This window comes from Gekko japonicus, unplaced genomic scaffold (genome assembly GCF_001447785.1).
Source record: "Gekko japonicus isolate JY-2015 unplaced genomic scaffold, Gekko_japonicus_V1.1 scaffold2583, whole genome shotgun sequence".
Classification (NCBI taxonomy): domain Eukaryota; kingdom Metazoa; phylum Chordata; class Lepidosauria; order Squamata; family Gekkonidae; genus Gekko; species Gekko japonicus.
Genome location: NW_015170967.1, coordinates 122,079 through 183,952, shown reverse-complemented (window position 1 = coordinate 183,952; position 61,874 = coordinate 122,079). Strand labels below are relative to the sequence as shown.

Genomic DNA, 61,874 nt, shown 5'->3' with positions numbered 1-61,874 from the left:
AGTCCTTGAGGGTAAATTCAAAAAACTCCCCGAATTGAGAGGCTATGTTTGTGTGCGTCGGGGGAGATCGAATCCCAGGAACATGTGTTTCTGAGGTGCCCATTATTTGACGAGGCTCATATAAAACTTATTGATCCTTTTTTGGCTGGCACTTCAGATCAGGATAAGATAGAGAATTTGTTTTCTAACTTTGACCATACAGTGCTCCATCAGATTGCGAAATTTTGCTCCATGGTTGTAAAAGCTCATCAGTGTCCGGGTTGTCACTTGGGTTAGGACTGTTTGATTTTAACTTCTACTCCTACTTTTGAAACTTATATTTTATTCCTTTTTATTGTGTTTTATTGCAGCGTATTCTTAAGTCTGGTTTTAGTGAACAGAACGATTGGACAATGCTATCCCCTTTTAATCTTTGATATGCTCTGGAGGTTTTACCATTTTGCTATTGTAATTCACTTTTATGGTTTATATTGCTGGCTATGCGCTGTAACAATAAAATTCATCCATTCATTCATTCATAAAACCTTAAACTAAGGACCTTTTTCTTTTAAAAAAAACAAATGCCAGGGCGAAGCTTCGCCCAAGCGCATATCGCCGACCTAACAAAAAAAATGGTGGGCGAAAAGCGGAAGCCTCGGGCTTCCAAATGGAAGTGGCTCTACAACGGTGGAGAGTGATCAGACGGGGTGTAAAACGGTTACAACTGGTGCACTCAGGATACCACCACTTGGGGACCTAGTGGCAGAATACAACAGTTTAAAGCTCTTTGCAACGGTTTGGGACGGAAGGCAGATGTTCTACATGTGAACGCCGGTAAGTACACCGATTCCAACCGGCACCTATACCGTTGTAAATGCCCTGTCCGAATGCACCCTGTAAGTGGCAGTGGAACCAACCCAAGTCTGAAGTAGGGGGTCCAAACTGTACTCCAGAAAGGCCCAAACAATCCCAAGCACAGGCTGTTAATGGCCCAAAACTGGTGCCTGGTCAGCAGAATTCCCTCCGCAAGCCTGAAGTGTGTAAAGCACACTTAAAGTGCAACCAGTCCAGGTCACTGGTGACCCTTGTATCACTGCCGGGGAAGTGCTTGCCACGGTCCTCTGGAGCCCCCTTTACCAAGACATTCAAGGAATGCTTTAGAAATTCCACTTCATTTTCACAGCAAAGTTTGCGTCTGCACTATCATTATGATTTGCAGGGCACTGCACTGATCAAGTTAAGTAAATTACTGTTATTCCTGGACAGCGTTGCCAGCTATCTGGCGATGTTATTTATCTCCATGCCAAGAAAAACAAGAGCTGCTCATTTGCACACATTAAGTCCATATTAAACAGACAAGCCTTTTTCCTCTGGATCCTTCAGTAACTCTGCACTCTAAAAGATAGGAAATTGATGCCCAAATTGTGACTGACTAAAGTCTGTATCAGAAGAGAGTGTCTCTGATCCAGTTCCAGATCCACTGGATTGCCAACTGTGGAAACAATACCAATAGGAAAGGAGGGTCATTCTCTCATTGCCTTAGAGCTCCTTAGAGAACACTCCACCGTTTGCATGCAGACCTGAATGGGGAGGCATCCATTATTTTAAATCCAGTGATTGCTTCAATAAGGCACTTTCCAATAATAAATGTATTTAATTGTTACTAGTTCTTTAATAACTACAAAAACACATCCCAGCAAAATGGGGTTGTCTGGCTCTAAAGACATGACATTGCCAATCCACAATCCTCCGAAAGGACGGTCCCAAAATGGCCACCCAGGGCACCCACCTAAAATGGCTGCCGCTGCCTAAATTACTATGAGAAAATGGCTGCCAAAATGTAGTTACAAAATGGCAGCTTGTAACACAGCTCCTTAAATAGCTGCCCCACACAAGCACTACCCAAAAATTGGCCGCCTAGTTATGCAATGGCTTTCGAAACCACAGCCCCCAAAATGGCCACTCCAATTAATGCAGGCTTTAGAAGCCTGATAGCAAGGCTATGGAATGCAAAAGGAGACAGGGACACCACCAGAATGAGGCAGCCCTACTTTGCTGCACCCCACTGTCTACCTCCGGTCCCCAGGTCAAGCTCACCTGACCACACGGAGGGGGGGCAATATGTGGAAACAGGCAGACGTTGGAGAGGGAGCTTGGGCCCAGTGTCCCCCACTGTCATGCCTGCCCCTGCTGATGCCATGCCTGCCCTTGCTGATGCCCCTGAGGAGGCACCTGCCAGCCAGGAGCCTGTGGACTTACAGGCTCCTGAGGACAGTACTGCAGCAGAAAGGCAAAGACTGGATCCTGTAGCTGAAAGCTATCTAAGTGGTGAGGAGGATAGAGCCTCCCAGGGAACACCTGCAAGGGATCAGTCTTTGCTGCAGCCCAGTAATTCATCATCAGACTCGCCTCCACCTGTAACCAGGCTCCGGAATGTAAGGAGACAGCAGCTGAGAGAGCGAAGGCAGAATGCACGCATGCGTGCCAGAAGATCTCTTAGCCCTGAATATTGACAGGATCCTGACCTCGCTCCCGGCTAGCTAATGAGTTGATTAGCTAGCACTGTATATCTGCAAGTCTGTTGCCAGCAGTCATTTGTGCTGGCAAATGTTGTTTGTCAGGACCTGAATCCTTGCATCACTGCTCCAGACCTTGTGGAATTCTTATCGGCTTGATCCTTGGCTTTTGACCCTCGGCTTCGTTCATCTCTGACTCCTCTGGTATCATTGTGATTTATGGACTTGAAACCTTGGTATGTCTGACCCTGCTTTTGGACTGTGATTTAAACCTGTTTGAACCTTGCTACCTGATTTGCTCGGCTTGACCTCGGACTGTTTCTGGACTTTTGCTTGCTTGCGTCACGCCCCCTGGTCCTGCCGTGACACCCACAGATGATCCAACCCCCTGCAGGCCTCTGCACAGTGGTGCTAATCAGTGGGGTGAAGGAGGAAGCGGATGGGGGGGTGACTAGCAGCCTCACCCACTGCAGCCACCCACTGCTGGGGCCTAAGAGAAGTTACCCCCCACCACCACAAAAGAAGGGACAATTTGCTGTAAAACAGCCAGGAGTCGCAAGGATTCGACGCGGCCCTAAATTCAGCAGTGATGTGGCCCCAGGCCAAGGAGCAAGCCGCCATTGTGGGCAGGCCCCGGGTCAGCTACCAAGCCGCGACACGGCCCCTCGGATCGATCTGCCAGTGTGGCCCCAATGCTCCAGATGCGCCCTGCTGCTCCAGCCGCAACGTGGCCTGCCGCTCCAACCATGACGCGGCACACCGTTCCAGTCGTGACAATGTGGCTCCAACCTTCCAGCCAGCCTCCCCCCGGCCCCAAAGAGCCTGTGACTCTCTGGCCCATGACTCCTTCTTTCACAGGAGCTGCTGTTGCACTGCTGTGTGGCCGTGCGGTTTCTTTTTCTTTTTAATTGAAACTCGCAGCCTGTCCTTGGGTCACCGAACAACCAGACCCAACTTGCCACTGTTTACCTAAGGTTCGCCTATGCAAACCTCCAGATGTGCTCAGAGCTGTTACAGCAACTGAGCACGAGGCGCAGACTGCCTGAATGGGGCCGGGGCCAGCTGTTAAGATGGCGCTGGCCCCACCCACTAAAGGACCCGGCTGCAGCAGCTGAACTCCTCCCTCTTTTCATGGAGGCAAAGTTGGCTCCCAGCAGTATGCCTTCGACATCTGCTGGGGAACCAGAAATCCAAACAAATTATGAATCTTCTTGAATTATTTTTGAAGGTTCAAAAACTGCTGGGTAAAGACCAGATTCGACTTTTGTACTTGATCACAGTGGCCAGATTCAGATGCATCATGCATTTTTATTTTATTTTCTTAAAACATTTGTGCCCCACCTTTCCTAGGGGTTCAAAGTGGCTTGCAATCGTAAACCATGGTTTAGTTTAAAGATATTTGGCTTGCAAATGATAATCCAAATCCTAGGTTGCTCAACAAATGCTGCTTTTGTTGCTTTTGCTCTTTTCCTTGCAGAGTTTGGCTGGTGGTGCCTTGGCTTGAGTTACAGTTGAAGCAGCACTAGGAAGTAGGCCAGGTTTAAGCCAGTATTAGGGATGGGCACAAATTGCCTAATGAACCAAAGTTCATCATGAATTTTGCCCTCTTCAGGGTTTGCGAACCAGAGTGCAGAATAACGGAATAGGGACTTAAAAAAAAAAAGAACAAAGCACTGGATTGACTGGATTAAAGGAATAAGAAAGCACTGGATTGAAGTGGGGTTCGTGAACTGAAGGACCGTGATGAACTTCCACAATTTTTGGTGCAATTTGTGGTGGTTCATGGGAGTCCGTGAAGAGCAGAAAGCAGGGGTTTATCCCTGCTTTCTGCTTGTCACAAGAAACAGCTGAGCAGCTGGGAATTTCCCACCACTCAGCTGTTTGGTTTAAAAGGCTCAGAGCCATGGCCAACAGACAGGATGGAGTCAAGTGCCCTCTGGGGGACACTTCACTCGTTTCTTTTTGCTGGCCGGCGAAAGCCGTGGCCAGCAGAAAGGAGGGGTGAATGCCTTTTGGGAGGCCCTTCACCCCCATATTTAACTCTCTGGTTCCCCCCCACACACTTCAAAGAGGCAGGGAGCAAAACCAAAGAGTTAAATGCCTGGGAACCATTTAAACCCTCTCAATCTGCTCCCCACAGCTTCCAGGTGGGGGAGAACCAGTGGGTATAAATGGCCCAGAGCCATTTAAAGCCCAGCTTTCTGCTCCCCGCCACTTTCCCAGGGAACAGAAAGCAGAGGTTTAAACTTTAAATGGCTCATGAACCTATATGAACCGGTTGGAGAACTGGCATATCCATTTGTATAGGCTTGTGGTTTGGTTCTTGGGTGTTTATGTTTGTACACTATGCAAAGCAATGTCTTGGTTTGATGTCTCCTAGGTGTAGCTGGTGGTTTAGGGTTTGATAATCCTAAATGTAGTTAGTTTAATTAAACCATGGGTTTTTTTGTTAAGTCTGAACCTCTGGGGGGAAAAGAATCCTGGGACAGAACTCCCCCCCCCCTCAAAAAAAAAAAGGTCTTGGTTCATTTCAGAGTGTGGTGGCAAAAATAACACTTTCAGCTGTGGTGTCTAAGACAGGTGGTGTCTAAGAAATATAAGTCACAGAATATTCATATACCTGTGTTTGTAAACCATGAGTTCCAAAGTTTTCAACTAGTCTTCACACAACATTGGTTGGTAATTGCTGCCTGCTTGTTGGTGGTACATCATTTTGGTTCCTTGTAGCAGAAGCTGTCGGAAATGGGATAATAGGTCTGCTTAGAAAATATTTTAAAGCAGAAGGGGAATTGTAAATAATGTGAAGCAAGAAGTCGGAGACGTTCCCTGCTTTTGATGTCTGATGAGTCAACCGCCTGGAAACCTCCAAAAAGAGCATAACTGATGTATAAATATGTAGTCCCCTTGGTCCAAGGCTTCCAAGTTTAAATCAAATACAAGTGTACGTCAGCCAGATGTTATTCACATTACTGTATTCCAAGAGTTTGCTGGAAATGATCTCATCATACATGGTTAATGTAGGTGACCAACTGTGCATGTTATTCATATCATGATTTAGCTTTAAAATCTTGGCAACAAGCTATTGTTTAAAATGGATACCATTTTCACTTAGCCTGCCACAGGGATATGAGGTAGACCAACTTGGAAGTGACATGCCGACTCCTAATTCACGTTGAAAGTGAGGAAATGAAATCATATATTATAAGGCAATACTGAGGTGCTTTCTGGGAATGAAATTGAATTTGACTAATCTAACAAGTCCACAGAACTGCCATCCTGTTGCAGAACAGGGAGTTAATTAACTGCAGTCAGTCTGGTAAGCTTAGATGATGGTAAAAGAAAAGAAATACGGAATCCAGTCTTCCACATGTTTACTTTAAAGGAAAGGTCCCCTAAGTTCAGTTGGATTTACTTTCCATAAAAGTGGATAGGGTTGCAGCCACAGTGGTGGTGGTTTTCTTTTTAACGGAAGTCAAAATCAGTAACCTTTTAAAATAAGAGCTTCTCGATTAGTAAACCTTGCTATGTATTATTATATCATGTCGGAGACAGAAGGAAAAAAGTGAAAAAGAACAGGAAAGATTATAGCTGGGATCCACTGGAAATTTCCATGGATGAAAGGGACTTCTGTCTGTGGAACGCTACTTCCACACCTTTTCCTCCTGCTAGAGGCACACCATGTAAAGGGATCTGGAGACCTCCAGTGGGAGGGAACAATCAGCAAATATCACTAAATGTTCAGTTGTTGCCACCTAGTGGCCTAGTTTAGTCATTGTTGGGAAGCTCACTGGGCATGTCCAAATTGGAGGGGGGGGGAGTGCGGGAGCATGTGGGTGTTTCTGTTTCTGTTGTGTTCCAAGATGGAGACCTGGTTGAAGCTTTATGATGTACATTAGCAATAAACATAGTTAAACCTACTCTGCTTAGCTGGTTAGGACCTCTTACATTACAATCACCCCCCCCACACACACACACACAGTGGATCTATCCAACCTTTTAAATATACTGTCTGTTGAAGGAAGGGAAAGCACTTGGAGTAGGAGAATACATTTGTGTCAATGACACACTGCAGTGTATTCCCTATTAATGATGCATGAAGTTATATTAAAAGCCCTAAACAGACTGAGACCAGGGTACCTCAAAGCGTGCCTTCTACCATATGAACCTCCTCATCTAATGAAGATTCTGTAGAGATGCCATAGGAGATCAATCACTCCTTTGAGTGGGGCCTTTTTAGTTGCGCCACTGCAATTATGGCATGGTTTTTTTAAGGAGACCACCTTTCATGCACCCCAGTAAAAATGTTTTTATCTTGTTGGGCCTTTGAATGTTAGCACCCACTCAAACATCTTGCATGACTATCATTAATGGGTTTGAAGCTGAATTTTTATAATCTGAGTTTTGCCATTCCCCCCCCCCTCCAGATTGTTTGCCACTTGGAATGTACAGAAAAGTATTCTTATAAACAAATCAAAAGGTGTTTCTAGGAAAGCTAGAAGAGAGAATCTGTACAGCTCAGCAAGAATGATCCACAAATAGAAACCAGTTCTTGCACACAGATTGCTCTTTGGATTGGATCAAGCATGCATGGCTGGTGGCTGGGAGGTGGGCATGAATCACAGGAAGAAGCATTTACAGGGTTGCAGCTGAGTGACATGCTGCTCAGAATGCGAAACTGAGTGTCAAGTGAGGTGTGACTGATTAGTTGTCCCATGTGGCTGCTTTGAAGATCGGGGAAGTGATGCTTTTTCATAAAAGCTGGAGGTGGGCATCGCATGTTCATGTGGATATGGGGTTAAGTCATAGGCTTTGGTCCAGTTTGGTGTAGTGGTTAAGTGCAACGACTCTAATCTAGGAGAACCAGGTTTGATTCCCCTCTCCTCCACTTTCACCTGGCTGGATGACCTTGGGCAAGCGTTAGCTCTGATAAGAGCTGTTCTTGAAAAAGAGCAGTTTCTGTCAAGAGCTCTCTCAGCCCCGCCTACCTCACAGGGGGTCTGTTGTGGGGTGGGGAAAGGAAAGGAGCTTGTAAGCCACTCTGAGACTCCTTTGGGTAGTGAAGGGCGGGGTATAAATCCAATCTCTTCTTCTTCTTCTGTAGTTTTATACATATCAGCAGGCTTCACATAGACTAAGGGTGTTTTCTCCTTCCTTTTTCCTGGTCCAACAGCTGCTCTCCAGGCTGACAGTACTTGCACATCTATCTGGTTCCAACCAAGTCCAGGCGCTCTCTCCCCCACTACAGCACTCTTCAATGTGTAGGGTGTAGGGTTGCCAAGTACCTACCCACGAACCGGCGGGGGCACATGCTTCCCTGCAGGAAGATTCTTGCTTGTAACACAGGCGCTGCACTATTCCGTCGCCCAGACGTGACATAGGCATGTAGCTGGATGACACTCTGGTAATGGAGCTGGAAACTCGATGGTACCATCGAGTTTCCAGCCCCATTGCCAGAGTGTCGCCCAGCTACGTGCCTACGTCACGTCTGGGCGATGGAATAGTGCAGCGCCTGTGTTTTCCCTGCGGGAATGGTCCCACGAAGAACTACATATCCCCCGCTGAATCAAGGTAAGTTCTTGGGAGCCCTGGTAAGGGGCTGAAACAGGAGTGTGTATCTCAAACCAGATAACTCAGTTGCAAGACCAAGCCCCTCCCCAGGTTCCCTTGTGGCAGTTTACAAGCAAAAACAATTGCCACCCTGATCTTAGCCATGCTGTGGTGTCGCCTCTAGAGATAGCCAGAGGATATAACTAAAACCCCAGCCCAGAGGGGATCAGGGGATTCAAGGAACCAATAGGATCCCATTCCATCTGTTCTTATTTTTTTGGGTGGGTAGGGTCAACATAGATATGACAGGGAATATCTGTGATTAAAATGTCCTGCTTATTTACTTATTTAAATTAGCAACCCCATACCAGGAAACAAGATGTTAACCCTTTCCTCCCATGTTGTTTCTCTCAGCTAAATCTTCTCTCCTAATGCTGCTATTAGTTCTCTGGGGGCAGGCATAGGTGTCAGGGATATCTTGGGTGGCAATCATTTGATGATTTAGTTCTGGGAAATCACCTGGTTTGCAAGTGAGTATTCAATTACTTTTTATATTGAGAATGCCTTCTCCAACCTGCCTAAAGGTGGGAGAGAAGCTCCCTCTGGTGAGGTGCACAATCCTTGATAATTTAATCTCAGGTGGTTGCAAAACAAACAAAAAGTGACGAAGGGGAGGGATATTTCTCACTGAAACCAACAAATGTCACCTTAATACAATACCATGTGTCTGAACATCATTATTAATGAACAAAGTAAACAGAACACAAATGGAGCATCAGTACACATCCCTAGCCCCGGCCATTTTGGAGACGGGAGGACAAGGAGGGGTTCTTCTCTGGCTCACAACTCAAGCCTGAGAAGGACTCTCCCAGGGACATAATGGTCGCCTCAGATTGCAGGCAAGCAGCACACAACTGAGAGTTAATATCTTTGTATCTCAAGTGCTTCAGCCAAATACAGCAACAGTGGCAGTAACTGTAGCAGCTCTGATCCTGAAGTGCTAACATCATCACATTAGGGGATAAGAGGCATTTCATCTATGTCGCATGGCTGCATTGTCTTGTAAGAGGCTTTAATAAATAATGTATGCACTTGTTTGCCAACAGGGGAACAAAAAGATTGTACTGTAGCCCTTTATTGCCTGTTACAAACCACAACCCAGGGAACAAGACTTCTGTGTCCAGTGTGGCTTCAAACTTGTATGTTTTTAAAACAGTAGGCCCTGATGCCTTGCACCAAAGCCCTTTTGAAACTTAGAGGAGTTTGAAAATCAGTTTGGGGATGTATCTTTCAGATGTGCTGTATAAAAAATTAGAGGCTCATAAAGGGATTTAGAAGCTACGTAGGTACAAAGCAGCTGTTTGCACTTGGAAATTATAAAAGTTAGCTACAATCACAGAGTCTAGCCAATCACTTGAGAAAACTTCTTATAGCAACAGGTACATCATGTTTCTATCCGTGATCAGTCATCACTCATAGTTATTTCCCCAAGAGTAGCTGCATTCATCAGAAGATGAACACAGCATAAGAGAATGTGAAACAAAACCAAATTACTTTAAATAACAGTATCACATTTTTATTGCCTGCCTGTCATCAATGCACGCTAGTCTCCACTAGGTTTGGCAGGCAGAAGACCAAAATAAGAGGCACAATAGAGCTTGCCTGTCTGTCTCATCTGGGCCTCTATTTTTTGAAGTCAGGGATAGTACCAATGTTTCCAGAACTGTGCAAGATGCACCCTTTAGGAAAAAAAATAAGGACATCTGATGTCATAGCTTCTTTCAGCTGTGGGAAGCAACAATTCCTGTGTGACAATGTCTTGTAAACCGGCACCTCTGCAGCAGCCTATTGTGTTTAGTTTCAGGAGTTTGTCTGGAAACATATGTTAAAAAAGGAAAAGGTTCCCTTGCTCGAAAGCCAGTCGAATTCGACTCTAGGGTTGCGGTGCTCATCTCCGTTTCAAAGCCGAAGAGCCAGCGCTGTCCGAAGACGTTTCCGTGGTCATGTGGCTGGCATGACTGAACACCAAGGCGCACGGAACGCTGTTACCTTCCCACTGAAGTGGTCCCTATTTATCTACTTGCAATTTCTTGCTTTCGAACTGCTAGGTTGGCAGGAGCTGGAACTAGAGACGGGAGCTCACTCCATCATGCGGCACACTCAGGTCTCGAACTGCTGAACTACTGACCTTCCACAGCTACTAGTTAAAAGGGTAAGAGTGGCTTTGCCCATGGATGGAAGACCCTTCCCTTCAGCACTGGCTCTCATAGTGAAAAGCATCATGCATGCAATGCATTTTAACTGACCCTGGGAATGTATTCACACATGGAGGACACACTGTTATGTCCTGGGTCCTCCATATAGGGCTTCCCAGTCAGCATTCTGAAATCACAGCAGTATATCCCCCCCCCCTATAATCATAGGAATATTTACCAAATGGCTGCAGCTGTTTGTCCAGTCAGGATGTTGACCTTGTAACCCTGCCCTAAGTGTAAGACTTGTTGTCCGAATGTTAGACTTGTTAGCCTGTGTGCTGTTGAAGCTGTATTGGATTAAGACCTGTTAGCCTGTGTGCTGTTGAAGCTGTATTGGATAAGATTGATATCATTATTGAATATAATAAGACAACCAGAGATTCGAATTTTGGTTGATAAAGAGTTCCATCGAAACGAACAACCACTCAAGATGTTCGTACTTCTTGTTCTTGTTGATGTCATCTTCTGTGGGTGACGTCCTGTGTTTTGAAACAACAAAAAGAATTAAACATCACGAAGCATCACTGTTACCAAGTTTATTATTGTCTATTTACTGTAATTTGTGAACCTTGCAGCAATTTCTTATCTGTCCATCCTTCTAAGTGTATCACCAGTCTGGTGTGGTGGTTAAGAGTGGTGGACTCTAATCTGGAGAACTGTGTTTGATTCCCCGCTCCTCCACATGCAGCCAGCTGGGTGGCCTGTTCTCTCAAGAGCAGTTCTCTCAGAGCTCTCTCAGCCCCACCCACCTCACAGGGTGTCTGTTGTAGGGAGAGGAAGGGAAAGGAGATTGTAAGCTGCTCTGAGACTCCAAGTGAAGGGCGGGGTATCCAATCTCTTCTTCTTCTCAATTTTCCCAGCCAGAGTCTATGCATTTGACATTGCAGCCATGATTTCTAGAAAGGTTTGATTCCTACCTCTTCACAGTTTAGCAATAAAATACAGAGTCTGATCCAGAAGTGCCTTTGTGTACTTCCCTTCAACCCTGCCATTCACTAAAGGTCTCTTCAGTTAACAGAATCAAAGAGTCTGCAAAAGCAAATAGGCATCTGTGGATATAATCTACCATGGGGGGGGGGTATACTGGAAAACACCCTAAGCATTCTCAGCTTAGTAGTTAGCAAGAGTAAATCTTACCTGCCATCAGTGATTTAGCTATCTAAGCACATTCTACACAACTACAGCAAATTAAAATGGCAGCTTGAAATCATACTCCAGTCATTAACCTACACTAGGTCCCCTTGGGTGCATTCACACCTTCATGCTGAAATGCCCACTTTCCTTTTGCAACAAAGTTCACTTCTATACTGTCCCCACTGCCAACTTGTTAGGAGTCTCCACTGAGTTGGTAATACAGACACTAATGAAATCACCCTGCCAACAAAAGTCCGCATGGTCAAAGCAATGGTATTCCCAGTAGTCATGTATGGCTGCAAGAGTTGGACTATAAGGAAGGCCGAGCGCCGAAGAATAGATTCTTTTGAACTATGGTGCTGGAGAAGACTCTTGAGAGTCCCTTGGACTGCAAGAAGAACAAATCAGTCAATCGTAAAAGAAATCAACCCTGACTGTTCCCTGGAAGGCCAGATAATGAAACTGAAGCTCAAATACTTTGGCCACCAAATGAGAAGGGAGCACTCCCTGGAGAAGACCCTGATGCTGGGAAAGATTGAAGGTCAAAGAAGACAGGGACGGCAGAGGATGAGATGGTTAGACAGTGTCATCGATGCAATGAACATGAAATTGAGCAAACTTCAGAGGACGGCAGAAGACAGGAAGGCCTGGCGGGATCTGGTCCATGGGGTCGCAAAGAGTTGGACTCGACTGTGCGACTGAACAACAACAAATGAAAAGAAGTATTTTGCTGCCTGGACTAAATAATGCTGTTTGATAAGGTTGCTGTGAGCAGACCTTGGCCTAGTTCTCACAAATAGCAGATAAGGTGGTAGACAAGCATAGATTTTGAAACAGGAGTGGGGAAACTCAGAGTCCCGTGAAGCTGTAAAGCTCATTGGGTGACTTCTTGGGCCAGCCATTATGTCCACATACAGGAGAGTAGGGATATATGGATACTTAAAAATAAAAAAAAAACCCGCAGGATACACTGAGTGGCACCCAATTATGTAATGCCATGTGAACCTGAGAAAATAACCACCATCTACAGATGCTAACCTGAGCATCAAGATCAACATGTGCAGATGGCAAGTAGGTTTCAACTCACTGGCCCTGCCCTTGCCTATTCTCAAGGCACTCAATATGGCAAAAACAGAATACATGATGAGGGAAGGGAGCTGCAGGCTAAGACTGACATGGAACGATAAGGAGGCACTAGCGATGGTGGCAGGGGAAATAGTTTGAGAAATTTCCCTTCTGAACAAAACAAAATTTTATCCAAGTCTACGCATTTATCATGAAATCCAGGGAAATGCTGATTGCCATTTTGGGGTCAGGAAGCAATTTTTCTCCAGGTCGATTTGGCCAGGGATCCTGGAGGCTTTTTGTCATCTTATGGGTGTGGAACAGCAGTTACCATAGGTGTGAAGGAGGAGGTATGTGTGAATTTCCTGCATTGTGCAGGGGGTTGGACTAGATGACTCTGGAAATCCCTTCCAATTCTATGATTTGGTAAAGCACAGAGATTACACACATACAAAATGTACATGCTTAGACTCTGTCTGCATGGTTCAGAATGCTGTTTATTTAAAGTGTTGTCAGTCATGGAGAGGGAACCTATATATGTACTCTGTGCTCACAAAGTGGCAACCACACATGGCAGTGAAGAAGAGTTGGATTTATACCCTGCCCTTCCCTCGGAGTCTCAGAGCGGCTTACAATCTCCTTCCCTTCCTCTTCCCACAACAGACACCCTGTGAGGTAGGTGGGGCTGAGAGAGCTCTGAGAGAACAGTGACTGACCCAAGGTCACCCAGCTGACTGCATGTGGAGGGGGGAATCAAACCCGGTTCTCCAAATTAAAGTCCGCTTCCCTTAACCACTACACCAAACTGGGTCTCAGTGGGTGGAGTTTTGAGTGCTCATGCTTTTTCCTCCATCTATACACAATGACTTTAACATGCGTAATGTCAACCGTGGAAAGCTACTATGACAGGCTTATATCCTATTGATCAGAACTCAGCTAACTTACTACATACTGTGAACTCCTTGTGTTTGGGAACCACCACCACCCCCATTCCAGGAAGGCAGAAAAGTCAAGAAACTAATTTAATAGTATGTATTTGATCATTAGTATTAGAGTACTTTTGATAGCATTTAACTAGATTGTTGATGTCATACCTTTGTGATGTAAAAGTGTACCGATTATTTTAACTCTGATTCAGTTTTTTGTACTAGTCCTGAGACAGACTAACAAAATTACTATGTTATCAGCTTTTGTGAACCACTTTGTAATTGTTTTTGCACCTCTGAAATAAATGAGGAAAGTAAAGTCTCACAAAGTATTAGCACAATCATTTCAGAACAAAAGAGCTAAACTTTAAAAGGGAAACTTTAAAAAAGATCTATTGCTCCCTCTGCTGATCACTATTAAATATAGCAACAGTGTTTATTGGATAACAAAATTCAGATTATAGCAGAAGCAGTAAAAATTCTGAAAGACAAAAGTGAAGACAAACAAGTAAGATGCAAGCTGTCACTTATGTTTAACAATGTAGACAAGGAAAGCACTATAATCGTAAATGCTAATATTTACCTTTCCTTGGCATTTCTGAAGCACCAATAGATGCAAAGCCAAAAGAAGATCGAAGAGACCAGTTAAAGGCTTACCACAGTTTATTTCCAAATTCAGTTCAAGGTGCTTTGATGAAGCCTTGAGACCCATGAAAGGTTTTCTGGCCTGAGATCTTGTGTGCCAATTAAAATCCGTTCGCTCCCGCCTTCTGTCAATCTCCCATTTATGATTGTCCACTTGGCATCTACTAGAGCCCATTCATTCCCAATCATGGCTTGCACTTTCTAGAATGGGCTCCTTCAGTTAGCTGAAGGGGCTGCTGGCTTTACAGGTTTGTAGTATGCACTGCAAGGCCATGCTATTTGCTATGTCATCTAATGGGGTTTGAACCACAGGTACTTTGTGGGTTTAATTTCATAATATTAACTCTGCATTGTGACTAGTCTCAATATTTGATGAAACTTTTTAAACTTATAATATGAATACATTACCTCGGGTCAATGAAGCTAATAAATGAAATGGAAAAATGGAATACATTACCAGATGTATGACATCAGTAGTCTTACAACTTCTTGAAAATAGCTTCTTAATAATATATAATAATATATAATATTGTACTAACTGCCCAAGGTCTTGAAATGTGAAACTCAAATCTGTGAAACTCAAAATTGGTTTACTACTTAAGAATTTTAGCTAGTCCTTATATAATCTTTTCATTCTTTTTCAGTATACACCATAGATTGCAGTTAAATAGTGTTAGCTGTCTTGGTGGTGGCAGGACATGTCTCTGATCCATCAGCACTTTCTGTACTAGAACCACCAGCAGGCTAAATTCACAGCCAAGGGAATGTTGCACTTCCAGTTTAAAGTGTGAGGATGTTACTAGCTCTTCCCAATACACTAAGATACTTTATTTCAACCAAATATTTTAATTTTAAATGAGTAAAAAAAAAAGGCTGTTGCTTTGTAACTATGCCCTCTGAAGACAAAAGGGACTGTTCTATTGTATAGCCTTTGCAACACCATCTTTGTTACAGGCTGGTACTTGACCTTGAGCTGCCTTGGGTTTTGTAAGGGGATTGGCCATCAGGCCACTCCCAAGAGAATACTCTTCTTTCTCATGCTTGTTAGTAGCTCTTATTTTCCAAGGTGGCAGGTGCGAGATGGCCTGGCTCATCTTAGTGTTTGGGATAGCTTAATGATTTTTTTTATTGTAGCCAGTAATTAGGATATAAAATGTTTAGTTTTTTAGCTATGCATCTTGTCTCGAGGTCTGGCTAAGTTTCACAGTGTGTGTTTGAGGCCCAGCGGATGGGAGCTTAGCCTGCTATTTCCATAAGCTTTATCATTGCTTATTAAACTCTCGTAAGCAAACCTAGATCTTGCATATAATTCCCTTGGGATTTCTGCAAAGCTGGAGCGTCCAGCCAGAGCCCGAAACATCTATGAAAATCAAGGATATGCTTTCCTGTCCCACCTGTGCCTCCTATTGTGAAACTATGAACAAATATTCAAAATATTTTTTACAGCAGATACCCAGCTCACACTCTAGCTCTTTACCATGCACATTCTTTATACTAGACAATGGAAAAACAGATCTAGCTCAGGTTTTCAGCAGTGGCTAAATATTGGTGACTACCATCACTTTTGTTTTTCCTGCATTCAGCCAAGCATTGTTGAATTGTGCAATGGACAGAAGAACTCCAGTTCAATAATGTGATAATTCTGAGCATGTCTTCCGAAATACTTCAAAACATGCACAGAAGGGTGTGGGTTCTGTTTTTTGGACTGCTAGGCTTACGAGCTGAAAGGCATGGTTTCCAAGTTCTTTGTTTCTATACTATTCATCGGGGTCCCCAACCTTTTAAAGTCTTTGGGCACCTTCAGAATTCTGACACAGGGTGGTGGGTGCAACCACAAAATTGTTGCCACTGGAGGCAGAGACAGCCACAAGATGTAAGGGAGTGGGGTTACATACAACGGCAATATTATATCTTAAAACATTTGCTTGACAGGATGCCTTTTAAAATGAACATGTTTTCTCACATACACACAGCTGACCTTCCATCACACAATGAAGATTCTTATGCTGTGTTGGCAGCTCTTGCGAAAGCAATGTGGGGTTTTTTAAATTTGCCCAGCAACCAGAAGTCCTACTGAGCAAAAGACCCATCTGGTCCCACCTACTTTCTAAAAGCACCTGGCTGGCACCACAAAAGGGGCTGGTGGGCACCATGGTGCCTGCTAGGACTGCCAAGTGGGGGCGGGTAACCCCCCCTTTGGAGGCCCGATTTCCGCCGCTGCGGAATCGGGCCCCAGGGGGAACTCTGCCCCCCGAAGCGCAGCGTCACAGGAAGTGACGTGCATGTCGACCACGTTGGGGGCGTGGCCCGGATCGTCGGAGGGAAAACTCTATGGTTTTCCCTCCGACAATCGTAACCACGCCCTCAATGTGGTCGACGTTGCACGTCACTTTGTGCGACGTGCTGGCGGTGCGCGCGTGCGCATCCGGGGACAGCTCCCAGAGCAGACCAGGGCTCCCCCGCCGGTGAGTATTTTGGACTTGGGAACCCTAGTGCCTGCAGGCACCACACTGGGGACCCCCCCCCGTACATATTCACAACAATATTCAAGCCAGACAGAACTTTGTAACAGAGAAGTTATATTTCTTGCAGAAATGACTGCACTTGGGTTTTTTTTAAGTATTCTAAAACTTATGGCTCTACAATGTAATCTGCTATATACAAACGGCTTGAGTTGAAAACTTGGAGAACTGCTGAAGGAATGTGAAGTTTTCAGTTCTGTTTAAGTTCTGGGTTTTTTGTGGAGTTATCAGTTCTGTTTGCCTTCATCTCTGTGATACAGAGCAATACAGACAGTTGTTATTCTGTAATTAATAATTCTAATTCACCAGGATTTGGCTTTGGACAAGCAACAATGCCTCTTTATCTCAACGTACAGGTTCTCTGCACATCCGTAGCTGCTCTTCCAATCACCCATGAAGTCTATTTTTAAAAGTTTATAAGTATCTCAGTTTGTAGTATAAAATCAATTACCATAGTACCTTTCTACATGTTTGTTTGGTATGGATTTATTCTAAACAAATGAAATAGGTTCATCTCACTTTGTCATTTTTGTCTGTTTTTCAGATCGACGCTGATTCATACATAAATGGATACAAACAAAACCCTCAAGGAAAATGTGCACTCAGCTTCCCCTATTAAAGAAAATGGGATGTTGTCTCATCTTTTTAAATAAAGTGTTTACTAGGGCTTCATTTAATGCTTACCTTTAAGGTTTGCACATGTGCAGATGGAATAACACTTTGGTTCAAAAAAAATTTTGCATGTCATAAAAAGACTGGTTTGATGCCAAAGGCTCAGGTGAAAATTTTATGCTAAAGTAAGATGCTCAGCACTCCCCTTTTGTAGAAGAATACTATAATACAGGCTAGAATCACAGCCACCAATCTGGGCTGGCTACACACACTGTATTTTGTGTGTTCCAAGTAACTTCCATTAATTTCAATGGGGCTTACTACAAAATAACCATAGAATTCAAGCCTGTAGCTAGTCTAGAATCTGTTCCCACTATAATTAATAGGATTTGTGTGTACCAAATGAAGAACTGTGTTTTGATATGTAATTTAGGATTAGCGGGGGGTACTCTATACCTCTCCTCATATCTCTCCTTATATATAATTCTGTTTTGGTTGTGAACTCTCGACACGCTCCCGAATCAGTTCACTCCCTGATGTGTCACTCACCAGGGGGCTCTCTCGGGGCTCTCTCCTTTGCCTGCATGGCTGACGGCATTCCTGTGGTCCCACCCACAGAACCCGCGCCCAGCAGATCACCCTCATTGTGCCTCGCTCGCTGCCGCTCCAGCATCTTCTCTCCCTGCGGGCCCGAGAATGGATCATGGCAGTGCCACGGCTGCTTGCTTGCATCGCTGGCCCCTACAGGACTCCCTCACTCGCTGGTCTCCTTCACCGAGAGGTCAGGGGACGAGGAGGAGGCGGGGCGCCGGCATCCGTCTACAGCTCGTTGTGTTTCGTCCCACAATGGGATGCTTCCTGAACTCGTTGGGAGGCCTCTTGGAGGGCCAGGTGGCATTGGGCCTCTTCTTCAGCAGCGCGCTGCCCCTCACCCGCCAATCTATCTTCCCCCCCCCCCCCAAGCTGGCTTCTGGAGCCACAGAGAGGCCTCCGGGAGGGACGGCTGGCGTGGGCCCTCTCCTTCGGCGCCATGCCACCAGCCTGTCTCCCCCCGCCTTTCATATAACTATTTGCAGGGAGGCTGTGCACAGCGACTGCAGGCAAGGCGCTCTCCCAAACCCTCTGTCTAGAGGCCATTTCATTTCTTTCCGCAACAGGCCTTCTTGCTGGTTAGCACATACTGGCAAAAAAAAAAAAATGCATGGAGAACAGTAGCACTTCTGGCAACACTAACATCAGGTATCTCTGAATAACATCTTTGCCACATGCTTATTTCTTGGACAGTGACTGGTGAGAAGTCTGATACACTGCAACCTGGAGCTGTTTTTCTTTACTTTCCAGCTAACATCTCTAAACTAGTATATATACACTTAACAAAAGGGTAATTTTTTCATGGCATGTATAAATTTTTAATCTACTGGTGAACACATAAAGCTGCCTTACACTGAACCAGACCCTTGGTCCATCAAAGTCAGTATTGTCTACTCAGACTGGCAGTGGCTCCCCAGGGTCTTGGGGGAGGTCTTTCACATAATTTATGATTACATAATTTATGATCTGATCCTTCCTTGTGGTGAGAGGGATTGAACCTGGTACCTTCTACATGCATAGCAGATGCTCTGCTACTGAGCCACAGCTCCTCCCAGGATGATGACGTAAAGATTAAAGTAACTTTTAGCGATCCTGTACTTCACATCCTATATATATATAATATAAAAAAGGCAAGCCATGCTGGCGATGACTCACCTACTCTCCCATTGGCCACTGGGGAAGCTGCCTTTGTGTCCTATTGACCCATCCTGCTGGCTCCTCCATTTCTAGACACCCACTTTTGACATGCTGCACCTTGGGAGTTGTAGTTCTCAGCTGGCCTTACTGCAACCATAGTAAAGGGAATTAGAACTACAACTTCCAAATTGGGAGTCCCAAGAGACTGTGGGGCATTATTGGGGAGTCAGTTAAACTGTTAATCAGCTAAAGCATTCAACAGGAAGCAGCTTTGGAACTGAAAGGGGTTGGGGGAAAAGGGAAGGCCTAGACATCTCTCTGAATTACAATTGATCTCCAGCCTACAGAGATCAGTCCCCATGAAAAAAATGGCCACTTTGGAGGGTGAGCTCTATGGCATTATACCTCACTGAAGTCCTTCAACAAACCTGGACCTCCTCTTAGTATTGCCAACCTCCATGCGGCACCTGGGGATTTCCAAGCACTATACATCCAGGTGGCCTGGCAACTAGCAAAAGGCTGGGGGAGGAGACTGGCCAGCACCAGCTGAGGGAAATACAAGATCAGCTGTGTGCTGAGGGGGAGGAGGAGTTCGTTTTGAGTTCAGTGGCAGTTGCTATTTAGTAATGTGAAAATTCAGCTAAAGGAGTGGATATCTGAAGAGTCTAAAAAGTCTGTCAGACTGTTTCGCCTTTTGAATAAAGGAAGAGACTCCTGGTCTTAGCTGTGTTAAACATTACCTGAGAAAAAATTCCATCTAAGAATTCAGAGTCTAGTGTCAGCTAAAGCTGAAGTATGTTTTCACACAGACGCCAAGAACTGGGGCTTGAGAGTTTGGTAAAAAGTGACTGGGTAGCAAGCTGACCACAGGAGTGGAGAAGCAATACTGGGAAACAGAATGGGAAAATGGCAAACCTAGTATGGGGCTATAGTGACCCCAATACATGATAAAATTGTACTTATATGCCACTGCAGAATCGACAGAACATTGTCCCTAGAAGTGCAATGGGGTTCATTATACCACAGGCAGCAAGCTTCAGTTACCCAAGTTTGTCTTTATTGTTTTCACAACAGCAGTTAATTAACTCTTCCATACTGTAAAGGTTCAAAACTGGATTTGTTTTAACTTTGGGCCCACTCTCCGTTCCAGCAATGTAACTTACTGCCATACAAACTAAGATCTTTGCAGCTTACAATCAATTTTTATGTCACCTTGACATTTATCTGCTGTTAAGCCAAGGTTTGTTTTACAATCAAATCAGATAGTGTTTACAAATGCAAGAGAAGGAAAAAAAAAAACCCTAACTCTCAGTGGAAAGCTTATAACACAGTTTTGATATGCCATCAGCTATATTCCATATTCTGATCAAAGGTGTGGAGGGTGTCACTTTAACCTCAAAAGCACTGCTGTTTCAAATTTACTGTTCACGTGGTGGGATACTATTAACTGCAGGGTCTTTTGTGTTAGAACAGTGTTTCTTTTCAAACAATTCTTGATTTTTATGCTAAACTGCAATCACTTGCAGTACTGTTTCAACTGTGACTTATGAGAGGTATATTCTAACCGCTAGCTAATCAACCCAGCAGATTTTTAAGGCAGGTAATCAGGAGGGGCGTTTGCAGGTTTATATGCTTTCCCCATCCAAGCAAAGTTAATGTTTATAGAAAGACGACATCCCCATGAAGTCTAGACTGAATCCTCCCCATTTTTCTCATGCATGGCAGTTTTCAACATACAAGACTATTCAAACAAAACCTCACACCTGCAATTTTAAATGATACAATCCAAGACAAACTTTACCTCCTGATTCAGCTAGAATTGTAAACTGATCCTGACACATAACACATCTTGAGTAGGCTCTAGGACAGAACAGACTCTATTGCAATGTGGACAAACATGCCGAATCCTTCCTAGAGAGAGGATTTTGGGAAACAGGGATATTTGTTTCAGATTTCTACAAATTATTTGGAACAGTGAGAGTTAAGACTATACCCATACTAGCCCAAACTCTGCAGCACTGCTGAGATAACTACATGAACTGTACTAGAGCCAAGGTGAGGGGGGAACAGCTTTGTGGTCCTGTGTTACGGAGTTACAAATGTACGCTTCACTCCTAGGAAGAAGAAAAGAATGAATCAGCTCAGAAGCACTCATCCTTTATAGAGCAAAAAAACAAAGACTACAAACAAATCTGGCTCCCACATTTTTAAAGCTGGTTTCAATATCTGAATTGTAAAGCAAGACTATAGACATTATTCAAAAAGTGCCTGCAACAAGAATAAGTTACTTAACACTATCACAAATGTATTGGTGAAAAGAGAACCATTTTCACATTAATTATAGCTGTCTGAGTGCCAAGAAACCCAGCTTAAGGAAACAAGCATTGTATCCAGCCAAAATATTACAAAGATGAAATAGGGAGTCTCCTTATAAATTTACAAAATTAGTATCTTTTTGATTTAAAAAGTTAAGAGATGTTATACAGTAGAGGCATGATTTTTAGGGAACATTAACACTATACAATAAATGCCTTTACCTTCTCAATTCTACTTCCATCACAGGAATTGATAAGGATACTCTATTGAGGGTGGTTTGGCAGGGAAAATATCAACTAGTTAGAGATGCGGCATGTAGCCAAGTCAGGAAAAGTTTCTGGAGCAAGCAATCTTACTGCTCTCCCCAATGCAATCTGTCTATTTCACACTGGCTTATAGGCAGTGGCTGGTAAGGATAATGCATCCTCCAAGGCAGCTGGATATAAAATACTATGGCTGATATCTGCAGTACCTCTAGTCACTGACAGTAATTAGAATCACCATGAACTGTAGTGTATATATTGACCAGTTCTTTCTTACAGGTACCACAGTACAACTAAGAACAACTCTTCAACCTGTTAATGAAGAACAGTATTAGTGCATTTACATAGTTGTCCTATTGTAACATAAACGCGTTTCCCACAAAAGTAATACATTCAGGCTTCAAGTTTCATATCATAAGCTGTTGTTTACAAGACTGTAGATTAATTTTAAAACATGGTAAAGGAACAGGAGAAGCAGCACTTAACTGAACGTTTCAGACAACCATTAAGCAAAGATTACGAAGGCCAAACTGTTTAGCCACATCAGAAATACTAATACTGTAGTACTCTGTACTAAACCAAGTGCTTAACAATTAAACATGTATCATTTAAAAAAAAGTTCCTATTAACTGGAGGTTAAACTAGGCACGTATTACTTAATAAATATACTTCCAATTTGTAGATTAAGTACATTTTACTCCATTTTTAATGTGGCACACCGATGCCACTATGCAATTAATTGGGGAACATCATTCAGCATCATATTTACAATTCCTTGTTTGCATAGACAGCAATACCCATTACAGCCAGTTCTGGCCATTCTGGCCTTTTGTCCTATGAACTGTTACCACGTTGGCATCATATCAGGGAACCACATTCTTCCCAGGTGCTTGGAAACTTCAGAATGAATTTGATCCAGATTGTAATCACTGTCTGGAATAAGCACTTCCTCCATGACAGATAGCTGGGTGAGCCGGCCTCCACACATCTTTACAAATTCAATGAAGCCTCGACAGGTCACTTCACATTCACCAAGTCCCATGGCAGTTAGATTCTTACAGCGTTCAGCAATGCAAATTAATTCATCATCCAGAGGTTGAAGGCCATTAGCGCACACAACCAGTTCAATCAGCCTCGGGCAGTTCATTCCAATACGGCCAAGCATTGATTTGCTAACTGCACGACCAAAGTAAAGATGAGTTACAGGGGTTTCCTCCCTGAAAAATGGATCAAATTCTTCCTCATACAGAAAGAAATACATCACAATATTCACTTTGGGGGAGTGTTTGATAAGTGCATCCCAGCTTTGTTTTTTGATGGTGTGAAATTCAACCTGTCCAGGATTCTCACTCACAACATCTATACGAAGATGCTCAAGATTTACATGCTTCTCGCTGGAAAGAGCCAACAACAGTTCATCGCTTAGCAGGTAGTAGTTAAGAGCAAGTTCCCTAAGACCATGACACTGGTCTGCAACACACAGAATTCCTAGGAATGAGAAAACAAAGTCAGTAACATCAGTATAAAACCCCCATTTACATTAATCTCAGTATTTCCAACTGTGCAGGAGAATTCATGAGACATTTTAGCAAACAAATTCTATGCATCACACCGAAGGTTAAATTATATTATTTACTTTTTAACACATTTCTGTAGCCTTTCTATCCACATAGGTTCCCCCAAGGTGGCATGATCCAAAGAGAAACAAACCCAGAACTCCAATGAATTATCAAATACAATCTATACACTCATTTAGATACTATTGTCACTGCTTGTAAGTCTATTAGCATATTATTAGGAAAGAATTTATGCATTTTTTTGAATCCCAAAGCCCTACATGTCTATGAAAGGGAGGACCACTGCATCCTTAACTTGCTAGTACATCAAAAAGCAATTCAGTTTCAACTGCTTAAGTGTGCACATAGTCATAGTCCTGAATTAAATGAGGCCAATTAGGTTTTACATAAAAGATCCAGTTTTGTCATCCTCCCCCCCCCCCCCGCCCCCCCTCAATTCAAACTGCGTTATATAAATTCAGACCACTGGTTTATCAAGGTTAGTATTGCCTACTGCAACTGGTAGCAGCTCACTAGTATTTAAGACAGAGGTCTTTCACTTCACCTACCACTTGATCCTTTTAATAACCATAGATGCTGAGGACTGAACATGGAACCTTCTGCATTCAAAGCAGATGCTCTATCACTGAGTGACAGCAGAACCTTATCATTAACTCAGTCATTAACAGTGAACTTAGTCTGATCCTGCAAAGGTAAGTGAGTGGCACAGACCACCTTATGGGTAGAGTAGGGGTGTACAAGAAAAAAAATGCAGTATCATTTGGATTCGAGGTTAATGGAGCTGAATATATTCGGGATTCCCGAATATCCTTAAATACCATTATTGGTATGCCATGTTGATTTAGGAGATATTGGGCATTCCTTTTTATTCCTGAATATTCAGGTCTATTATACTGAGGGAGAGCAAGAAGGCATGTTTAAATGCCTTCCTTTCCCTCCAAAAGCCCCCCGAAACTTACACTGGTCAGTTTCATGGCAGGGCACCCAGGAAAACCAAGTGACAGAGGGGCTTTCCTGGATGCCCTGCCATCACAAGATGCCCAGGAAAGCCAAGAATCTTTAAATTCCCCCCTGGCTTCTCCACAGCTGTGGGGTGCCCAGGAAAGCCAAAGGAAAGGGAGTAGGCATCTTTAAATGCCCCCCCCCCCCGGCTTTCCAGGGCGCCCTGCCAGGGTGGAGAGACCAGGGAAGCCAGGGATGGGCATTAAAAGCACTGGGCCAGCTCCGCTGTTAGGCTAGATGCCTTTCCAGCCATAAAAATGGTGAATTTCTGTCCCCTCTGCTTCCAAGTGGAGGGGACTGAAACTCACTATTTCCATGGCTGAAAAGGCATCCAGCCTAACAGCAGGTGATTGGAGAAGGGAAACGAGAAAGGTATTTAAATGCCTCCCCCTCCCTCCCCCAGTCCTACTGCTGCTGTGGCGAGCTGGGGAAGTATGAACAGAAAAGGGAGGCATCTGAAAACACCTCCTCTTCACTTCCCCAGCCACTGGCTGGGAGGGGAAGGCACTTAAATCTAAGAGCTCACCAGCACAGAGGAATGAAGCTGACAACTTGTCAATTTCACTCCCCTCCACCAGTCAGCTGTTAGATTTAAATGCCTTCCCCTCCCAGCCAGCAGCTGGGGGAGGGAAGGGAAGTCGGCATTCAGCAGTACCCAAAAGCTAGGGGGGAAAGCCGAATAAAATCAGGGAACACTAGTCAGTAGCTGAAAAGTTTCCTAAATTTGCATTCGTTTTAGGAATACCGATTAAATACCAATAAGATATTTATTTGTTTTTATTTTTTTCAGCTCAGGGAAGCCAAGTGCACACCCCTAGTGGAGAGACTGCTTAAGTTGGTGGTGTACTAGAAAACTTGCTGCTTCATTGTGGCTCAAAACCAAAACAAAAATCCTTAGAATAAATGCTGGTGTCCCCACCTACTGACTTGCTACAAAAAAGGCAAGTTGGCTTAGATGTTGGGGGAAGGTTTGGATGTAGTATGGGAATGAACATGGAGACAGAACTACTAGAATGCTGCCCTTATAAGTATGTCTCATCTGTTCAGCAAGATAGGGCTGGCCTTGGTCAAGCAGAAAAATAAAGTCACATATGGTGGATGGGGCTGGCCATGATTGATGCATTTTGTAAACTTGGCCATGCAAGGGCACTACTTCTGACACTGAGTCTACACTTGCCATCACTACCCTATAATACTTATAGATGACCCTGCCAACTTCTGTGCCAATGAGATAGCTAATAACACAGCCATATATTCAACTTCTTTCTTTCAGCAAAATGAAATAAGCTTGACCCACAAACTTGACATCATAAAAAGCAAAGTAGATAAATACCATGAAAAATTCCATGTGGCATAATAATCCTAAAACCACTTTTAAATTAATAAAATGTTAGAAGAAACACTTCAACATCAACTGCTACTTAGATTTTATATTGTTGTTTTGCCAGAGTTATTACTTACCAGCTGGAGATACATGAGGACAGCTGCTCATTTTAAGCAACTTTAATGTATCACTATTGTTAGCAACAAGGACTTTCAAAGATGGATCATCTACTGGTGTGTCTTCAATTTTGATGGAGGATAATGACTTTGAATTGACAAATACTACTGTCAGTGCTGATACAAAGTGAGCCTATTCAAATAAACAAAATAGAAAATATTTGCCAAGCAGTTCTATGTCTTCTGCATGCTGAATGACAGTGTTAGTCTCAAGACAGAAAAAAATTGCATTTAAATCTTAAGACATTCTGCCGTAACACCAAGTCATGGTTTAGTGATCCATGAATGAGCCTTCACAGAGCCTTGGCTTCCTTCATGTTCTCCTCTGCCTCCTTCCTACCTTCAGCTCATACTATTCGAGGGGAGATGAAAGGACAGAAAGGAGCCCAAGAGTCCTCCCATGCAAGTTCAGGTAGTGCCAAATCATGATTTGAAGTTATTACTGAATATTTGAGGAGAATCTTCTGAAAATTTGCTTGACTAACAGAGAGTGAGCCTGGATTAATGACTGCATTAATAGTATTACTACTGAATGAAGTTTATGCCTAAGGCTGAATGAGGAAAGATACGTTATAAACAAATTTACACTTAGTAATAATTTAGTTATTTAGTTCATGGCTGCCTTCAGACAAACCAAGTTTCAGTGATGTTATGCTCCCCTTGTTCTTCCCCCCTAAACACAAAGAATAAACAAAGGCTTCTAAATTTGGAAAGCCTTGAATCCAGTGCCACTTCACTGTAACATCAAAACTAAGGCACGAGGGTTAATTTTGAACTGGAATTGAACCAATATTAAGAATCCTGGTGTGGCTGGGATGAAGGGAACAAACTGGTCGTATATGGATAATAAACTGAAGCATGATTCAAGGCTTCCCAAACCTGAAAAGCCTGCAACTGCACTCCTCATGAAATGAGGGATGAGAGAGGGAAGCAGATGAACATGGCAAAAACTGTTTCCACGTACATCACTGACAAACCTGTTTTCAACTTCTGAACACAGCTATATTACACAACACTCAGACAACCATGTCAGTGTGGCTGTGACAATGAACATTTAATTTTTTTCTGAAAAGGTAAGCTGAAGAGTCAAGGGCAGTGGTATAATTAATTCCCACATGATTCAGGCTAGCTATATAAAGCTTGTAAATGTTCCTGCATCAAATGGATTTAATTTTCTGCAGGATCCACACCAAAAAGAACATTTGAATTAGGTTTCATTCCCTCTCCATTTGTCATTTATCGGTCTGGTATGCAACAACCCTCCCCCCCATATAAAAGTTAACCCGGCAGGATCTATTTCAGTGAGTAAAACCTACTATCTTGAATACAGCAATTAAAAAAAATATATTCTCCTTCATGTTTACTCTTGTGGGTTACAAGCAGTCTTTCGAACATGGATTACGTGTTTCATTTGCACTCAAGATGTAATCAGGTCAACTTTTGTCAACATGTTTATTTCAGCATTTCAGATTCTCCCTGACATAACATCTACATGGATCTGTACTACCTTGTCTCCTAATTTATCATGTCATAGTATTTATTATAGCATGGCTATTAACTTCTTTGCTATTTTTTCTGGAAAGGGACCGCTAACGGGTCTGTGTTAGTACATTCTGATGAGTAGCTCATAAAATACCATCTGTACTACTATCATAAGAAAAGAGCTTTAAAACAAGTCATAATGCAAGTGCTTTTTCAAGGGAAAATATCTGAAAGTAAAAAACAGAAGACAGACAAGCCACTATGAAGTCTGTATGTTGCTGAGCTGAGTAGAATGCAGTATTGCCAATTACAAGATACAAAAGCAAGCCACAGATTATTCTCCTTTCGACCAAATGCTAGTTTTAACTAAAGACACACACTACCATTTTATTGACTTCATACGGCTCGGCGCCCTTCCAGCCTATGGCCCATCCCAAGGGTGGCTGGCAGTGGGGCAAAAATGGAGAACCCCCCTCTGTCATTGGTGCTGTGCAACGCCAGGTCCATTAACAACAAAGCCACAGTCCATTGGGATTTTATAATGGAACAATGGGCCGACCTGGTGTGCATGATTGAGACCTGGGTGAGGGAGGGTGGAGACGGTAGCTCTCACCCAGCTTGCCCCACCTGATTTCTCGGTCCTTCACCAATCTCGGACTAGGGGGTGGGGGGGAGGAGTGGCTATTTTCATTTGGGAGGTTTACTCCAGGGTGCTCCCGGCTGTAGAGATCGTGGGCGTTGAGTGTGTCGGCGTGATGCTGGAGGCTGAGGAGAGTTTGGCAATTTGGTTGGTGTACCGACCGCCCAACGCACCGGCCAATAGCCTGCCGCCCCTGCTGAAGCCGTATCAGGCTGGGCGCTGGAGCACCCTCGGCTGGAGCACCTGATTGTCTTGGGGGATTTCAACGTCCATGCCGAGGATGCGGCCTCCAGCCGGGCTACGGACCTAGTGTCGTCCATGGCGGCACTGGGACTCTCTCAACTTGTTACAGCCCCCACGCATCGAGCCGGTCACATGCTCGATCTGATCTTCGCGGCTGGGGTGATGGTGGACCGAATCACTGTGGAAGCAGTGCCATGGTTGGATCACCAGGCTCTGAAGGCCCGTCTGAATGTTCCACTCCGACCCTGTTTGGGCGGCGAGCGGATTTTTGCTCGCCTGCGCTGCCAGATGGACCCTACGCGGCTTCAGACAGCTATGCGGGATCCAAGGCCCCCTGGCGGTTCGTTGGATGAGCTGGTGAAGGACTGGCACGACCGGCTCTTCTCAGCCATCGACGAGATTGCTCCTAGGTATCCTCTCCGCACTCGTTCTAGGCGGGCGCCCTGGTACACTCAGGAGTTGCACCAGCTGAAGCGAGAACTGAGACGACTCGTGACGAGGCATCAAGAACATCCTATAGGACGCTTATGAGATCCTATGAGATAGCAGTCAAGGCCGCAAAGAGAGATTTCTATGCGACCATGATTGCATCTGCTAGCTCATGCCCGGCCCAATTATTTAGTACAATTCAGTCTTTGACAGCTCTGCCACAGGGCAGGCAAAATGTTAGGGAATTGGACATTGGCTGTGAGGCTTTTGCGAGGTATTTTGCAGAGAAAGTCTTGGCGCTCCACCGTGACCTCCCCACCACAATTGATACAGTGAGCAAACTTGAGGCCTCTTGCACGTCTTTGGTGTTGGGTTTAGTGAGTTTTGGCCCACTCAGCCTGGAGGAAGTTGACAGATTGCTCGTATCTGTACATCCAACCACATGCAACCTTGATCCGTGCCCCTCCTGGCTCATTAGGGTGGGTCGCGAGGGGTTTCAAGGTGCCCTGAGGGAGATTGTCAACAAGTCCCTCTTGGAGGGACGATTCCCTAGGGCACTCAAGGAAGCAATGGTCCACCCTCTCTTGAAAAAACCATCTTTGGACCCGGCCGAATTGACCAACTATTGGCCGGTGTCCAATTTGCCCTATTTGGGCAAACTTATTGAAAGGGTGGTGGCGATACAGTTACAGGGCTTTCTAGATGACGCTTCTGTCCTTGATCCCTTCCAGTCCGGCTTTCGCCCGGGTCATGGGACGGAGACGGCTCTGGTCGCTCTGATTGATGACCTCCGTAGGCATCTGGATCGAGGTGGTGTGGCAGCACTGGTGTTGTTAGATCTGTCGGCCGCATTTGACACGGTCGACCACCAGCTGCTACCTCACCGCCTCGCCGACGTGGGAATTCAGGGGCTCGCCCATCAATGGTTTGCCTCTTTTCTCCAAGGTCGGGGACAAAGGGTGGCGATAAGTAATCAGCGGTCCCAGAGGTGGCCTCTTGAATGTGGGGTGCCTCAGGGGGCGGTGCTGTCCCCGATGTTGTTTAATATGTATATGCACCCCCTTGCCCAGATTGCCCGGAGTTGTGGGCTTGGGTGTCATCAATATGCAGATGACACCCAGCTCTATCTGATGTTGGGCGGCTGGTCGGACACCACCCCAGATGACCTTCATCGGGCGTTACAGGCCGTGGCTGGTTGGCTCAGACTGAGTTGGCTGAAACTAAACCCGGCAAAGATGGAGATCCTGGGCCTGAGTCGGATCGGTTCGAGGCTCCCTCTCCCGACCTTCGACGGGGCGCCTTTGGTGCTAGCGTCGGAGGTTAGGAGTTTGGGTGTGCTCCTGGATTCTTCCTTAACAATGGAGCCACTGCCAAGTTGGCCTTTTATCACCTTCGGCTGGTGCGGCAGTTAGTTCCTTTCCTTGACCGAGATGACCTGGCTACAGTGATCCATGTGACGGTCACCTCGAGGCTAGACTACTGTAATGCTATCTACATGGGGCTGCCTTTGTCGCAAATTTGGAAGCTGCAGCTAGTGCAGAATGCTGCAGCCAGGCTGTTGATGGGTCTCACTAGACGAGATCACATCCGACCTGTGCTGAAAGCGCTGCACTGGCTGCCAATGGCGTACCGGATTCGCTTCAAAGTGCTGGTTTTAACCTTTAAAGCCCTATATGGTCAGGGTCTGGCTTACCTTAGGGACCGCCTCTCCCCGCATGTTCCCCCAAGGGCACTACGGTCAGGGAACCAAAATCTCCTGGCTATTCCAGGCCCCAGAAACATCAAATTTGTGGTTACCAGGGCCAGGGCGTTTTCGGTGGCGGCTCCTACCTGGTGGAATGAGCTCCCAGAAGAGATCCGGGCCCTGCGGGACTTGGTGCAGTTCCGCAGGGCCTGTAAAACGGAGCTCTTCCGCCAGGCTTTCGAGTAGGGGCCGCCGCCACCATCATTACGTCACCATCGTTACCATCATTCCATCTGCGACCCCCTCTTTATTCCCGATAGTTGACCATCTTCAGAGCAGGTACTATTGGGGACACGAGACGTTCCTGGCAGAGGACAATGCTATAGGGACGTATATTGTTGCTGCTATATCTTGTTATTACTGTTGTTTGTTGTTCTAGTAGAAATAATTTTAGAACCCCATCTTGAATTTCATAGTTAAATATTTTTGGAGCACCGTAAAGTAATTTTTAGCGAACTGTATTTATTGTATTTTATATTATTCTGTATTGTTTTAGTGTCTTAACCTGGGCATCCGTGCCCCTTGTGAGCCGCCCTGAGCCTTTGGGGAGGGCGGGATATAAATTTAAGGATAATAAATAAATAAATATTTTGAATAATGGATGCTACTGAAATCCCACATGCTTCTCTAGTTCCCACACAGACCTACTTCAATCAGAAATTCTGCCCCAATCCACTTCATAACACTAGAAATTGTCAACTTTTCCAGCCCTTTACGTAGCCCAGCCATATATTTTGTAACAGGCTACACATTTTTAAATTGCCAGGATTTATAACAGACTACCTTTTAGGACAGGAATGTGCATCCTTCATTTTTATACAGTTTCTGTAAATGCAAGTTCAAAACTCTGCAGCACATTACCTTTGAAACGTCCATGAAGCTTGGCTTTGCTGTTGAAATCAAGCCAAGGGTCTTGATAGAACAATTCACCAGTTGAGAAAGGATGTCACAAGCGGCTTCTGCAGACTCAGTACTACTATCAACCTGAAGGACAATTTTAAGGAATTTGTCATATCTCATTGAAAATTGTCAGCATGTTAATATGTCAGCATATCAACCATACAAGATGAAGGTATCTAATACCAGTGCAATCTGATGGAGTTCTCTTTGGCTCAAATCCTGCACTATAAAAATATTAACAGCTGTTGCAATGCTTCTTATTCTGTCAATTAAAGTCTAGCTACCTGTATTTTTCTCATGCGTATCCCCAAAAAGCAAAATAAATAATCCAGGGAGTTGAAAAAAAAGAGAGACCCCATATTCTACAGAGGAAAGTTAAAAGGACTTCAGGTGACAGTGTTCCCTCTAAGCTGAGTTAGTGTGAGCTAGCTCACAGTTTTTTAGCCTTCGGCTCACACATTTTTGTCTTAGCTCAGGAAGGATGGCACCAGAGCAAACTAATTTATGTACTACCCAGATCTCTCGCTCACAACTTTAATGTCAGTAGCTCACAAAGTAGAATTTCTGCTCACAAGACTACACAGCGTAGAGGGAGCATCGGTGACAACCAGCATTCAATCCATTACCTGTTCTTGAAAAAAGGTATTTTCAAGGATGTGCACATTTTAAAAATATAAACACAAAAGCATCAATTTAACAGAAAATACAGATAGCTGGCATCTATACTTTTACATAACTCTATGCGATCATATTCCCCACAGCAATTTCAATACTTAGTGCTTCAAGTAAGTGACTAAGACCAATATTCTTATGCAGGCTGAAATAAATATGGTGGAAGATGTATTTGAAAGGGATACTCTACTCACCTCCACTAATGATTATATAAGTAACTCTGAACCCAGGAATTCCCTAGCATTAGCTCGTTTAAGCAGCATGAATTTAGCATCATGCAGATTCTATAGGTGAACATGCCTTTTTATTGGAACTCTAAAAATATACACAAGTGCGAATGGAATGGAATTAGTAGGAAGAATTTTTGCTTGTTCCTTTCTGCCTACTTATCATTTTTGATAGTATAAGTCATTTTTGAAGGTTGGGAAAATCTTGGGAATGGTATAGAATGCTGTGGAGGAAGGGGATGCATTAAAGGGCAATTTAGTGGAAATTTAAAACACATCCTACACTTCCACAATCAGAGTAGGTAGCTCTGTCTAACAATTCTCCTTCTCCACACTGCATTCAACACTATTTCCAAGGGTCTTATGACTTTCAGGAATATATTTTGGAATCTGTAAAGATCACTTCTCTGAACTCCATTCCATTAATTGTGGTTTGGACAGAGGCCATAGATAGAAATATTTGGGTTTTGTCTACAACCAGGGCTATTTTGGGGCAGGAACGCACAGGAACGGCGTTCTGGCTGGCTCCCAAGTTGGCCACGCCCAGCAGGAACTCATTAACATAATAGGCCACACCCAACAGCAGAAACTCATTAGGATTGGCTACAATTAGGGGGTGTGGCCTAACATACAAAGGAGTTCCTGCTCCAAACAAAAAGCCCTGGGTTTTGACGACAAACAAGGTGAAGGTGAAGAGAATAAGAAGGTGGGTGTGGTTGGATGACCACACTTCTGGTAACATGGGGGTGTGGCCTAATATGCGAATGAGCTGTGCTGTCAGGGGGTGTGGCCTAATATGCTAATGAGTTCCTGCTGTTGGGTATGGCCTGTTATGCTAATGAGTTCCTGCTGGGCTTTTTCTACAAAAAAAGCCCTGTCTACAACAACAAAGGCACACTAAGTTATGTGCTTTAATTAAATAGTCATAATAATTAAAGCAACAAGGGTGCATATAGCAACCTTTATTTCTTTGACTAAAGGTAGATATTTTTTACCTTGAAGCTGACATACTGCAAGTGGTCAGCATGCTTCTTAATGATCTGCTGGATGAGATCTGGGTGAGTTGACTTGAGGTATGAAGTAGCAGGTTGACTGAGCTCAAATTCAAACTTCCTCCAGAGATCAGGGATATGAAACACTTCATTCCATCTTCGACAAACGGAAGATGCACGAGCACGGTCAACAAGAGGCAGGAACTGAAATATGTGCAAGATTACATGGTGGGGTAGGGTTCCCCAGTCTATCAAGGCATATGGATGAGAGGTACTGCAGTAACCAGTTTTTTGCTTTTTTGTTCTCTGTAGCTTTTGAAGAACTGGATTTTCACCTTTATCTGTTTGCCTGATCCTCTTCATTCCGAAAGCGAGATGATTTCAGGTACAAGAATGCTGGGATGAATATAAGCTACAAAGTTTTCTGTAAGTTTTCAAGTACAGTAGATCTCTAGAAAAGTAGATGGCCAAGAAAAAAGTATTAAAATTCTAAGCAATATCCAACTAGAAGAAATGTCTGGGATCTGTTAACAAAATGAAGATAATTTTTCATGGTATCAAAGTAACAAAATGCTAGAGATGTTTATATTTAAGATTTATTTATTATCTGGAAACTTGACGTATATGTATGGGTGTGTCCATATTTACAGTTTCTCAAAAGGAATTGCTAAAATGTAATATGCAACACCCTCTTCACTTCCCTTTCTTCCATATACAGTTTCTGCATAAGAATTCCTGGGCTGGAAGACAACCCCCATAGAACTACTTCTCAAGCCTTACAGTGTCTTAGATTGTGGGGAAACTAAGGTTTGATATTAAAGCAGAGAAATTAAGATGAGGATATTTTCTTTCAAGATGCCAGTGCCCAGATAGCCCTATCCAATGGTTCTATTCTGTGGCTTCTTGAAGACTCTGGACTTAGATGAGTCAATGATTAATCAGTGAGGTTTGCAGGACACAGGTTTGCAAGCCTCCCCCACCCCGTGAAGGCTGGGTTCCCCTGCCACCAGGCCCTGCCCCCTGCTGCTGATCAGCTGGCCAGCAGGGGGATTACCATGAGAAAGACAAAGGCCCAGGCCACGTTGCTGACATCTGACAGGAAGTGACACTATTATGCCAGCTATGTCTGGGTGATGCTCTGGTATTTAGACAAAAACTCTATGGTTGAAGCCATTTTCCATAGAGTTTTTGCTCAAATACCAGAGCATCACAGTATGACATCACTTCCTGTGTGACACTAGCAACGTGGCCTGGGACTTCCTCTTCCCCCCAATCCCCTGCCAGTTCCCAGGAGGGACCTGGCAATTGTAGTAGGAGAATAAACCAAACTTCTTACAAAAAGTAAAATCTGAGCTTCCCAATATGAGCCAGGATTCTGACTTGCACCTCAATAAGAACAAAGATTCTAATGTTTCTCCAACCACAGAGTACCCCAAAATTATCCCAGTCACATGCAGAATTATGAAATTTGGCCATACAACAGAGAGTATCCAAATGTACAAATTACAGAATTTAAATGACCAGTACAAAAGGTATCATCCTGGCAGGGGCTAGAATGAGTTTAGTTCTCCATCACAGACTGTACCCCCGCCACTATAGGGGAAGGGAAAGTGGTTTAAAGGTTCGGTCTCTCCTCCTTGCAATTAGTCCTTCCCCTGCCACTAAGAGAGAAACCTTCCCTCTCTTTCCTCTATTCCTCTCTGGGGACACTCTAGGATCATAAATTAATGGTAGGTTCTCACTTTGGCCTAGTTCAAAGGAAGACATTTATTATAACCGAGACAGCTTCCGCTAGGAATCATCTGCTTTGCTTGTTGTTGCTTAATCCCTAAATGCTGGTGTTATGTTATCTGGTTACTCATAGCTCAGTAATTCCCGAAGCTTAGTATTTTACATGGCTATTTTGCTGTGCCTGTTTCCTGATTCTCCTTCTGTTATTTGTATGTGTGCAATAAATATTAAATATTAAAACTACCATCTCCCTCATTGTCTGCAACCACAAAGTCTCTCAAGAATAACAACATGAGTGTCCAGACCAGAACCATTAAATATAATAGAGGCTTAGCCAACAATTTCAGTAGGATGTGAACAGCACCTTTAAATTCTGTCTTCTTGAAACACATGACAAAACATTAAGATGTGACCACAGTAATACAGAACTTTTTAACAGCATGAAAGTCAGATGTGACACAACAGCTTACAAGCAACAGCTAATATTATCCTCTCATCAAGGAAGTTAATAGAAGAATTACTGATATCCATCTCTGAAATGAGTGTTTCTAGTAATGCTATGCATTACATACATAAACCTAGAGTTCACAAAGTAGATAATCAACTGTCATAGGGCATTCTTAATAATCTTCTCTTGCACTTAGGCCTCTGAAATGTACATGAAAACTTTCTACAGACTGTGCCTCTCTAATTTAATTCTCTGTGCCCTATATTGCAGTTTTTAAACCGAGCTTTTAAAAACCTACCAATTCTGGCATTTCCCCCAGATGGAATACTTGGAGCTGGCATCCTAACCTTTTCAAGGTATATTTGTATATACAGGATTTTTAAAACAATGTTTAGACATTGCAAACTTTGCTAAAGCTTTAAAATTAACATACTGCTTGTGTAGTTCACACTAGTATCTATAGTAAGAGTAGCAAAGCTAGATGAAAGCAACAGGATGTTTTCCAATTAACAGATATAGCTCGTCTAGTTTATAAATATTTCCTGTAAATACTTCCTCTAGTTGTTCCAGCATGTAATCCCTTTCTCCAATGGAAAGAATTGCAGAAGCTCATCATAATTCACTTCAGATATGGATTCTTGTACAATAGCATTACCCAGGAACATACATTGTTAGATAACAACCCACCAGTTTCTACATTAGCTTTGTGATTGTCCTCTTCCAAATTAATAGCTTTACCAAAACTAAACAATCACAGAGCAGACATAGAAACTGGTGACTGATATCTAATAACATATGTTCCTCACTCCAGATTTTATCTCACATTGAAAGCTGAGGAATAATATTCAGAAAAGAAGGAAAATTTTACACTATGAAGTGCTGCCACTGTAGTATATACAAATTTTAACACATCTACGCCATGTGTAAACTTGAGGTCTTTAGGCGAATTGTTTCAATTATTTCTTCTTCAGTTCAGTAGAATGTTTAGCTTTATTGCAAAGTCCACATCATTTCATAAATAATTAAAAACCTGTGAAGAGGATCATATTGTGCACAGAAGGATTTAATACTGTAAATGGGGTTCTCCTATAAAAGCTCAAGCAAAATAATCTTCAACAGGTTGCAGAAATTCCTTAACAGTTTATGGCTCATAAAGTCTCTGGAAAAAGAAGATGCCACTGAATAAATAGTTTAGATTTATCCAGAGATGGAACTCAACAAGATTTCTACTCCAATGGAAAATGCTCTGTAATTCAGATGAACACCTTGAAGTTTTCCATCAAGGAATACACTGTCCTTTCTAATAATGAAACAGACAAGATCCTGAACCTCCATGTTATTCTGAAAAACAGCCAGTGAAAAGGAATTCCATAGTGTGTCTATGGGGCTATTTCTGAACAAGTATTCCTCTACAATACAGCCTTACTGCATATGATTCGTACTTCAAGAACTTTAGCAGCTATTGCATTTACTTTACAAATATTCTGAAGCAAATATTATTATATTTGAAAAGTAGGGTTTTTTGTAAAATTAAACATGTTTGAATACTCAGATTGTAATATAATTAACCCGAACAAAATTTAGCAACTTTTTCCAACTCTAAAGCCATTAAGAGCAAATAGGTCAAATAATATAACTGGCAATACTATTCAGAAGAAATTTAGACAGTTTAGCTCTGAAAGTCAAATTGTAATTAGCTCCCTGGTTCTTAACTTTTTAGGGTGACTGTTCACAAAGCAACAAAGAAAAGCAGCACAGGCTATAAAAATGAAATGCTACAGCTTCCAATTAAAAATAAGAGTTCACTGTGAGCCTTAACACAGCCATTTAATATTGCTCAGAGAGAACAAAACATAAAGTTCTAGTGCTAAGCATAGCACTACTATATTAAGTAACATCGTTTTAAAAATGAATGCTGTAATGGTTAATATTACAGGATAAGATTTACCCAGTAAGTTGTTTGAATCCACGCTACATTTGGCCTTAACACCAGGGGTCCCCAGCCTTTTTGAGCCTGCAGCACCTTTGGAATTCTGACACAACGCAATGGGCACAGCTACAAAATGTCTGCCATTGGAGGTAGAGACAGCCACAAAATGTCTGCTGCAGCTTACCTTCAATCACACAGCTGCTGACAAAACATTTTTTAAAATCTGCACAACCAATTAAAACTCTAGTGGCCAGTCAGAAGCCTTGCCGGGCAAAAGCCCCACCTGCCCCACCCACTTTCTACAAACACTTGATGGTAGGCTTGCCAAGTTCCCCCGGGGGGCGGGGAAACCCCTGCCCGAGAGGCCCGTTACCTGCCGCCGGCAGATCGGGCCCCGGGGGGAACCCCACCCTCGAAGCACGCAACATGCCCGGCGTCAGCACGTCACCCGGAAGTGATGCAATCACGTCGGGCACGTTGGGGGGGGGGGCACCAAAATCCGAGGGAAAACTCTATGGTTTTCCCTTGGATGATTGTGGCCCCGCCCCCAACGTGCCCGATGTGATTGCGTCACTTCTGGGTGATGTAACTGCGGCGTGCGCAGAGGGACTCCCGGACCAAGACTGGACTCCCCCACTATTCAACAGGTGAGGACTTGGCAACCCTACTTGATGGGTGCCAGAAAAAGTGTCAGCAGGCACCATGGTGCCCATAGGCACCATGCTGGGGGACCCCTGGTCTATACCACTCTCACTTATCTCCACTAGAGCCCTTTCAGTCTTGTCTAATGAACTGAACTGCAATTAATTCTCCTGGAGAGGCACTTCAAAGACTAACTGAGAAGTACCTCAAATTCCACCCCACATAAATTATGTTGCAACAGGTTCTGTTGCTGCAGATACCATTTTCTCTATACCATTTTTTCATCTAGTTGGTAAGGCAGCACCTCCCAGTGTGCAATTTGGCCTAAGGGCTTACAGTTGCTTTAAAAGTCTCATGGAGTGGGCCATAATATGCATGCTTCCTACAGCCCTGACCACTGCTGGTGTTTTATTAATGTTATGTGCTAACATGCAAATGGCACCAAGTATATTGTTGTATAAAGTCTCATTATACCACAACGTTACTGAACATATCCTCTGAGAACACGTTCTGTAGAGAATACCTGACATAAAATGCTGGTTATTTGCTAGACACAGAACTGGTAAGCAAAGGTTCTCAACAGCTAGTGTTTGAAGGAAGTGGGATAATATTGTATGAGGAGGACTACTTAGCTAGAAGTCATCAAACTGTTGTTTCTACCTTATTCTGAACAATCAGTAATTCACAGACAAACATGTTTTATATAAGCCATTATGTTTCAAATAGATCCAAACATATTTTCTTTATGGGAAGAAAACAAAAACCTAGATTCAAGTTGCACAAGCCAGGAAGCCTTGAACTAAAGGTGCACATGCACACATACCTCCAGAGAACGTGGAAGTTCCTGTCTAACATAAGCATCTTTATTTTGGCTGAACAGCCATCCCACTGATGAGTCATCCTGTTTGAGAGGAAAGGATTCCTTAAGCAGGGTGGAGTTCCAGAAGAATGACTGACCTGTGAAATCATCCAAACCTGCTGAGTCTAGATAAACCTATATTAAGAACTGAGTTACATTTTCGGAACCAAGTGGCCTGAAACAAAAGGTATCTAAAGTTCTAAACTGATTGGTTTTTTAAAATGTCATCTGATACCAGAAATCTAACTGATGAAAAAATCTGCAAGGACACCTTTATCAAACAAACTGAAACTTTATAAGCACTACTGGGGTGACATATCCTGGACAAGAAGAATATCAGACAAAACATAATTTAAGTGAGAAGTGTCCTCGAAGAGGCCTAAGGTGTGCATGGGGAGTCACTCTGATGTACTTAATGAAAAGTATTGCATACTGTAAACTCTAAGTGCTAGGGCCCATCTTTTTCCTTCAGTATTCTGTAAACTATCATGCATAAATTAAACTAGATGAACATTATGCAGATTTCATCACTACAAACTGTACTTTTGACTAATAAACACTATTCAAATGTCTAGTTCAAATTGTCTGTTCTGCACAGTCCAGGCTAGCCCGATCTTGTGAGATCTTGGAAGCTAAGCAGGGTCAGCCTTGGCAACTGATGGGAGACCTCCAAAGAATACCAGGCCCAGGATGAAATGGAGGCAGGCAATGGCAAGCCACTTCTGAACACCTCTTGCCTTTGGAAACCCTACAAGGTTGACATAAATCAGCTGTGACTTGACAGCACTTTCCACCACCAGTTCAAGTTGCCATGTAATATTTATGTATGTGTACCTGGCTTCTTCTAATAGTACTCATTTAGATTTTAGGGGAAAGGCAACTATAATGGAAAGAACCATTTAATTTTCCTAATTCTTGAAGGATTTGTTCAGAAAAGTCGAGCCAAGACTTAGAAGAGTAACTTTCTGGTAAATGCATTTGCAAACTGTGCTGATGAAATTGTCTTTCAAAAAGCATTTTTCTACACACAGAACAGAGAGCTGATTTGTTTAGGAACAGAGTCAACAGCTTCATATGCCCATGTAATTTGCCATTCATCTTCTTGACTATGTGAGTACTGAGTGGCAAATGCCTATCCACCCTTGTTCCACTCTCAGCCAAAGCCTGACAGCTGCCGTTGCCCTGTTTTCCCCAAGCTGTGGAAAAACAATACAATGCTGCAGTTGTATCTAATATCTGACACTGAATGAGGAAGTATGAAAAAGACAAGCAGGCAGGCAGTGCATGCACTTACATGCCACAGCTAAAGGTGGAGACAAGGAATAGGACAACAAATGATAGCAGGTGGGTGTCCCCTTCAATACTTATTTATGCTGTTGGCATATCTGGCAGTGATGGGCCAACCAATAATTCTCTCCTTAAAAAACACACACACACACTTCTCAAACACAACATGCAGCTGCAACCAAACAAATAAATAAAACAGCTTTGGAGTAGTACAACAGAATGCCAACTTCAAAATGCATCAAATTACTTTGCAGTTGGGATTCAGCAGTGTTGACTTGATATTCTTCACACAATTACTTCCATAAAGGTAACACTTGGCTTGATATGCCCATATTTCCAGGTTATGGGGCAAACATGGCAACCATGGATGTGCTTCCTGGTTCCCAATTGCTGCTCTGCTACTTCAGCCCTTCCACACTCCTCCCTTAAGCCTTGTCATGTTCTCTTCTTTGTCCTCTTTTGCCCTGTTCACGCTCCCTTCTACTCTCCCTTTTCCCATTCCTCCCTTCCCTGAGTCTGTGTCCTCAACCCCCCCCCCCCTCCAACCATCTGCAAGGTATGCTGAAGACGATGGAAAGGAATGACAGGCTGCAGTGGTTGTGAGAGGAATGGAGAGGGGAAGTCAAAATCCAGCTGCCTCCTGCAAAGTATGGGTGAAATCTACAGATTCAAGCAGGCTTCTACAAAAGCAGGACACCAAGGTGACTTGATAATTCTATATCGTACCCACAATTTCTTTCCAGGTCTCAGTGTGCAAGCCAAGACCAAACAGCAAAGTGGTGCCTGGATGCTAAAAGCCCTGAAACTCCATTGGAGCTGGCAGCCCTTTCACACACTCAGAGCTTCCTGGCATTTCTGGCACTCCATCCACCGAACCCACCCAATACCCTTGGCAGAAGCTCAGTCTTTGAAGGGCCCACAATCTACACTGTAGGCAACAGGCCCTTGACAACCAAAAAAACGTGAGTCAAGACTCCGTGTACGCTGCCTTGTGAATACCTTCCCTACCACCTTCTCTTTTACTTCTCTTTATCTCTTAACCTGTTTGCAGAAATGTGAGTGGTCCTATTTTAAACAGGCTGCTTCTACAGTTTACTGGAAAGTGTGTATGATAAAACAAATGTTGGTTACTAGATTAATTCCAATAATTTGAATTTTACTTTTTATGCTTTCCTCTCTCAAATATAAGTTCAAATATTTTTAAACAGCAGATACCACCCTTACATTAACAAAAATACTGAAGGATGCCCCCCCCCCAGCATCCACTACCCCTTTTTCAGAATTCCAGAAGTGCCTGCAGAGTTGGAAAAATCCTAACAAAATAAGATGCGTTCCTGGCAGTGTTGTGAGAAACAATGCACTAATAACCAGGACAATTCTCCAAGGGAGAAGAGAATCTCTACAAACAATTTAAGATGAACTAAGCTCCAAAGGATCCTGGTTCATAGAGAAGTTACCTTGACTATGATTACAATAGAGATATCGCACTATGTTAAGACAGTGACCATAACTGTCTATCAAAGGATTGCTAAGCTGTCTCTTCAAAACCCAAGTCTTCATTCAGGTGACAAATAATGCAGTTTTGATACATTTCGATGCAATGTTACATTATTAGCTAACAGTAAACAAGAACTGAACAAACAATTTTGAAAAAGTTAATAAGGCAGATACAGAAATGTTACAGCAACATAATTTTATGACAACATAATTTTATAACATGAATGAACACAGGCCTGTTTTTAGTTCTCAACAAAGGTAATGGTTGATTTCTTCTTCATTTGATTGCTGATTTGATTGTTCTTTTGATATGTTATTTCTGACCTTACAATACATTTCCCTTTTACAATGCAACTGAGCATAACTGAAAGCACAGCAAATAATATACCGTGCAAAAATACATGTAAATTTGTTCAACTGTTGATATCTATTAGAACTAGTGTGGTAATGTTAAACCCAACTTATATGTACAATACATTTTGTACCATCATTTTCTTACCTAAAGAATGTGTCCAAGTTACACTTAACATTGGATGAATGAACTGGTTTATCTGCGGCCATGAGGCAATCACCCACATCTGTCTCCTTGCACTTCTAGGCTAGGTAAAATATAAAATAAATTATATTTCCCAAAAATGAATTTCAGTAAGGATTTATCAAGTTCCTATGATGTGCAAGAATTTAATAACTACAAATACACTTTAGACGATAGTCATCTTGACACAATCAATGGCTGGGGAAGAATAAACAAAGTTCCAAAGGGTTTGGGCTGTTTGGATTAACAGATACCATAACAGTTGGTCATCATATTAGATAGGCTATTTTTTACACTTATTCCACTTTTTCTCCATGGAGCTCAGATGGCAACCTTCCATTTTATGCTGACAGCTCTGAAATAGATTCACTATGGGCCTACTATGTGGCAAAAATATAGAAGCATAAACAGATTAGGCTGAGAAACAGGGATTTGCTGAAAATTCTCCAAGGAGCTTCATGGAAATTTGAACCCAGATCCCCTAGTCTGACATTCTGAGATCTAAAAGGGGATAATTTTTGTCCCCCATATTGATTCTCAGTATGTACTAGCACAGAACGCTAAACTGTTGCCATTAACCTGCATACCACTGCTAAACCCAAAAAGTAGTTTGGGATTAAAATGAAAAACCTTTCCCAAGGACAATGCCGCACACTATTATGCTCCACCTCCCAAACCATCTTCCCCATTAAAAAAGAAGCCTAAGAATGCATATCAATACTTAGGAGACATAACAAAAGCATAACTGAAGAGTTACTGCAGTTTCATTTTATTTGTAAAAGTGTTTAAATTATATGAATTAACAAACCCAAACTTTCAAGAACTATCATCATAATGCCAAGCCCTCAAACAACTTTATGAATAATAAAACATTTAAAGGGTTGTCTGAAGATCCCATGGAAGCATTAAAAATAGAATCTTCATTACAGCCTATGTCTCACAAAACTATGCTGGCATATTACCAAGCTATTCACCTGGCTGTCTGCTATGAACATAAACTGCCTTCAGTTGACAAGGCAGGGAATCTTTTGCAATTGAAAAGTGATTTGGTTATTTTTTTCTAGACTGTCTTGTACCTTGAGAATAGCCCCTTTAATACAAGATCACTTTTAGAAAAACCTCCATTACTCCTGCTAAAAATTCTATGCTGCTGATCTGTACAAACTTCCAAAATAGTCTTGTGTACAAATTTGGGGGCTCAAGAAGTAGGTCTTTCTAATGACATTTAAGGCTGACAGTTGCTGTCACTGTCACCAGAAAGAGCTGCTTCTTGAGCCCCCAAATCTTCCCCCGAAGCATATGAAATCAAATCTACATTTGAAAATAACCATATTCAAATTATTATTTTAAAAGGCCAGTATTCTTGCTCTGATACAATTATAATAATTTGGAAATAAAAAAATTCTCTTGCACTTAAGTGGAGAGAGAGAACAGCCATAACATAGTTTGATAGCTGCCGTTACAAGTCAGCTTGCCTTATTGGATCTATTCAAAATAAATCCATCTCAAAGTCTCAACTGACTAGCTACCAAAATAGATTTATCTAAGCATCATTGCTCTCAGTTAAGTATCCCTGTACTACATGCAGAGGAATTAGATAAAAAATAGCATTCAGTTTCACCATGTATGAACAAACTCTTGGATCTTTTTGACATCCAGTGTACAATATGTAACAGGTTGAGCCACTTGCAAATGAAAATGTGAAAAGTTTCCTATAGTTTTCAATCACCAATCAAATATTCAAGTAAAACTTAACTAAACTCAGTTCAAATGTTTATTAAAAAGCAGATCTATAGATACACGGGTCACTAAAATAAGACTTTGGGCACAGTCTGCAACTAATGCACAGTTGTTTGCAAGGTTCCCGAGTGCCAGGAATACACATAATAGACTATCTTCTAACTCAAGATGTATAGGATCAGTGTTCAACAATAGTAAACACACATACCCTATGTCAGTACAGAATCCCATACTTTGTAGTGAAATTGATCAGCTTCCAGAGAACTGGGTAAGTAACTAAGTTATTATTTTAAATTACTCATCTGAAAGGACATCTATTTTGGGTTTAACATCACGACCCTTAAGTTCCTACCAAAATGCTGAGAAATTAAAATAGTTACTCACTGTGATTTGTTCAGTCTAGCTTTAACCAATCAGATTTGCAATGCCCAACTTTTAATTAGACAGTCCTTTTTTGCCAAGGCAAACAGCAACCAAGAAGGTCAACACTTGAGATTCATCTACAAAAGGAAAAAAGGACAGGTACCTATGTCAACATGTCTCTCATGTAATTACCCAGTATATACAAAATAAAGGCAATTCCAGCTGCATTGTATTCACATTTTTAATGCCTTTCTCCAATTGAAGCACCAAGAAAAATATTAGGACATATGTGATGAACTATCAAGGGTTAATGCCTAACAGAGTCTGAGAACCTTTGAGTGACCAGCTGTTTGAATGCAATTCTGTTGAGACAGTCAGTTAAGGAATGACAGTTGGGAACTGACAACTGAAGAAGGACAGTTACTGACTGTGGATTGGGAAGGAGGCTAAGAAAGTGAGTGGATCGAGGAAGATCCTCATTCAAGTCACAAAAGGGAAATAGCTTCTTGTAAAGAGAAGTGATCTCTACTCAGTTAACAAGGGAAATAGCTTCTAGAAAAGTGGAGTGATCCCTGGTCTGTGTATAAAGAAGGATTCTGGGAACTTGGTTATATGTTCCTGCCTTCTGTACTTCACATGTCAGTGAAACTCAGGAACCTATGCTTGAGTGTTTAAGCAGAAACTGAAAAGAAAACCTCTCCCCTCTAAGTTTTAGTGGAATAACAGAAACACTCTTTGGCAACAAACTATCTTGTGTTTGTGTGAATATAAAGTTACCTCAGTTTTATTATCTGTTCACCTTGTACATCCTCCACCTGACCTTTTCTCTTTCAAGTTAAATAAAACATTTTGTACATTTTGAATTTTCAAAAGCCTCTCGCATGCCATTTAAATAGCAGAATAGAATAAAATTACTTTTGTCTCTTAGTTTCCTGGCATCACACACACGCACGATAAAGCGAAAGGGTGGGACAGCCATAGACAAACAAATAAGAAGAAAATAGCTAAAGGGACTGCTCAGCAAGAAAGTAGACAGAAGGGAAAATCCTGTGTGTGAGGGAGGGAAGAAGACGAGATCATCATAACCAGGGGTCATTTCCTACAGGAGCGCACAGGAGCAGAGCTCCAGCAGTAAAGAGCCCAAGGGGGCGGGCACATACAGCAAGCCCCACCCCCTGCTCCCAGCAGCCCTCAGTCAGAGCAAGAAGAAGAAGAGATTGGATTTATACCCCGCTCTTCACTACCCAAAGGTGTCTCAGAGCGGCTTATAAACGCCTTTCCCTTCCCCTCCCCTCCCCACAACAGACACCCTGTGAGGTAGGTGGGGCTGAGAGAGCTCTGACAGAAACTGCTCTTTTTCCAGGACACCTCTTGTCAGAACTATGGCTTGCCCAAGGTCATCCAGCAGCTGCAAGTGGAGGAGTGGGGAATCAAACCCAGTTCTCCCAGATTAGGGTCCACACACTTAACCACTACACCAAAGAAGCAGCCAGGTAAGCTGCAGAGCCCCCCCCCCCCCTCCCCCCCGTCCAAAACAGTCCAGTGGCACCTTTAAGACCAAGTTTTATTCAGGTACAAGCTCTCCCTCCTTTGTGAGGACAGATCTGCACTCCCCCCCCAATAGCTAGCAATCCAAAACAGTCCAGTGGAGCCTGAGCGGTGGGTGTTGCCTTCTGACACACTTCCGGTGATGTGAGGGAGTGTGGCATATGCAAATAAGTTATGCTAATGAGCTCCTGCACCTCTTTTAACATACATACAACTTTCACCTCTGAAAGATTCTAGAGGTATCCTGACTAACAGATTAAAAAGGCAGCTGAATCTATTTAATCCCCTGCAACTGTGCCATTGTTTATAAACAGCAGCTATAAGCATGGATGGATGCACTCTCTTTATAACAGAAACAGATTTTCAGCTCTGAGTGAATTAGGGAGCTAAAGACTAACTGCTGGCACTTTATGATTTAAGAGGCCATGGTTCTACCTTTCCCCTTTGCCTCAAGTACCAACCTTAAGCTTGTGTGTTTAGTTCACCCAGAAACCATGCAACAAAAGGGAGGAGGGAGACACCCTGTATGTCAGCTTGACGCCCCAAAAGTGCAAGCGTCCACTTGAGACGCCAGACTGTCAGGCTGCCAAGACAAGCTGCAAAACTACTGTTTCCATGACCTGCCTTGCACCCGACACAGCGCCAAGGGAAAAGGTGGGGATTCCCTCCACCCAAGTCACTCCACTGGATTCCAAGGCGTGTTGCAGAGACGTTGCTTCGAGGGGAGCGGCAAGGGAGAAATCTGGGATCCCTGAGTGTACGCCCATGGCTTCACTCAATGCTTACGGGCTCCCGGTAGTCCTGTCGAGGGGGGAAACGGGCGGTAAAGCAACCACCTGCCCATCTCACCCCTTTCAGTCCCTTCCTGAGCAGCGCTGAGCACGTGCACAGATGCTTTACCGCCCCCCCCCCCGCGGCCCCACACTTCGGCCTTTCCCCTGTGGCGTAGAAATCATTAGCTGTCTCTAAGCTCGGCTTTCACCTGGCCAAGACCACCCCCTTAGCCCCAAGCCCTCTCACCAGGAAATCTCAGAACAGCCGCCAGCTATGCGCGATTGGGAGGCAGCTCGACCCCACGCAAGCCTAGTCTCCTCCGCGGTAGGACCTCAGACGACAGCAGGTCCGAGAGGCAGGAACCACTTGACAGCTACCTGAGCCCAATGACGCCTCTTCCCTCCACGCATGCGCGCACAGACCGGCGCCGGTTGACCCAGATTTCCGCACTTGCGTACAACGCCTCAGTTCTTACCGGCCTCTGCGCTGTCTTGGAAGCTTAGTTGAAGCGGCACTCTGGCCCCTCCTTTGTGAAGGGGCGGTCGCACGGAAAGAACGGCGAGACGGGGGGGGGGGGGGCGACTCCAGGAACCATTTTGTGTTGATGAGATTCCTTTAAGGATTCTAAAATGGGAGATAGAGATCTCGAGGAAGTGTGGGAAGTCGTCGAAGGTTAAGAGCCTCTTGCTGACAATCTGGATGGTTTTCTTTCAGTATTTTTTTTTAGGGAAAGTTACTGTGAGACACACTGAACGGTATTGTTCCCTATAGGCATTCTTGTCATTCCTTTTAGTACATTCGTTTAGTATATCCCAAAATCGAGTAGGGGATGGTGGGAAAGCCAGAAGAATACAGTGTTGTATGAAAGGCTTTTTATCAAAGCTCTATTTATATAGATATATTATTTGTGTAGACAGTTGTAGTGGAGAGGGTTCATAGCAAAGCAAGGTTAAATCATAGATGTTCTTGGCATTAGATCGCTGATGAAGTATGTTGGTGAGACCCGAGGGAGTGACATAACAAACAATTTTGCCATTTTGGTTACAAAAATGTTTTTTATACAGTAGTATTTAGGGATTATTCCTAAATGAATAAAAGAAAAATCTAGTAGCATATACAAAGTCTTGAGAGTCTACCTTTGTCCCATACTATTTTTCTACATTTTACCCACATTCCTTCTGCACAGCTTTTTTGACTCTGTATATATGTGTGTGTGTGTATTTTTTTAAAAAACTTTCTTATTTATAGTCTGTCACAGGGACTCAATGTGGATTACATATAGTGAGCCAGTACAATCACAAAAATGGGACATTCTGTAACCAATGCATAAGGATTTTAGAAATCTGTAACCACTTACACAGTGTCCTTGACGTGCCTTATGTCTTCCCCCCCCCCCCCCACATGTGCTTTGCTCCCTCTGGGACTACTAGACAGAGCAAAACACTTGGGGGGAGGGAAACCCTGAAGCAATACGGACAAATGAGTGACAAGAATGACAGTGGGGAAGTGGGCAATCCTTAGCAGTGGCCATCCCTCAGGACAATTGGGACTTTTTTAATTTTAAAAAAGGGCAGTTGAATATCATTATATTAATGTAACATTATAAAAATATGTGTAAAAGGTTCTCTGAATTCTCAGCTTTCATTTTAAAAAGTCTTTAGCCCTTTCTGTTACAGAAATTGAAGGGGAAAGGCATATCTCCACAACAAAAGGGGCTAGAGACTTCATATTTTTTAAAAAAATGAAAGCTAGGAATTCACAAACACAGTTATAATGTTGCATTGATATAATTAGAAGTGTAAAATTTCTGGAAATTTTGAAGCCACATGAATTTTTAAAAAGTTGTTTTAGGGGAAAAAATCAGGGAAATTAAAACGTTTGTTTATTTTATTAGCACAACAACTCTCTGAAGTAGGTTAGGCTGAGATTGTATGGCTGGGTCAAGGTCACCCAGATTGTTCTCCTCTCACTCCAGGCAGGGCTATGCCAAATGTCTTAGGGTTACCAGGTCCCCTCACCATTGCGGTGGGGGATTTGGGGATGTTCCAGGGGTGGGTGAGACACTGCATGCGACGCTCTGGTTTTTGGGCAAAACTCTATGGTTTGTTCCCTTCAGAACCATAGAGTTTGGCCAAAAACTAGAACGTCTCCACATGACGTCCCCAGCACAATTACATCACCTGGAAGTCATCCAGAAGTGATGTCATTGTGTCAGGGACATCGCGCAATGACGTCCCTGTTTGGGGGCAGGGTTTCTCCTGCCAGCCAGCTGGCTGTCGGCAGATCAAAGCCCCCCAAAATGGGGGAAGCCCTACTGGGGACTGGGAACCCTAAAATTTGTGTAGACTATTGGCTCAGAGCAAGGCATACCCTCCAGCTTTGAAAACCCTGCTGCTCCAGCAGGATGCCTGAGCCTAGCTCTGCTTTCTTGGGGACTCTTACCTTATTGGTATGGTAGATGGAAAAACTTTGAAGAAAGACCCCATTGCTGGTCTTAAAAAAGAAAAAGAGACCATTAAGACAAGCCTCTCCTCCCTGAGGTTCCAGGCATTGGATACTGGCCAATAGCAGATACCTCTATAGGGCACAAGTTGCCATCAGTGCTGGCAGACCTGAAGCTTTGGGTTGTTCCACAGTCGGGTTGCCAGGTCCCCTTGCCGTTGCGGTGGGGGGATTTGGGGGGCATTCCGGAGTAGGCAAGATGTTGCGCACAACGCTCTGATTTTGGGGCAAAAACTCTATGGTTTATTGCTTCAAAACCATAGAGTTTGCCTCAAAATCAGCTGGTTGTTAATGGATCAAAAAAACAAAAGTGGGGAACCCCTGTTGAGAACTGGGGGATGGCAACCCTATTCCACAGCCAACCTCTGAAAGCACAGGAAAAGCCTGGCAGAGATCTACCGGGCCTTTTGGAATCTCTTCCCTTGTTGGTATGAAAGACGGAAAGGCCTTGAGGATGGGCCCTGTTATGTATGTGGACCGCCACCAGGGGTCCACGGCACAGTCAGGAGCTTGGCTCCCCTGAACAATAGGAACCTAGGATCCTAGTTCCCCCAGCACCAACCAATAGCCACTTTGGTGGGAAATTCAAACCCTCCAATGGGACTAGGGGGTGCTAGGTGGGTATGTATATAGTTGGCCTTGTCGGGCCGTTAGTTAGTCTGATGTTAAGTACAATAAATGTGTGCAAACGCATGTTGTCGTCCGAGTCCTCCATGTGGTGAACCCAGTACTTTTCAGGCCCCGTTGCTGGTTTTAGAAAGAATGGCAGGCCTTTCCTGCCTGAGGCTTCAGGTATCAGAGTGGCCTACGACAGATGCATCTGCAGGCCTTTCCTGCCTGAGGCTTCGGGTATCAGAGTGGCCTACGACAGATGCATCTGCAGTGATACGGGCTGCTGTCACTGTGATTTTGATATTATTCAGTAAAGGACAGATTGCTTTGAATTCACCAGTCTTGACTCTTTCACTGGGACATCCTTGGGGAGGTCTGGACCTCCGTAAACTTTGGCAGGAACCCATATAAATTTAGTTCACCATCTGCTGTAGATAAAGACCCTCTGTTTATTTCAGATTTATCCAGATTATAAATAACAAACAAAAATGGGAGCAAAAGGCTTTTAGGAGCTCATGCACCTTTAGCTATAGGTCCAGATTCCAACAGAGGCAGTTCCCTTCTAACAAACAGGACAGGAACCAACTCCTGCAATTTCCCCACATCTGGATAGAGTCTATGACCAACAAGTGGGTGCTCTCCATCATCCAGAAGGGACACAGGATAGAATTTCCCTCCCCTCACATCGCTTTGGTGCTTCTCCACTTCCCAAGACAGAACAGAGACACCTTTCTTCTGTTGTGACCTGTTCAGCATTTAGCTGTAGTCCTTGGGCCTGCTTCCACACCAGGCCTTTACAATGGACTCTTCATCCTTATCAGAAGGACACACACACAAAAGGAAGCCCAAATAAGTAAAGATGCTGCCCCCCCCCCCAGGAGTCACTAAACTAGTGGTCTTCTCAACCAAATCTGACAACGGGAGTCAGTTTCCTCCAGCCTCCCTACCTGATGGTAATTACAGACACCAGGAGAAGGGGCCAGGAAACACACTGCAAGGATCATATTGTCTAAAGCAAATGGAGCCCATTGGAAAAAATGAACAGTATGACCCCCCCCCCCCGGGAGCCTTGGTAAAAGGTTCCCAGCCAGGTGACTTTTGAGGGGTGACCTCTTTGAGCTGTCAGCTCCTGACACATGGATGTCACATAGATGCCACAGATCTATAGCCAGACTTAATTGCAACACTGAATGTTGACACTTTTGAGGGACGACCTCTTTGATGGCCAAAAGCCGGAGAATTTAGGCGCCCCTCCGCCCTGAAGGTCCTGCCACTGAGTGACCGCATGGTACGAGTGCTGCTGACTGGGACAAGCGTAGGAGATCGGGCGAAATAAATGATAGCGAGCGAGGCCGAATGGCCAACAACGAACTGTGAGTCGGGTTGAAGCAAGCATGAAGATATCAAAAGATGCTGCCCCCCTAAAGAGCGATGGGAAAGCGAGCGGGGGAGGGATCCCTCCCAAACGCATAGACGAAACACGGAAGGAAAGAGGGGGGAGCAGAAAAATAAGTGACTAAAACTGTTTTAAGAGACTTACCAGAGTGCAGAAAAGCATTTGGGCGAATATCAGAAACTTTAGCAACTTCTTTGAAAAGTAAACAAATCCAAAAAAGATGGTGGGGAACAAACCAGAGAAAGAGAAGCTGTTGAAATCGAAACTAGGGGCCAGTCCTCGAATGGATGAGGTCACTGAGCTCTCAAAACTCTTAGCTGACTCCCTGCGCCCCCTGCTGGATGAAATCACTGGCATTAAACAACAACTGTCAGTAATTGGGCAGAGTGTCGCAGCGCAGCAGCTGCAACTGACTCAGTCCTTAAAAGCAACAGAGCAAATGGGAGAGAAGGTGAAGGAAATGGACATCACTACTAAAAAGGTTAAGAAAAAGGTGCAAAAGCTGGAAATGAAGCAAGCTACAGAAGAGTTTTTAGTTAGTTGTGGGTCTTTTTTCTTTATTCCCTAGATTTCGTTCCCTTTCCTATATTTTCTGTTGTAGTTTTGTAGTCTGAAAAAAACCCCAATAAAAACCTCCCCCTGGGGGATGAAAAAAGAAAGAAAAAAGCTTGGAGAAGACCCTATGAGGTGCATGAATACACCATGATCCTGTGGAGCAATGTGTGCATGGGGGTGGGGAGACTTCAACAGCATTGAACTTGTGACAGATAACCTATGTGGAAATGCCCTTGATAAACAAGAGAGCTTTTAGCATCTTTGTTACGTTGTGTAGTTATTTGTATTTTTTGCATTCCAGCTCTTGTAGGGTAAAGACAGGGTTGATGTAGCCATCCACAGTGGAGTAAACAGGGTGTATACATCAAACTGTCTCTTTAACTGCTGTTACAAGTTCTCACCCTGATCCAGTTAGGAACTACATGCAAGCTAACTACAGAGGGACATTGTTTATTTTTATTGCATTTATGTCCTGCCTTTCTTCCCCCTTGGAGTTCAAGGCAGCATATGTAAGATTCAGGTGCTGACCAAGCCCACACCCACTCAGGTTGCTATGTGATCAGCTGTCTGGAAGAGCAGCAAGGGACTGGATTTAGTTTCCCTTCCTTTTCATTCTGCTTGACCAAACAACAGTTTGGTGTCATTGCAGCTTATTTCACAAGGCTATGTAAAATATACCTGATGTACACAGGTGGTTTTTTTGTTGTTGTTGGACTGTCGTCCCACAGTGCAGTCTAAAGCATAGTGACACCCTTCTAAGTCCACTGAAATCAGTTTAGAAGAGAGTAGCTCTGCTTAGAATTGCAGTGTAAGTCTACAAAGCACATTTTGGTAAGAAGTGAAATGTGTAGCTATGACTTAATTATCCCTGCTCAGAGGACCTAGTATGTAAGAAGAAATCTTTGTCAGCCTTATTATTTAAAATCAAAATTCTGAATCTTAACCATGATTAGATACTGCAGCTCTAATAAACTGCAATTATTCAGGAGATAGACATGGCAACAGCATTAATACCTTCAAAGTAGGTTAGTGTGTCAAGATTCATGAAGGCTGGCTAGCAGTGTTACTAGCCAGTTGTTTTCAGAGCAACATGACATTCAGCCTGTTTTATTCTTTGCTTTTAAAAAAGCAGTTGTTAATTCCAAAATTTTCATTTTTAAAATATTTAAAACCCATTATAGTTAATCTATATTTAGAATTCCCAGGCTAAAATATTTTGAGGTTCCTTTTTTAAGAAACACAGCTTAGTCAAAATGATTCAATCTAGAAATATCAATTCTAAATAATATACTTATCCAATGACAACATTTATTATTTCCCATGCTTAAAAATAGAAATATGGTAACACAAGTAATACAAGTGGGGGCCCACAACAAAATGTTATGTAATGTGTTGTTGTTTGTTTGAGACTGCAGTGTAGGATTTGTTATTACTAAATGTATATAGTTACTAAATGTGTGGTTGCAGTCTCCAGTCTTCTTCAGCGTGAGATGAGTCCACATTCACCCACAGCACCACAGCTGTCTTTGGCAGTTTATTTGCACGTCACAGTTTCTAAGGAATATTTTAAAAGGTGGTGTGTACAAACTGACACTGGTTGGAGGAAATCCTGTCTCCTGTCTACCTGTTGAAATGGTTCTGGAACTCGATTCTGGTGCGTTCCCACAGAAAAAAAGCCCTGCCCCTACCTCTTAGTCACTGTGCCCACCCATCCATTAATGACGCCTCAGTTGTTCTTTTGTAACTTTCCTCTGGGTTCTGGTCAGAAGAGAGAAGTAGTACCCAAGCTAGTGGGGGGAGGGGGGAAAGAAGTTAGAAGCTGGAGATAATTTTCTTAAAGGACAGCAGAGCCCGCAGCTACAGAGAGTGGAATGAGAACTATCCTCTTCCACTTGGAAATCTTTGCAGTTGCAAGCTTAGATGTCCTGTTAAAACTTACCTCTGATATTTAGCCATTCATACTGCAGGAAAAACAGTGTTGGAGATGGGCGAGTGGCAGCAAGGAATCCTCCCCAATCCCAGCTCCAGTTCTGCTGTTGTTTCCTCCCCTCTTCCCCCACCCATTCTCTCTCTCTGTGTCTCTCAGCCAGTCAGTCTTTCTCGAGCTGGTGGAGGGGGAGAAGCAGTTAGAAGCCTCCCTCCCGAAAGTTTAAGAGGACAGTGGAGCCCACAGCAAAAGAGGTAGGGGTGAGAAGCTCAGATGTCCTTTTAGAATGTCCCCCTGCTATTTAGCTATTCATACGGCAGGAGGAATCCTCCCCAATCTCAGCTCCAGTTCTGCTTTTGTTTCCTCCCCTCTTCGCCCACTCGTTCTCCCTCTCTTTCTCTCTCTGGTTATCAGCCAGTCTCTTTCACTGTCAATATGGCGGAGCCTGGAGTAGATCCCTACAGTGACCATTTCAAAAGGTATTCAACCCTCTCCCAAGTTTTTTAAAAAAACTTTTGGATTTTTCTGCAGACCAACAGAGTCCCCTGAGTCTGTAGAGAAACCTGTTGGGGAGGAGTGTGCCCTCTGTTTGCAGAAATAAGTATCTGCAGGCAGAGGGGACTGTTGAAAATTAGATATATAGATGTATCATGGGCTGCATGTTGCTGTAGCCCAAATGCAGACTTTTCAGTGGCTGCTCTCTTACTTTGGAATAGCCTTTCAGAGGAGGCAGTAACGTAGAGTTCAATACTGCCTACCTTCGGAAGAGGTTGTAAAAGGGATCTGTATATGAAAGCATTCAATTTGCATTGAAGGGGAAGTGGTAGGATTAAGTGGTAGGACATCTGCTTGGCATGCAGAAGGTCCCAGTTCCAATCCCCAGCATCTCCAACTAAAAAGATCATGTGGTAGGTGATGTGAAAGACCTCCACCTGAGACTCTGGAGAGCTGTTGTCAGTATGAGTAGATAATACTGACCTTGGAGGACCAAGGGTCTGATTCAATAAAAGGCAGTTTCATGTATGCTGAATTGAAATCAGTATTATTTGGATTTTTCCAGAGTTAGTATTTTTGTTGTCTGTATGATTTTGATGATGTTGGAGGTTTTGCTATAGTTTTTAAAATTGTTTTTTGTTTTATTGACTTATCCACCTTATGTTCCAGCACTCAAAGAAGAGGAGGAGGAGGAGATTGGATTTATACCCCACCCTTCACTTGGAGTCTCAGAGTGGCTTACAATCTTCTTCCCTTCCTCTCCCCACAACAGACACCCTGTGAGGTAGGTGGGGCCGAGAGAGCTCTGAGAGAACTGCTCTTGAGAGAACAGCTCTGAGAGAACTTGGGCTGACCCAAGGTCACCCAGGTGGCTGCATGTGAAAAAGTGGGGAATCAAATCCAGTTCTCCAGGTTGCAGTCTGCTGCTCTTAACCACTACCCCAAACTGGCTGTCAGAAGAAAAGCAGGTTAGAAATGTTCACACTAAATAAATAAAATTGAACTGTGCTGCTGGTCCACATTTGTACTTCAAACAGCACAGGGATATTTTGAAAGGTGAACTTCCTCACTGAAAGAAAAAGCTACAGTTACTGAATATTTTCCTAAAATTATTAGGAAGCACTAGGTTCCTTTAGGTCGGGACTTGATCAACTCATATCAGATAATAACAAGGAGTTTTAATTTCTTTCAACTCATTATTTATCACATCAGTCGTAAGTAGGCTTGCCATTTGCCTACTAGGGGTGGGGGATCTTTCCAACCATGGAAATTTTCTAGTGGACCCAACCTACTGACCAAAGAAAATTTATCCAACATGAAAAGGAGTGAGCTGGTTCTTCTTTGACCAGTTAGCAGTTTACGGGAGCCAGTTTGGTGTAGTGGTTAAGTGCGCGGACTGTAATCTGGGAGAACTGGGTTTGATTCTCCACTCCTCCGCTTGCACCTGGCTGGATGACCTTGGGCAAGCTGTAGTTATGATAAGAGCTGTTCTTGAAAAAGAGCAGTTTCTGTCAAGAGCTCTCTCAGCTCCATCTACCTCACAAGGTGTCTGTTGAGGGGAGGGGAAGGGAAAGGAGTTTGTAAGCCACTCTGAGACACCTTTGGGTAGTGAAGGGCGGGGTATAAATCCAATCTCTTCTTCTTCTTCTTCTACATGAGTCTTCAGCTAGTTAAAACTGAAGTCTTTGATTCCAATTTGCCATACATTATTACATCCATACCATGATGGTGGAACCCAATTATTTATGATTTGAAATCATTATGTTAATAATGATTTCAGCTACATCATGCATGATATAAGTGTGGTAAGAAATTTTAGAAATATAGAAGGTTTGGGTTTAAAACTGAACCTAATAGCTTACGAAATCCATATATCTGTCTATGTCTTTGCTAGCAAAACAGCAAGGAGGCTTGGCCTGCTTCAATGAACCAAACCATAATTCTTTGCCAGCCCTTTGTTCCAAGCAAATCTCTTTCTTGGACACACAGGCAAAAGTTCACACATTCCATTCCCAGGATCTGAATCAGTGTAAATGTCCACAGGTGTGACACCGAAAATTTCCTAGGCAATAAACTGCAGCTGGCCAGGAAGGCCATTTGAGGAGTGACAGACTTCGATCCAAAGACAAACTAACTTCCTGAGATACAGAGATTTCACACACCCCACTTCTATCTCAGAGATAACATCAAAGAACAGTTTTGGGAACACCAGGAAAAAACAATTTGACTGTGCTGATCCTGTACACAAAATGTAGCTTTTGTTGTGTGAGACACAAGGAAGCAATCTCATGTAAAATTCCAAAATGTTAATTTACAACTGTAATTTAATTATTGAGGGACCTCTTTGATCATGTGGTATAAATACTGGTCAGCTCCAACAGACTTTCGCAGGCTCTTGAAGGATCAGGAGAGGCTTATTCTGAAAATTTGGAGTCAGCCTGAAAGGTAGGCTTCCCAAGTCCCTCCGGGGGGCGGTGAAATCCCCATCCCAGAGGCCTGTTCCCCACCGCCGCTGGATCGGGCCCTGGGGGGAACTCCTCCCCGATGTGCGCGTCACCTGGAAGTGATGCGACCACACCAGGCACGCTGCGGGCGGGGCCACGGCCATCCAAGGGAAAACTATGGTTTTCTCTCGTATGGCCGCCCCCAGCGTGCCTGGCGTCATCACGTCACTTCCGGGTGATGTGCATGCAGCGTGCGTGCGCGCCAGACACCGGCTGGAAGCCCCCCACTTCTGGCGAATATCGACTTGGCAACCCTACCGAAAGGCCTTTCGTTTTCTCCATGCTTTGGGGGGGACTTTGCTGGCATGTTTATTTTTTGGTGTATTTACTATCAATATTTAGGAAATAGGATTCTACTGTGTTGGCAAGCTGGCATAGCGTCTTGCTGGTCACCTTGCCAGGTAAAACTTTGAATGTTTTTCTTGTAATAAAGATAAATTTTATTTTAAGAAGAGACCTTTGAGCATCTCTGCCAGCACTTAGCAGTTTCCAAGCTTACACCTCTGCCTTTGGTAAGGAGGCAACACTCAGGGGACACATGAAACAAAAGGGGGAGTGTGGGTGGCACGGGTAGACTCATTCACAGACACGTGCAGCCACACACACTTTTCTCACAACAATAAGAACATAAGAGAAGCCAATGATGGATCAGACCAGTGGCCCATCCAGTCCAACACTCCGTCACACAGTGGCCAAAAATACCAGGTATTTTTGCCTTTGGCTAACCTGGAAATAATTCAGATCAGACAAGGCCCTTAAATGGGAAGATGCTGGAGTGGGTAGTGCCATGTTTGTAATCTCCTCTCCCTCTCACACAGATAGCTCAAGTAGGGGTTTCTTGTATTATGTGTCTATTCTGCTAGGGTTGCCAAACTCCAGGTGAGGTCTAGAGATCTCTGAAAAGTACAACTGATCTCTCTATGACAGATATCAGTTCCCCTTGAGAAAACTGCTTTATAGATGAAGGCCTACATAATCATTTATGGATTAAGAAATAAACTATCATAATAAAAGATAGACGTCTTATAATCAGAGATGGACTGTTGAGATGATGGTTTGCACGCCAGAATTTACTGAGCCCTCCAAATTCTCCACTACAATAAGAACACGAGAAATAAAAATTATTTTCTAACGTGTGGTATCATGATAAATGCTCAGAGGGAAATAAAGTCATGGCAAGATATGAGAGAAAATGGCTGCTATAGAAGGTGGACTCTATGGCAATATACCCCACATAGGCCCCTCTCATCCCCAGGCTCCACCCAAAAATCTCCAGGTATTTCCCTCCCCTGATTTGGCAACCCTGAGGCATCTTGGGCTGCAGCAGGAGGAAGGAGACAGAGAGGTCCTGCTCCACTAACAAAAAAACCCTTCTGTCAGTGGAAATTTTGCACAGCATCCAACCCAATAAATGTGATGGTGGCAGCTGAATATGTGTCTTCCCCCTCAAGTATTAACTGTGTGTAAGAGGGAGAAGAAAGCTGAATGTACATACCTTGCCCAAATTTCTTTATGCCACGTTCTACTCAAAAGTCTGGAATTGCACAGGAAGAAAATTGACTAGGGTAATGGACTGGGACTCAAGGACGTTTCTGCTCCCCTCACCAGCGCATCATGGCTTCATGTATGGTTTGACCCTCAAAAGAGTACTGGGTTGTCCCAAGAAATAATCTCCTTTCAGAGTTTAGAGCAGTAATGCTATGATAAGCCACAAGGAGGTACTAACATGCCAACATTAGCAGGAGACTATCCTGTGATAAAAGATGCCCAATTGCCTTACAAATAGCCTCTGGAGGACGTCTGCACACTTTATGACATATTTATTATGCCAAGACACCACCATGCCCTCACTTCCCTGTATTTTGCAGAGGGCCTGCAATCAAGGTGCTCTGGCAGAATTAAGGATATTACCTGAAGCACGGGAATGAAATCCTAAGCAATTATGTGCATCTTTTGTCTTTTTTACCAATGTGTTTATAAACCATGCAGATTGTTGGCATTGGATACAAGAATGGTACACTGTTACAGTGGAAAATCTTGCTAGCCAGCAGATGTCACTGTGGTGTTTATTGTATACCAGTAGTTGAACTAGTCAATTAGATTTAGCTCCAGAAATTTAGCAGGTGCCTCCTTTCGATATGTACTCCAGAGCATATGTATGTATGTATATGTGCGCATGCATGTGGTAGTCACTGTGGTAAACAACAGAATAAGGAATCTTTTGTTTCTAAAGAAGACAGGAAGTGGGCCTAGATTCATCTTGGAGTAGTGGTATGATGGGGATTTCATGGTGAATGAGTACATGTTAAAATTATGAGTACATATAACATGAGTAGTATGTATTTTTGTATGGAAAGGTATAATGAAGGCAAGAGGAAACTCCCTAGCTACATGGGATTTTACAGGTTTAATAAATTTGGAAGTCAAAAACATAAAATGTCTCAAGACATAATTTACAAAACCAAATCTAGCCTGCTTCCACATGGGAACAATTCTTTACATAGTTCTCACAGATGCAAATGTGCAATGAAAAAGGGCTAGAGACTTTTAAAAAATGAATGCTGAGAATTCATATGAGCTAGGAATTGTGGAAATAGATGGCTATAATGTTATAATGCAATAATAATGTTATAATTTGTTTACCAGTATCTTCACAGGTAGATCTATTCCCGGAGGGTCTATTCCCGAAGGCTCTCAAGGAAGCGATAGTCTGCCCTCTCTTAAAAAAACCAGCACTGGATCCGGCCGATTTGGCCAACTACCGGTGTCCAATTTGCCTTATTTAGGCAAAGTAATAGAGAGGGCGGTGGCAGCACAGTTGCAGGCCTTTCTGGATGACACCTCCGCGCTGGATCCGTTTCAGTCCGGCTTCCGTCCGGGCCACGGGACTGAGACAGTACTGGTGGCCCTTACGGATGACCTCCGTAGGCACCTGGATCGGGGCGGGACGGCGGTGCTTCTGCTGTTGGACCTGTCAGCTGCGTTCACCAGTTGCTCGCCCACTGCCTTGCCGACGTGGGGATTCGGGGACTCGCCTTGCAGTGGCTTGTCTCCTTCCTCCAAGGTCGGGGACAAAGGGTGGCGCTTGGCAAGAGTATGTCCCAGAGGCACCCACTAGAATGTGGAGTGCCTCAGGGAGCTGTGCTCTCGCCACTGCTGTTTAACATCTATATGCGCCCCCTTGCCCAGATTGCCCGGAGGCATGGGCTGGGTTGCCATCAATATGCTGATGACACCCAGCTCTATCTGTTGGACAGCCAGTCTGGCTCTAACCTGGAAAATCTGGACCGGGCGTTGCGGGACATAGCGGACTAGCTTAGGCAGAATCGACTGAAACTAAATCCGACGAAGACGGAGGTCCTATGCCTGAATCGGAGCAGTACGGGGGTAGGGGTCCCACTTCCGGCCTTCGGTGGGGCGCCATTGGTGCCAGCTTCGAGGGTCCGGAGCTTGGGAGTGCTCCTGGATGCTTCCTTGACAATGGAGGCCCAGGTAGCAGCCACTGCCAAGGCAGCCTTTTACCATCTACGGCTGATTAGGCAGCTGGTCCCCTTCCTCGAACGCAATGATCTGGCGTCAGTGATCCACGCGATGGTTACCTCGAGGTTGGATTACTGCAATGCTCTCTACATGGGGCTGCCCTTGGGGCAACTTCGGAAGCTGCAGCTGGTGCAGAATGCCGCAGCTAGGTTGTTGATGGGTGCCCCTATGAGGGAACACATCCAACCGGTGCTGAGGGCGCTGCACTGGCTGCCAATAGCGTTCCGGATATGCTTCAAGGTGCTGTTTATGACCTTTAAAGCCCTTTATGGTCTGGGGCCTGTCTACCTGTGGAACCGCCTTTCCCCGTACGTTCCTTCTGCCAGTTCCGGAGAGCGGTGAAGACGGAGCTATTCCGCCAAGCATTTAACAACCCAGACTAAGCATGATAGCACTTTATAGTTGCCGCCATGGATATGTTGTACTGTGTGTAAATTACGATTTTATTGTACTGTTATAGATTGTTTTAGAGGCATTGTTTTATTGGTTTTAATGTTGTAAGCCGCCCTGAGCCGCTTCGGCGGGAGGGCGGGATAAAAATCAAATAAATAAATAAATAAATAAATAAATAAATAATAGATGTGCCTTTTAGATGCTTGGGCCAAAATGGTTGCCAATCCCTGAATTAAGATCAGTGCCATCCTAAACAGAGGTGCTCCCTTCTAAGACCTTTGATGGCAATGTGCTTAGTTCACTGAATTACATGGCACTGTAATTCTCTTAAATCACTATGATAAATTTTTAGCACTCAGTGATTACATTCAGTGTTTATATTGCTTCCTTTTATAAGTGGGTAATCAAATCTCAGGGAGCTGACAAAGCAAAATTAGCTTGGAAAATTTCTCCTGACAAATCACTTGGTTTAAAACTAGTCACCGACTGAAATTCCCTCAGTTCTCCCACAAAGTGCTTATAACATTAACTTGATTGTTATCTGTCTTTCACGTATAGTGTCATAAGCCCTGGTTTCACTCAATATCTTTGTTCTTCTGATTACATTTTCAGACAAGAGGAAATTCTCTTGATACATGGGATTTTACAGGTTTAATAAATGTGGAAGGCAAAAGCAAAATGTCTCAAGACATAATTAACAAAACCAAATCTAGCCTGCTTCCATACGGGAACAATTCTTCACATAGTTCTCACAGATGCAAATGTACAATGAAAAAGGGCAAGAGACTTTAAAAAAATGAATGCTGCGAATTCATATGAGCTAGGAATTGTGGCAATAGATGGCTATGTTATAATGCAATAATCTCTTATGCACACACACACACACACACACACACACACACAATAATCCTGTTTTGGGGTGGCAAGATTCTATCCCTCAGCCATTGGCCCGTCAGCCACCACTCAAGAGTACTCACATGCCATTGGTTGGGTGCTGGGTCTGCTCCTCTTCCCCACCCACTCCCCCTTCAGCCACTGTGCCCTGTCAGAATTACTGGCAAACTGCTTTCTCTCTTGACGAAGACACTTTTCCTGTGTGGGACTAACTCTTCCCTCAGTGGCTGTTGGTAGGTGTCACGAAATGGCAGTTACCTGTGTTTGTAAGATGGCTGTGGTTCTTTGTTTAAAATGTTCCCCCATAAGGTTTCATTGAGCTGTAGTTCCTGAGAGGGGCCTGCAGGGGTATCACTCACTGGGTTGAATGGGGCTTCCTCATCTGCTGGCCTACAGTTCCCAGCTGCCCCAAGCCCAAAAAGTGTGGGAAAAGAGGGACTGTCCCAAGGCAGTCTTGGTCCCTGGGAGGCAGCAGAAATTCAGCCACTCCATAGTCGGCTGGACTGGGGAATGAATGGAAGTTTCCCTGCTCTCTTGGGCAAGAGAGAGAGGCTGAAGTACAGGTGAGCCCACAATCTCCAGAGGTAGAGACTATTGTGTGTTGGGAAAGAGGTTTGCGTTTAACCCCTGTTGATTTATGCCCTGTTGGTTCATGGTGTCTGCTTACTCCTACAGTGTGTGCGCGCTCCATAACTGTGTAGATAGTTAAATAAATTCTTTTATTTGGGCTAATAATCTGTGTTGTGCTCTGACCACATACTCTCCCCCCCTCTGCACAATACCAAA

General features: G+C 43.7%; 1 protein-coding gene across 3 annotated transcripts; it reads right to left on the bottom strand.

Moving 5' to 3' along the window:
* Positions 1 to 20,001: 20,001 nt before the first annotated feature.
* Positions 20,002 to 46,642, bottom strand: LOC107116913 (F-box/LRR-repeat protein 21-like). 3 transcript variants are annotated; one of them, XM_015418936.1, is made up of 7 exons: positions 46,517 to 46,642; positions 43,970 to 44,085; positions 41,810 to 41,909; positions 32,920 to 33,367; positions 30,987 to 31,109; positions 25,549 to 25,720; positions 20,002 to 22,996 (listed from the first exon to the last, which is right to left on the bottom strand). In XM_015418936.1, exons 4-7 carry the CDS (start codon positions 33,277 to 33,279, stop codon positions 22,353 to 22,355), a joined length of 1,299 nt encoding a protein of 432 aa, XP_015274422.1. In that variant the 5' UTR covers positions 33,280 to 33,367; positions 41,810 to 41,909; positions 43,970 to 44,085; positions 46,517 to 46,642; the 3' UTR covers positions 20,002 to 22,352. The 3 variants fall into 3 exon arrangements, with proteins under 3 accessions (XP_015274422.1, XP_015274423.1, XP_015274424.1); XM_015418937.1 differs by having other exon boundaries at positions 41,810 to 41,904; XM_015418938.1 differs by lacking the exons at positions 41,810 to 41,909; positions 43,970 to 44,085; positions 46,517 to 46,642 and adding an exon at positions 38,491 to 38,532.
* Between the last annotated feature and the right edge of the window lie 15,232 nt (positions 46,643 to 61,874).

Excerpts from the sequence above, each read along its gene's own strand:
- LOC107116913 (XM_015418936.1), bottom strand. The coding sequence starts at position 33,279 with ATGAAGAGGATCAGGCAAACAGATAAAGGTGAAAATCCAGTTCTTCAA. Across the intron at positions 25,721-30,986 it reads GCTTCATGGACGTTTCAAAG|GCTCACTTTGTATCAGCACT; the intron begins GTAATGTGCTGC and ends TTATTTGAATAG. Across the intron at positions 22,997-25,548 it reads TCCTCATGTATCTCCAGCTG|GAATTCTGTGTGTTGCAGAC; the intron begins GTAAGTAATAAC and ends TCTCATTCCTAG.